At 37.9% G+C, this 55,020-nt stretch overlaps 8 protein-coding genes across 13 annotated transcripts; 6 read left to right on the top strand and 2 right to left on the bottom strand.

Annotated features, from left to right (window-relative positions):
• Positions 1 to 8,608: 8,608 nt before the first annotated feature.
• LOC103947048 (ABC transporter G family member 7) lies at positions 8,609 to 13,648 on the bottom strand. 6 transcript variants are annotated; one of them, XM_009357887.3, is made up of 12 exons: positions 13,285 to 13,637; positions 12,981 to 13,171; positions 12,728 to 12,878; positions 12,442 to 12,574; positions 12,114 to 12,315; positions 11,555 to 11,831; positions 11,103 to 11,234; positions 10,568 to 10,788; positions 9,806 to 10,018; positions 9,591 to 9,675; positions 8,959 to 9,262; positions 8,609 to 8,887 (listed from the first exon to the last, which is right to left on the bottom strand). In XM_009357887.3, the coding sequence occupies exons 1-12, from the start codon at positions 13,555 to 13,557 to the stop codon at positions 8,877 to 8,879; spliced, it is 2,193 nt and encodes a 730-aa protein (XP_009356162.2). In that variant the 5' UTR covers positions 13,558 to 13,637; the 3' UTR covers positions 8,609 to 8,876. The 6 variants fall into 6 exon arrangements, 2 of the variants coding, with proteins under 2 accessions (XP_009356162.2, XP_048428978.1); XR_007254028.1 differs by lacking the exons at positions 8,609 to 8,887; positions 9,591 to 9,675 and adding an exon at positions 10,336 to 10,429 and having other exon boundaries at positions 9,048 to 9,262; positions 13,285 to 13,648; XR_007254027.1 differs by lacking the exons at positions 8,609 to 8,887; positions 8,959 to 9,262 and adding an exon at positions 10,336 to 10,429 and having other exon boundaries at positions 13,285 to 13,648.
• Positions 13,649 to 13,891: 243 nt separating this feature from the next.
• Positions 13,892 to 16,737, top strand: LOC103947047 (ELL-associated factor 2). The gene is made up of 4 exons (XM_009357886.3): positions 13,892 to 14,217; positions 14,325 to 14,671; positions 14,781 to 14,823; positions 15,962 to 16,737. Exons 1-4 carry the CDS (start codon positions 14,100 to 14,102, stop codon positions 16,486 to 16,488), a joined length of 1,035 nt encoding a protein of 344 aa, XP_009356161.2. The 5' UTR covers positions 13,892 to 14,099; the 3' UTR covers positions 16,489 to 16,737.
• Positions 16,738 to 17,774: 1,037 nt separating this feature from the next.
• On the top strand, positions 17,775 to 20,609 carry LOC103947046 (beta-glucuronosyltransferase GlcAT14A-like). Its single transcript, XM_009357885.3, has 4 exons — positions 17,775 to 18,631; positions 19,256 to 19,331; positions 19,425 to 19,540; positions 19,638 to 20,609. Exons 1-4 carry the CDS (start codon positions 18,148 to 18,150, stop codon positions 20,150 to 20,152), a joined length of 1,191 nt encoding a protein of 396 aa, XP_009356160.2. The 5' UTR covers positions 17,775 to 18,147; the 3' UTR covers positions 20,153 to 20,609.
• Positions 20,610 to 21,031: 422 nt separating this feature from the next.
• Positions 21,032 to 22,817, top strand: LOC103947045 (pentatricopeptide repeat-containing protein At1g71060, mitochondrial-like). Its single transcript, XM_009357883.3, has one exon. The coding sequence runs from the start codon at positions 21,067 to 21,069 to the stop codon at positions 22,636 to 22,638; it is 1,572 nt and encodes a 523-aa protein (XP_009356158.2). The 5' UTR covers positions 21,032 to 21,066; the 3' UTR covers positions 22,639 to 22,817.
• A 278-nt stretch (positions 22,818 to 23,095) lies between these two features.
• LOC103947163 (putative fasciclin-like arabinogalactan protein 20) lies at positions 23,096 to 24,190 on the bottom strand. The gene has a single exon (XM_009358021.2). The coding sequence runs from the start codon at positions 24,188 to 24,190 to the stop codon at positions 23,096 to 23,098; it is 1,095 nt and encodes a 364-aa protein (XP_009356296.2).
• A 962-nt stretch (positions 24,191 to 25,152) lies between these two features.
• On the top strand, positions 25,153 to 28,470 carry LOC125472067 (L10-interacting MYB domain-containing protein-like). The gene is made up of 2 exons (XM_048573124.1): positions 25,153 to 27,601; positions 27,677 to 28,470. The coding sequence occupies exons 1-2, from the start codon at positions 27,269 to 27,271 to the stop codon at positions 27,947 to 27,949; spliced, it is 606 nt and encodes a 201-aa protein (XP_048429081.1). The 5' UTR covers positions 25,153 to 27,268; the 3' UTR covers positions 27,950 to 28,470.
• A 6,498-nt stretch (positions 28,471 to 34,968) lies between these two features.
• On the top strand, positions 34,969 to 36,304 carry LOC103947044 (heavy metal-associated isoprenylated plant protein 20-like). The gene is made up of 3 exons (XM_009357882.3): positions 34,969 to 35,112; positions 35,282 to 35,357; positions 35,841 to 36,304. The coding sequence occupies exons 1-3, from the start codon at positions 35,041 to 35,043 to the stop codon at positions 36,131 to 36,133; spliced, it is 441 nt and encodes a 146-aa protein (XP_009356157.1). The 5' UTR covers positions 34,969 to 35,040; the 3' UTR covers positions 36,134 to 36,304.
• A 9,941-nt stretch (positions 36,305 to 46,245) lies between these two features.
• On the top strand, positions 46,246 to 48,402 carry LOC103947043 (heavy metal-associated isoprenylated plant protein 37). Its single transcript, XM_018647431.2, has 3 exons — positions 46,246 to 46,520; positions 46,670 to 46,745; positions 47,119 to 48,402. Exons 1-3 carry the CDS (start codon positions 46,482 to 46,484, stop codon positions 48,162 to 48,164), a joined length of 1,161 nt encoding a protein of 386 aa, XP_018502947.2. The 5' UTR covers positions 46,246 to 46,481; the 3' UTR covers positions 48,165 to 48,402.
• Positions 48,403 to 55,020: the final 6,618 nt, after the last annotated feature.

Genomic DNA, 55,020 nt, shown 5'->3' with positions numbered 1-55,020 from the left:
GTGTTTGTTTGGTCACCTTAAGTTTCATTGGATTGGACTACTTGGTTAGGATTATTATTCTATGTTTGGTGCAAGCTGGGATTGAATTTAGTGGGATTAAGTCGGACTCTTGCCAACTAAATCCTTCATTAGCTGGGCTTAGCCAGAGCCCCTGAAAAGGAGGGGATTGCTAGTCCCGTTTCCCCGCTTCCCCTCACTTTGCCTCACCCCACGCCTGAGAACTTGCCATCCCGCTGTCTTTCTCCCCACCTCCCTCTTGTCTGTCCAGAAGATCTCCGAGTCTGCAAGACTGGGTTTGACATAAACGATTCAAACGAATCTAAAAGTCCAAGTCTGCAAGACTCGATTTGTAGGTATTTTCCCCTTTTTTGGGTTTTCGAATCGATTTTTCTAGGTTTTTTAATCGATTTTTCTGGGTTCTCAAATTGTTTTTTCTGGGATTCGATTTTCCTTCTGAGTGGAATTCCTAATTGTGTTTCTGAATTATAAACAGGATAAAGGGTTCTGGGTTGGGTACTTTGCATTCTCTCTCGAAGGCTTACAACTACGGAGGGTTTCAAATTATTTGATGGAAGGTCAAGAAGGAAGTTGTTATTGTTAATTGAAGAGCTATTCGGCTACAAATCTTCAAGTAACTACTTTAGCAGAAACTAAACAGAGGACTTATGAAGGAGATAAACTCTCATATCAAGAAAATGATTTTGTGAATTGGGTTGCGTTTGATTTGTGAAGCGAGGGTCGGATTTGCGAGTTGTCCTTGAAATACCAAATTGATTGATTTGATTTTTCTGGGATATTAGAGCTTTTGAGCAATTTGGAGTGGTTGATCAAATTGAATGATTTCAGTAGTTCTGCTTTTTCTGGGATAACAAATTAAAGGATTTCACTTAGTTTTGATTTTTCTAGAATTTGGTTAATTGTGCAGAAACTTTCGATGTTGGGGTTCACTTTCATTGAATAAGAATATTTTGCTACATATCATGTTTTTCTTTTCTTTTTTATCATTATTTTACTCTTAGTCTGATATTGCACCAAGCGTTTCACTAAGTTAGTCTAATTTAGTCTAGTCTAAGGCATTCCAGCTTAGTTCCTAAAACTAGTCTAATCCGAAATAATCCGGTGCAACAAACGCACCCATTAAGATTAAAAAGTTTTACATGAATGGGTACACATAAATAGCATGGGTACATTTAACAAAATAAAAAGTACAAATAAACTTTAAAAAATATGGACACAAAAAAATATTAATATATGGGTACAAATTAAAACTTAAAAAAAAATTGATACAAGTTAAAAAAGAATTACAAATTAAAAATGGGTACAAACTAAAACTAAAAATATATGAAAAAAATTTTAGTTATAAATATAAATATACTAATTGTAACATTTTAAACATTAAATGAATATATTTAGAAATAAAAAAATATTTTATTATTAAAATAATTAATGATGTTATTAATACTCAAGTCCTTTGATCAAAAATTAAAAAGAAATATGATTTTAATCAATGGAGTAGAAAAGAAAGGATGAGAACCAAATCTCTTCTCAACAGTATCTATAGCCGCTAGTGAAGACCGACGCCCTTTACGAGCTCCGAAAAATGGAAGAAAACCGTAAGCGTTGAAGTAGGCACGCTCAAAACGATCAAAGCCAAGAATGCCAAAGCAAAACTCGGCTTGGTGTTCATCAACTGGGACTGCAAGAGGCCCATGACTTGGCATATAAACGAATCGTAGGTGGTGTAATATCGCTTCTCCCAGTCCATCCAATCCGACGGAGGCTCGTAGTTCCTCTCCACCATCTTCATCTCGTGAACTCTCTTCCGGAGAACAATCATGTTCTCGTCCACCAGCCTGCTGCTGTATTTTGGTAGTACTTGTCTGCATGATCGGCTCTTGTTCTACTCGATGCAAAAACCCTAGTTGAAGAAACGTTCCGGTTTGGGTTTCGGGTTGTGCCGGAAATCGGGTGGAACGAAAAGACGTTGGAGTAAGAAGAAGAAGAAGAGGAAATGAGTGAAGTTGCTACCATTGTTTTCTATGGTGTTTGAGAAATGGGAAAATTTGTGTACTTGAAATTTGATATGCGATTTTGTGGTGGAGGCACTTAGGTATCGTTTGTAATGCAGACAGGACGGGACGGGACGGGACGGGACGGGACAGGACGGAACGGAACAGAGCAGGAGCAAAGATGCCCTCAGATGGAAACAAGGAGGAAGAAGAAGGAGACGGAGAGGTTATAATTTTGTGTTTCACGGATGTGGAACGAGTCGTTTCAGGGGGGTGAGGTGGAACTAAAATTCACCCAAAACTCGTCTTGTGGAACAGCTCGTTGCATCCGTTTTAGGCGCACCAAACGTGGGACGGAACGCCTTGTCCTACTCTGTTCTGTCTCGTCCCACGTACCAAACGGTACCTTATATATATAGGCCTAATTATGCTGCTAATAAAATAATAATAACGGACGAATAATTGGAGAGAAGGTTCTAATTTTGTAGATTAAAGAGAAAAGAAGGTGGGGCATGTGAGATTTACAACTCAGGAGGCACTCTGAGTAGCTAAGAAACCGGGAAAAGGGAGATGGAGGCTTAACCGTGTTTTCATATTTTAAGGGACAATTGCAGTTTTTCGACGCGTTATTTACGTTTGAGATTCGAAGAAGTTTAGCTCCTGTCACATCATACACAGATTGAGACCGTGGGATGGAATCCGATGGACAGCACGAATGCTGCCAATTTGGTACACGCCAAACTTGATGATGCACATTGATTTAGAGCATCTCTTAATGGTATAGGAAAATTGTATTATAAAGGTTGATGTATTAGGTTTCTTATTCAATTGACTCATGAAAAAAATTTGTCACTTCAATATATTACAGAAATCAAATAAGCAAAATTATATTCACATAGAATATTTTCTTATAAAAAAGAAATATGATGCGAGATTTGCTTACTTATGGTATTGTAGGCACCATTGCCTACTTTGAGAGAGTAGTCAAAATTGACAAACTCAATTATTTATACCATTGAGGTTACTTTTTGCATATGTAGTTCATCAAAATGAGTTTGTCTATTCCATTATATACAACATTGAAGATGTCACATCCCGGTCCGGGGCGGATCATTTCTCGGGCCCGCTCCACCACCGTAGCACGATATTGTCCGCTTTGGGCTTACCATTCCCTCACGGTTTTGTTTTTGGGAACTCACGAGCAACTTCCTAGTGGGTCACCCATCATGGGATTGCTCTAGCCCCCTTCTCGCTTAACTTCAGAGTTCCTACGGAACCCGAAGCTAGTGAACTCCCAAAAGGCCTCGTGTTAGGTAGGGATGGGAATATACATATAAGAATCACTCCCTTGGGCGATGTGGGATGTCACAATCCACCCCCCTTAAGGGCTCGACGTCCTCGTCGGCACACACGCGACCAGGGTTAAACTTTGATACCAAATTGTCACATCCCGGCCCGGGGCGGATCACTTCCCCCGCCCCTTCAACCACCGTAGCACGATATTGTCTGCTTTGGGCTTACCATTCCCTCACGGTTTTGTTTTTGGGAACTCACGAGCAACTTCCTAGTGGGTCACCCATCATGGGATTGCTCTAACCCCATTCTCACTTAACTTCAGAGTTCCTACGAAATCCGAAGCCAGTGAGCTCCCAAAAAGCCTCGTGCTAGGTAGGGATGGGAATATACATATAAGGATCACTCCCCTGGGCGATGTGAGATGTCACAGAAGATGCTAGCATTAAAGTTCAGAAAAATCGTCATAAATAATCAATTTTCAAATTCTAAACGCTGAAGTGGATTAATTAGTTTTTAGTACGTCATTAAAATTTAATTGTTATATTGGGAGTAGTCACACTATATATGACACACTCTAACCGAAATCAAGGCGTGACGGGCCCGGGTTGAGATGTGACAATATCAACAACATTTAATTGATATGTCTTGATATTCTTCTTAATTCGTGGAAGAACTACAATTTGATTTCTTATCATTTTAGACAATTTCTTAAACCATATCGTGTATAAAAAATAAAAAAAGTTGGCACAGGGAGTCGGGAACTAGAAGTTACATTTGCCTAAGAGCAGTTCCACCATAGCCTCATAGGCTGGCATCCAGCCCAAAAAATGGACCGGGCTCCCTTGTTTTGCTCAACCCTAGCCCAAGCAAGACCACAAGCTAGCCTATAATCGACAGACCTATGGGACGGCTCATCTGACGTCATGCTGACGCCAGCATGACGTCGGAGGCCATTAAAATTTTTTTTGCCCCAGGCGTAGGTCGCCGAAAGGAAATTAGAGGCGAGCCCACTTGAGCAGGCGCACTAAACCAAACTAATGGGAGGCCACGTGGCCCGTCCTAGGCTGTTGGATTTTCAATGGTAAAAAAAATTTTGAATTTGACATCGAATGGCTAGTGACATGGCTTGATCTAGACCATCCAATCCAGAGATTAACAGTCCACATTTTTCCCCTTTAAATTAAGAAAAAAAAAAAAGAAGGCACAACGGTCAGAATTATGACCATTGACCACGTGTCAACGCATAGGCTATTGGATTTGAATCTTTTTCAAATCCAACTCTCCAGATTAATTACCTAAATTAAAATTTATAAAAAATTAATTAAAATTTGTTAAAAAATACAGAAAAAATTTATTTTATTTTTCTATAAATACCTAACCCTCATCTTCCACCTTACACCACATTTCAATATTTTCAATATTTTTTACCAAAGCTTTCATATAATTTTTTAGAAAAAAAAGGACTACGTGGAAGTTCATCGAAGATGTTATGTTGTGTGAATGATAGGTTCACACTACTCGCTTCCAAAATGATACTTTTGGCTCATTTTCTGTCGCCATAAGCTCATTGCCACGCACTTGGACAATTTTTTCAAGTCCAGTGCATGCAGTCGATGCTTCCAATCATGGCAAGGAAGCCTCACATCTTAGCCCTCCTTAGAAGCCTTCGCATGTCCCTTGGCGTGGGTTTCCAGAGGTACTCATTGGTATATAGGGCTTCAATTGCAGAGCAAAACTGCATCAGGGACTCCATAATAGTTATTTCTCTCCATCCTCGCGATCTCTTTCACTTGATCTACAGATGCTTCATATGCAAGTATTTGCAAGGCAACCATAATTTTTTGCTCATGAAGAAGACCTAGAATATGAAAAACATCTTTTTTTTGCACAAAGTATGGATCATGGTTGCAAACAGCGCTCATGATTTTGTTGAACAAACTTCGTTGCATTCTAAAACGACTTCTAAAAACATGATCAGGGAATACCCTGTTGGGAATAAAATAATCTTCCAAGAGATCTTTACCTCGTCTTTCACCTTTTTTTCATCGAAGTTTACGGCACATCTGGGTTTGGCTATTTGACCCACACCTTCCATGACACGGCGGAAATGTGAGGCCCTCTACCTTCTATGGTCATCATCTTCATCCTCCTCCATTGCGAAATCCTCATCTCCACCTCCACCTTCCTCAAGATTGACCAATTCTTCCTGTTGTGCCAACAATCTGTTTAGTTGCTCCTCAAACTGTTTATGTACACTCTCCTTGAAGAAGACATTGTAAGAACTCAAGATTTGAAAATGATGTAGAAGGAATCTAAGCTAAAAAAAAAGATTGAGTTTGGTGTGAGGATGGATGTAGGGATGTAGGGTTTATATGGACAAAAAGAGAAAGGACGAGATTCTGGACAATGTCACGTGGCACTACGTAATTGGTTGAAAATCTTATCGAAATCTTGGCTAAATCATTGTAAACAGATAGTGACAAATGACTTATCGGGATTGGTTGAAAATCTTATCGGAAATCTATCCACAAAATAGTACGTTTGGATAATGACACGTGGTGTGACAAGATTGGTTGAAAATCTTATCGAAATCTTGGCTAAATTATTGTAAACAGATAGTGATACGTGGCGTGTTGGGATTGGTTGAAAATCTTAGCTGAAATCTACGTTCGGATAATGACACGTGGCGTGACGAGATTGGTTAAAACTCATAACCGAAATTAAAACTATTTTTTATGTATTATTTTGTAAAAAATTTAAATTTTTTTAAATGGACTGGGTGCCAGCATATTTTGTAGGGATGAAGATCATTTGTGCCAGCGCATTTTGTAAACTTTGTACCAGTGCATTTTTGAGGGATGTGAATGCATTTAGCCTATTATTATTTATTGAGGTATATCACTATTCACTGAATGAATTAAATAGATTGATGCTGACTTATATTTTTAGGGGTAGGCTTGCTTTAACATGCATCTTGTTTCCTTCCTTGCATATATAAACAAATGAAAGGAACTTTCGTTTATTATATTGTAAATTATTGGGGAGGTTCTTGGGAGTTGAATTTGGAGACCCCACCGGCGTGGTTGTGTCGACTTGGACGGCGATTATATTGTTACTTATTTGGTACTCATAAAACTTGATTATTTATAATTATGTTTTTTTTTTTTTTTTTTAAATTTTTGAATAAACAAGTACGAATGAAGACTGAAGTGGAAGCCACGAGCAAGAACATACAAATTCCAAAACTTATTATATACTGGTTAATTACAGGTTGCTTAACTGAGAACAACTAGAACCCTAATATAATTGAGGAAGCTAGTTAATTTCCAGCAGCAGCAACACCCACCAGGAAAAACAAAAAACGTACGTATAGCAAACAAGGAAAATACTTTTGGCATTAATGATGATTTCAAGATGCCCATAAAAAGCTATTTGATGAATCAGGAACTCGTTTGAAGTTCGGGAAAAAGTACCGCTAAACTAAGGGCTAGTTAATTAGGGTTTTGTGAGTCGAAATTTGATTGTATTGCATGTCCTGAACTTTGCCACAAGTGATCACTATATGAAACATATCTAATGAAATTTTGTTTTTGGTGAAAAATAACTAATACAAATTAGTAATGTTATGAAGACTAAATTTGTTAAGCTAAATAATGTGAAAGTTGATGATTGATAAACACGCTCATTTTCTATTGATGATACGTCATTTAGTTTGCAAATGTTGTTTATAAATTTAGTTTCATCAGCATTATACAATACACACTAATTTAATATAGATACACGAGCGATCGATTTTCCAAAAAAATAAAATTTTAAATAAATAATTAATACGTGTATCTATTTACAGAAGCCAATGAAGCCATGCATGCATGAACTAAAAGTGAATATTCCCATTGTCTAAGATCCCCTTGAAAATGTCCAGCAACGGGAACATCAAAGCGGCCGCGGATACGGGCACGCTGAGTGTAACAAGAGCAAGCATTCCCAACGCCACGCTAGGCCTAGTGTTCATCAATTGGGATTGCAGCAACCCCACGCCTTCGCAGATGTCCGAGTTGTAGTGTGCATAATATTGCTTCTCCCACTGCATCCAGTTCGACGGCGGTTGGTGATCATCGTCCTGCATCTCCGCGTCGTGAATTCGCATTCGAAGCACAATCATGTCCTCGTCCACAAGTCTGCCGTCGTAGTTATCATGACCACGCGACGACGCAGAAATCGTCATAGGACAACGCCTACGCCGTATTTCCAACAACCCCGTCTTTCGGTTACTGCCGGAATTGAGATGCCGCGACGGTGGCAGAGCTGGGTGGTGAGCAGAGATTAGCATTGCTGTAGACATGGTTACAAAGCTTGCAGCTTTTCCAAAGTTTGATGTATGTTTTTGTTTGCCAACAAGGCACGTACAAGGTACATATATATAGATGATACCAATGTGAGAGAGAGAGAGAGACCGCGTAGGAGTGACATGTGACAAATTGCGCGTGGCTTTTTTGGGGTTGGATTCATTGAACTTGAAGATGATTTGGCGGATAGGGGGGAGCCAGGAGATTGAACCCTCGAAGAAGTTTCTTGTTTTGGAAGTAATGTTGTGATGGGGACGGCAAACCAAATCTAATCCTTTGATTTTATACATTTTGCGTAACCGTTTTTTATGCGTGTCAGCAGCCGCCATCTCATTTTCTTTTCCGACGCACTTTCGGTTAAAGTTGGAAGATCTCATATGATAGTTATCAGTTAAAGACTCGTTTGAAAACGCTTTTAAAATAACTGTAAAAATAACTGAAAGAACTCAAATACTTTTTTAAGATTTAATTGTATTTTTACTAATGATTGATTTTAAAAATATTTTTTTATTAAAACGCTTTCAATTATTTTAAAAATAATTTCAAATGAGCCTTAATACACATCTTACGAAGACAGTTTGATCAATTTAGCACCGTATTTTAGAATAACTCAATCTTCGAAGCTACATAAAGAGATGGATGCCAACAGCGACATGACAATGTTACAAAGATTTGCTGTATAGACGTTTCTAGGTAGCGTTGAATGAAAGGCACGTTTTTAATTTTAATTTTTAATTTTTATGCCAATGCAACATATATATATATATATATATATATATATATATATATTACACATATTATAATAAGTCTACCGAGGCAGATACTCAAACTTGAGCTCAAACGAGCAATGTGCGGTGGTGGCTGTCGTAACCAACTAGCCTAATCTGTATTACATTGAAAACTCTGATAACATGGAAAAGCTTTTGCAAGATAAGTAATGAACTAATAGAAAGATAGTAGTGCAAATCATGCCTTTCTCTTGACACAAAATACTGAAAAAGATCCCACGGATATACGTCTACCGGTCGACGCCCGGTTGCCATGATCATATACGAAAGACATACATCTTCATCCACTGCAAGGTGGTAGCTATGATTTCTAAGTTGATTTGGATATACAATACAGCAACACGATTAATCATCGTCAATCGTCTTGTTTCATAGAAAATATGGCTCATTGGGACAGAAAAAGGCACGAGGCTCCCTTATTTGCTAACATATCTCCTTTACTTAGCACCTGTATGAAATAGATCAATAAATAGTGGCACATCTCATAACAACACTACTAATGCCTAAGTAATCACAAACCTTCTAGGACAAAGTCAATCGGAGGTGATTCACTTGGTGGCTGGTTTAATTCGACTTTTTCAACTGTTACAGGTTGTTCATTATCTTCATTTGGCTCGTTTTGTTCATCTTGTTCGGTATTTAAGAGCTCAAGTTGCACCGCTGGTTGGATTTGGTCAAGAGGTGCGGCCTCCAGCAGCTGGTGTTTCGGTTTGTTTTTCTGAAGGAGAAGGTAAGTGGTGCTATACCAAAACAACAGTATTCTACTTTGAGCTACCAATGTCTCCCTAATGTGACTTCCTCCGAAAGAGATGCGTTCAAGTGCCTGCAAAATAACAAGGAAACAGAGTAGAAGGTCTTAGATATAAAATATCAGTGACAAAATTATCTACTTCATGCGTAGTAAAAATATTCATATGAGATAGGATACTGATCGCAAAATCCCAACACCTATAGCTAGATATTGCTGTGGAGGAAGCATTTCTCAATCAACGATACTGTGTTAATTTTAAGAACCATACACATGGAAGTACAAAAATTCTGATAATAGTGCGAAGGGTTTACGGCTATGCTTCCTACATAGTATTAGGTTCTATTAATAAAGAGCAGACGGGTTCATTTTATTGAAAGTTCAAACAGGTTCCTCCTTGTACCTGCTCTCCGTTTTGAATATCGTAAGAATGCTGATGATCAAATTGAAGACCCCTAAACTCATTGATGCAAAGACCTTGAAAGGCCCTGAAAGTGTACAAGGCAATTATACAATCGTAAGGTAAAGGAGACAATACTTAATTGTATCATATGATCTATATAAGCAATCAATGGACTTCTTTCCTTCAGGAAAATGGCAAGTGATCTTTGATCTTACCATCTAATTAGAGAGACACTAGGAATCCAACGAAAGATGATTGGTGTATTCTCTGCATTGACATAATAGCCTCCAAATACAAGAAAAACTGTCATAAGTGAGGGTCCCACGGCCATAGCTGCTTCAGTGGTTGGAACCATAGCGCCAACAGTTAGACCCATAGCAGAGGCCGCAAAAGATTCCACCGTCACAATACCACAAAACTTCCCAAATCTAAAAGGCCAAAAAATTGCATGTAAACCTTGTGATCAATCTTAATAAGGTGGTATAATAAAATTTGCAAAAAGAAATTACCAACCAATGAACAGTAAGTATCCTATACAGGTATACAGAACCCAGACATTTTTAATTCCAACTCCTTTTCTACTCCCCGCTTACTGATTGCCCAATCACCCTGAATCCCTGATATGCATCTATTAATTTTGGCAAAGGGAAACCACTCAGCTTATTCATAATATACAGTCTAAAATATGGCAAGTACATGCTTAGGCAGATATTAGTTTCCACATGTCTGGTAAGGGATTTATTGCCTCTATTATTGGGAGCCGTGACAGCTTCCTTATATATTGTGCGTGCAGGTGTGATTCTGTGTTACGGTTACCAGATTGGTAATTGCGTCTCATACTGCAACCCAAATTAAAGAATTTACATAACACTTGACGATAACCTGGATATTCACTTGAAGAATTTACATAATACTGCAACCAGGAGGTTACAGAACATCATCTCATGTTGGACATTCATAACAATGATGAAGATAACCTGGATAAAGTAGGATGAAGACGAGCCATGGGGTACAAAATGGCGCCGAACATTAATGGAAATGCTGACCCAACAGGAATCTCAGCCAACAACTTAGATAGAAGATAGGGTCCTAATGTATAAGACCCTTTAGCGTGTTCTCTATTTACTATTGCACGCTCCTTCGGGAACACACCCACAGTCTTTGTGAGAGCAGCCATTGCTGTGTTTATTACAGCAACCTGAGAGAAAATATCCATAAGTAGGACCAAAGGAAGTTAAAAACTTATATAGAGACATTGGTCTTCAATAAACTTTTTGAATATTCACCTTATAAAAAAACTTTCATTCTTTTACATCTAAAGCTCATAATCATATAATCAAATTTTGTAGAAGGGATTGCCAATGCAGGAAACGAGGAGTGTCTCTATGCAAGTTGATTCAGGAACTAAAACAAGAGTGCTCATAGCCAGTTTTGCCAATTCACACACTTGATAAAAAAAAAATTAAAGGTAAAAAGGTCTCAAAATCATGTAGAAAAAAAAAAAATTCACACCTGAAGCAATCCCATTCTGTCTTGTATTGATGTCTGAGATCTTCCCATTCTCCAAAAAACTGACCCAAATATGACTGCTGATGCAACTGACATTCTTGCCCGAACTTTATTTGTTGGTCCATCACGAGAAGCCTAATCAGTTTGTTTAGTCAATCAGACAGAATAAGTAACTGGAGTTTAATCATAAAACAGCCCAATTCATCATTCAAGGTTCAAACACACCTCCACAGATGAATATCTGCCTTACTGTAGAGTTCTAACATGCTACTTAAAAAGTGTGGGTGTTAGGTTGATAACGAGTTATATTCTTAAAAAGCTTTGTCTGGCATTATAAAGGAAACAACTAAAACAATCTCTAAACCAAAGTGAACTAATTTACCATGCACATTGAGCTATTCTTGTTTTTGTCTGTTCTTGAGACTAATAATTAAGTACAAAGCAAAAGGTCTTACCTGCATCCATGCACGCTTTAGGAGCAACCGGAATTGCCTCCACCAACCTCCCTTCTTCTGAACTCTGTTTTTCGTGTTGAACATTGTTCCTTTGTTGGAAATTTCCCTTCTTGTAATGGGAGTTGCATAGAGAACTAATGATGCTTGTTGCGAAAATGATTCAACAAGAGCATCTACTCTTTTCTGAGAAGAGTAGACACTTTCGGCAGAACTGTAGTCAATGGATATGAGATCAGCTAGAAACTCCGCAGGGTTCACATGATCTGGGCAATTGTACCTGTTGGATAAACCAACTATTAGTTAAAACTTTCACAACTTTACAGCCACATATTGAAAGATATCTTCCTGTCTAAAAGAATGTGGCTAATATATTTACCCTTATCAAACTCTGGGCCACAAAATATATTGCCTAGACATGTCCCAATTGCAAAATCTACGTAGCCAATGTCCAATCATCCCAACTTAAGGTTTAAACCACATCTTTGTAATGAAGAAAGTTAATATCTATGCATGGTACGTGCGCAAAAGACAGTATTTGGTACCAGATATAGTCACCAACCCGAATTTAGAGAAGTATGCTAGTGGTTCATCATGTGCAGGACCAGCATAGACAAGTGCACCCTCTGTTAGCAACACGATGTCATCAAATTTACTGTACACAGAACTTCTAGGCTGATGTATGGAGCAGATTACAGTATGTCCATCCTGTGCAAGCTGTCGAAGGGTTTCCATTACTTTCTCTGCCTGAAAAGCATCAAGTCCTAGAAGCAACATAGGTAAGAAGGTATATTGTGTCAAACAATGTAAGTAAAAAGTTCTGCTTCCTGTTTCTACGAGAAAATAAAGAGACCATCTCCAGCAAATGCTAGCAATCGAGGCTTGCTTACCAGTAGTGGGTTCGTCAGCAAATATAACAGAGGGGCTTGCAATCAGCTCACATGCCACAGACAGTCGTTTCTTTTCACCCCCACTGATTCCTCGGACTTTCACATCACCAACAATGGTATCAGCACAACTAATCTATTGTGATAAACAAAACAAAACCAAAATTAAAAAACGAACTGAATAAGCTTACAATCAGTACCTTAATCATTTCCAATAAGTTCAAAATTCGTAAATTCTCATGGCTAGAAATTTTTATAGCAAAAAAATCAGTCATCAATGCATTCTTACCAATCCCAACTTAAACAACAGGCCGTTCACATACTCTAATCTTTCTTCGGAGGAAGATATCTCCGGAAGCTGCAGCTCCGCGGCAAGAGACAACGTCTCTCTCACCGTCAGCTGCGAGAAAAACAGGTCCTCCTGTCTCACATAAGCAAACCTTAACCCCCCAACACAAAATTAAACAAATGAGAACCATATAATCAGCACAAATTCCAATAAAAACCATAAAACAAGCCATGAAACTTAAACAAAAGCTTACTTATGGGCTTTGTTTGGACTAGGATTGCCATTGACCTCCAACAATCCCGATAAACGTAGCCGCGGTGACGCAGCAAGCTGACCCGCGAGTACATTCAGCAGCGTCGTCTTTCCTGATCCTGACGGCCCCATAATCGCCAGTAGTCTCCCCGGTTTCGCTTCTCCGCTTACGTTTTTAAGCAGAAATCGGACCTAAGCATTCAAAATTAAGGAAATTTAATCTTCTAGCCTGCACATTTTCTCGGTAAACAAACAGGTCGAAACGGGAAATTTCACATGAAAATTGATGAAAGATGGAAACTTACAGCTGCGGAGGATTTGTCAGAGAGGGAACAGTTGATGTTGCGCCACCGGATTGTGACCGGAACCACTTTTCCGACATCCGGAGTTTCGGCTTCGTCGTCTATCGCATCAGTGTAGTCGTCGCCGGCGTCAGCCTCTGGTGAGATTGCTGGGCCTGGGCCGGAGATGAGGCGGAGCAAGAGAGCTGCGGCGACGGCGGCAAGGGCCTGGCCCAGGCCGCTGCCGCCGATGCCTAATATCATCTGGCCCACATTTTTCCCGCCTGATTGAACCATTTCAGCGAACCACTGTCGATTTTCTTCTTTCTTTTGCTACAGCTGGAGCTGAGCTTCACGCCTGGCTTGTGAGTTCTGAGTTCGCTGCTTACAGTAAAGAGATAAAATCCGGAGTACGAACCCCAACGACGTCGTTTGCCAGAATGTTTAACAGAATGAGTCTCCCATGAGCGACGCGTGTCCCCTTTGAGGATAAGAGGGGTTTGGGCCGGACATTTGGGTGAGCCCACCACACACACGGTGGTAATATATACGGATTTGGGTTGTTCAATTTCCAGTCTTCCACGCATAATCCTACCCAAACCCGTCCGAGTCGGGTTGGTGCGAATCGAATTTATTTGTTGTCCCCAGCAAACTGTAAACACGCCTGCTGTCCGTGGAGACCATCCGTCGTCGTCTCCTTCTCCCACAATGGATTCCTTTTCCGCTCCAGACTCCACCTGAGTTGCCATCGTCGATCCGATCATCTTGCCATGTCAGCAGGGTGTGGGCCCCACCTCCGCCGTCTCCCTTTCGCCTGAAGCATTCTCCCTAACCAAACAATGGCGAGCAACTCCAAGGAAGAGCCCAAGACCGGCCCCCAGTCCAATCGCTGGTACAACCTAACCCTCGGCCCCTCCTTCAAAGACGACTCCGCCAACAAGTACTGCACTCTCCGATGTAAGTATTTATCCCGTCCTATCATATCCAGTCCTATACTGTTTGGTTGGGGAGAAAATCCACGTCTTTTTTAATTCCTTTCGATTCTTTTGATTTTTGGCCCGCAGATGAATTCAAACCGGCGTCGATCGACAAGACGAAGCACGGGGCTCTGAAGAAGTCCAAGGACAATAGGGTTGCGGTCGAATTTCAGAACAACCAATTGGGGAAACCCAATGTCACGTTCAAGGGGAGCAGCGAGGAGTACAAGGACAACGACGCCGTTTTGTTCTTTGACGGCCAGACGTTTCGGTTGGAGCGGCTTCACCGCGCCGTGAAGCAGCTCCGTCATGATCGTCAGCCTGGGGAATCGGCGGCTGGTATGGCCGTGGACCCGCAGCAGTCTCCAGTAGGCAAGGCGCCCAAGCTATCACATCAGTTTAATCCTGGTAGAACTGCATTCCCCGCCGTGCCGGTGAGTTATTGGTTATTGGAAATTATGATTGAAGATTGAATCTTTTGTTTTGGTTAATGGAAAAGCAGCTGAAATTTGCAATCTTTTGATTCGTTTTCTGTTTCATCAGGTTGAGGTGGAACGGATAGATGTTGGCGTGCCTGAAAATCCAGGTTCGTTTTCATGCTACTTTTTTCTTTTCTTTTTTGTTTTCAAAATAAGCGTATTCATCGGATTTTTAGCTTCTCAAAGAATGCTTTTCGATCTCTTGAGAGGATCGAAATTAAACTTCATAATTCCATGATTAAAGTTGAGTAGACATTGCTTGTTCTTTAGTAGCATTTCACTAAATGAAGCTCTGTATGCAATTTAGAACAGTACGGGCCATGCGTTCTCTGATAATGTTTACTTGTTCTGAATTTGATTGTGATCGCGATTTGGTATTGCAATGAATAAGTACTGACAAAGTCAAATTCAAAACCTTTTCGTATAATGATATTTGTGTTGGAATTAATCTCGATGCATTTACTTATTTCCTAGTGAAGAGGAGGAGTCCATTTTGTTCGAACTTAACTTCTTGTCATTTTTTTCTCCTTAGTAAAGATCAGTTGTTTTGTGTTATAGACTGGGGTGCTTAATTTCTTCACTACCCAGTGGCAATACACTTTCGGTGCACAATTTTGATGTGATACTTAGAGATCCACAATTCAATACCTTTTACTGTGTTTGAGATAACCAAGCCCAATTTATATTCACTTGGGGCGGCTCAAGGGGTCCTCTCAATCTTGCCCAATGGTTATCTTACATGTTAATTTTTATGTGATTACTATGTTTGTACTGCAATAGTTTACCAACTTAGATGTTACTATGTCAACCCCATTTAAATTTTGAAAACTTTGGAGAGGTGTTCATGGGCCGAGCTTTATCCATTTATTTAGTTCTTAAATCAAGAATGACTTTACAAAAATTAAGCAGTTAGTTTTTCCTGGACTCTAAGAAACTTCTTTTTACTTGTTTTTTTGCTGAATTAATCGGAGGGAAGCAATTGGGTAGCTAGATTCTTGGTCATATGATGACTGATCAGTCGCCAATTGTCTGTCGTACTACTTTGGCATGCTTATGTATGTGCTAACATGACCTTCATCTTGCCTTTTAGAAGTCTACTGAAAACATTAAAGTAGAAAGTTTCTATCTTGCTGATGTCTTTATTTCTCTGCAGCGTCTTGTCCCAAAGCTAATGAAGCAGCTGCTGTTTTAACTATTTTGTTTGCACGGTTATCGTATATCCTTATGTTTATTCATAATCGACAGGTGCGAAAACTGCCAGTAAAGGTGTGGTTGATTACCCATCTGATCAACCAAATGTATCTGCTGCCTCGCCAGGCCCTAAGAATGAAGAAGTTGACGACGAACACCAGGATATAGATATTGTAGACCTTTTTGGTAGTATATCACCAGACGATGGGAATGCTGCTGAAGATGAAGCCAATGCTGGATTTGATATCAATATGCTCCATCAGAATGAAAGTGACAATGAGATTGCTGATGTAGATGATAGCGGTGATGAAGTTGACAAGGGGCCAAATGCTGCAGAAGCCCTTCGAGCCCAGGTGATGAATACCCAGGGAAGGGAAACACACACTGATATTTTTGGTGACGAGGGGAATGCAGAAGGAAGGAAAACCGAGACTTCTAGTTCAAGTAGCAGCAGTGGAAGTAGCAGCGGAAGTGAGAGCAGCAGTAGCGGAAGTAGTAGTGGGAGCAGCAGCAGCAGCGGCAGCGGAAATGGTGGTGGTAATAATGCAGGCAGCGATGACGATTCAGTCAACTCCATCTGAGACATCAGGCAACTATAATCTTTCGGGAAAGTTTTGTCATAGGCAGTCAACAGTCCCAAAGATGTTTACGCAGGTAACCAGAGCTCGAAGAAAACAGAAGATAATACGTAATGTTATTTACACATGCTATTATTTTGTGAGAACGTGATAATGATGCCGCATAAGTTTTGTCATAAGCCATACCTTTGTATGGGTTCAACATTTCATTTGAAAATTTTGACAATAAAAGAACGTGCAAATTTTGATTCATAAAAAGCAAGAGCTTGGAGCTTTTAATATTTAGAAAAACTAATGAAAAAGGTTTGAAAACTTTGAGTTTCAATGATAAGGATAAAATAAATGGTAAAGTGAATAATACCAGATTAGATTTTTTAGTGTAAAAATATGATTTTTCGTTAAAGTAAACAGTACCGTGGGCATTTCGTTAAAACTTCCTTTATATTTTGATTACATTCGATTTCACGTTCCTTTGTGAAGCTTTTACTGGACCTACGAAAGTTTGTTTCGCTATTTTGCTGGACAGATGACACAACATCGGCATCTTATTAAGCTTTATTAACATTATTTGTCTTGTTTTAAAATTGAAAAGCTAACTTGCTAGTGTTATTATTCTGGAGGGATTTTTTAGCGTACCGACAAACGAAAAATATTTTCGTTTTCCTGTATCATAATAATTTATCGTCAATGGCTCTTAATTGCTCATGACATTCCTTAATCCATAAATAATTATAGTTAGTCCTTAAAAAGGGCAATTATGCTTTGGTCATAAAACCCACCAATCTTGAACCTGCCAATACTTGAAAAACCCAAATCGCATCGCTTAATACAGGTCACCAAATTTGAAGATCTCTATTTCCACCCACCAAATTTGGAGATCTCTATTTCCACCCACCAAATTTGCTATTTTATTTAGCTTCAGCTTTCGCGGTGGAATTAGCAAATCCCGCGAGTGAAATTACCAAAAGCGAGGGGTGGATGCAAACGCTTGTCGTACTGTACAAATAAGTGAATTCGGATTTTTGCCCTTTTTGTAGGATTCTAAGAATCCGTCAATCTTGTTTATTCATCGTATATCGTATGGTCAGAAATTATTTTAAATATTTTTATTTAAAATTAAATACAAACAATATTTAATAAAAACTGATCACACAATGCATAATAAAAAAATACGATTCACGAATTTTCAAAATCCTCGTAAATGTGAAGGATCCTGTTGGCAATTTTGTACCTAGGAAAAAAAGAGAACGAGTGCCACGCTCCATTTGACGAGCGTCGGATGTTAATCACTTCCAATGTTTTTTTTATTTTTGGGCACCTGAGAAATTAAATTTAAAATGAAAGACAGATAGAGTGTGAACTTGCACTTTTATGAGATCAAATCAAACAAATCAAAAGCTCCACTGGGAAGAAATCGATCAACTCTTTCTTCTTCTTCGTCACAATAAAATCCCGACCTGGAAACCCTAACCCTCGCTCTGTTAGACAGAGAGAGAGCAATTTTTATGGAGAGAGAGATGAAATTTCACGGTAGTTGATCCAACACATAACGAATAGTTGAAAACTGTTGCTTCTTCTGCGGCCCAATCTTTAAAGACCCAATCTTCAAACAGTTTCTCCACCGCCAACAGCCAGCTGAGCCGCCATCGAAACCGACCCACTATGGGAGCTGAGAAGAAATGGCTCCTTACGCTCTTCTCAGCCACATTCATCTCCCTCCTCCTCCTCCTCCTCTCCTCCATCTCCGCCTTCAGCTCCCCCAAACCCTTCCCTTCAATTGTCCAGCATGGCTCTCGCTACCCGCCCGCTTTTGCTTACTACATATGGGGCGGCCGAGGCGATAGGGCTCGGATCTTCCGCCTGCTGCTCGCCGTCTACCATCCCCGGAATCGATACTTGTTGCATCTTTCGGCTGACGAATCTGAAGACGAGCGCCGCCGTCTTGCCACCGCTATCAACGCTGTCCCGGCAATTCAGGCATTTGGGAATGTGGATGTGGTGGGCAAGCCTGATCGAATCACTTACATGGGGTCTTCCAATATTGCCACCACGTTGCGCGCGGCGGCGATTTTTTTGAAGGTTGATAGTGGTTGGGATTGGTTCGTCACTTTGAGCGCCATGGATTATCCACTTATCACTCAGGACGGTATGCCAATTTTAAAGATCGGATTTTGTTGGGAAATTCAATTTACTATTGAATATTTTGTTTAAATTGACTGAAGGAATCTGGCTCTTGGGTTGGGGAAAGTGATTATCTGGGGAAGTACTTATATGTAGGCTAAATAATACGAAAAGTTTCCATTTTTGTTAGAGCCATTTATATATAGGAGGGAGGCTGGCATTGCCCAGTTTGGGGAAAGTGTTTGATGTTTGTATTTCCACTAAAGTCCAGTCGATTTCAATTGGGTCAATATGGGGAATTTAGCTTGTGGCATTAGTATTTTCTGGTCCCTTATTAGATTCCTTGTTAGTACATATGACAACGTACAGCAGTGACAACGCAAGTGGCGCGCCTCTTTGACAATTCTGTGAAGCTTGTTTGTCTAAGGAGGCGATGGTTCACTTACTTCATTGTTGGGTGCCATGACATATTTCCCTCTTGTTTGGTGCGCTTGTTCCGTGTCGAGGCTTATTTGAAGATTTCATGGCCCAATTTGTTCTTGTTACTGTTGTTATTGTTATAGCTTTCATTGTGCTGTTTTTAACTTTTTATTGATAAATCACAAATCAGACCAACTTATTCAGTTCTGCTTCTGTTTTGTACTTTCAGACCTGTCTCATGTGTTCTCCTCTGTTAGAAGAGATCTCAATTTCGTTGATCACACCAGTGACCTTGGATGGAAAGAGTAGGCCATCCCTTTTGCTAAGTTTTGCTTTAGTTTTCTGAGGAACATATTTCTGGTTGGACCTGAACCCGTGTTTTAAAATTTTTTATATAGGTTGTACAGGGTCCAGCCAATTGTAGTTGATCCAGGGATATACCTAGCTCGAAGGAGCCAAATTTTTCATGCTACAGAGAAGCGGAAAACCCCTGATGCTTTTAAAGTATTCACAGGCAAAGTCTAACACACTTTTATGTAAGATTTGCCCATATGGATACGCTGTCCACGCGTTGAACTGCTAATTAGAAACTATTCGTTCCTGATTTGCAGGTTCCCCATGGGTCATCCTGAGCAGATCATTTCTGGAGTTTTGCATTAATGGTTGGGATAACCTTCCCCGGACCCTGCTTATGTACTTTACAAATGTGATGTTGTCCCAGGAAGGATATTTCCATTCAGTTATATGCAATTCACCAGAGTTCAAGAACACTACTGTGAACAGTGATCTAAGATACATGATCTGGGACACTCCCCCGAAAATGGAACCCCTCTTTCTCAACACCTTGGATTTTGATCAAATGGCTCGAAGTGGAGCTGCTTTTGCCCGACAATTCAAGAAAGATGACCGTGTGCTGGACATGGTTGATAAAAAGATCCTCAAGCGTGGGAGAAATCAAGCTGCCCCGGGGGCATGGTGCTCAGGCTGGAGAAGCTGGTGGATGGATCCTTGCACTCAATGGGGCGATGCTAATATCTTGAAACCTGGGCCCCAAGCAAAGAAGCTCGAAGACTCGATTACTAACCTTCTCGATGACTGGAATGCGCAAACAAATCAATGCCAATGAAGATGTCTGTATTGAAAATGTCTCCAGATACCCGGTGTGGTTTTCCAGCAAGCTAAACTCGATGATTAGTTTGGAAGATTGGCAACTGCGAGGATACATTTTTTGACCCCTAAGAACACACTTCTTTTTCTAGGTTCTTCCAGTCTCATGCTTGACTATTGTTTATAAAGGGGCGTGGGGGCAGAGTAGAAGGGAGAAACATAGCGAGTTAGGTTGAGGTATTGAGCTGTACCGTAGCATGGCGGGCTGTTATCGATGGTATGGCCACTGACAGGCTTGAGGAACCGAGTTCATAAGAGGCTCTCCCTCTTTTTGTGCTGCCATTCCATGATGTTGTATGTTCTGCTTCGGATTCGGGTTATGTTCGGACCTGTTTGAATGTTGGATCAAAGATTCATTCTTTCAACTCTAATAGGTTGTATCTTCTTCTAAATTCATAGTGAATCTCTTCACCTCTGATTTTGTTGCCAATTTTTTCTGCTCTGCATTTTTGATTGGGTGGTGCTTTCCATTCGTTCATTTTTACTTCTCACACTCTTCTCAATTTTCGACCGTTGGATCGAAAGAATTGAGGAAGATCAACAGACAAATTTTAGTAAGGGAATATGTGAATAGCGCTACCTTTTTGATTAACGGTGTAATTGGTGAATTGTCGTGTTAATTGATTTTCTTCTTCAATCTCCGTGACTCGTGTCTAAACCTTCCACCTTTCTATTTATTAATTAATATCACCTGTAACCAAAACATTTATAAACTCTACAAATATTATAGACTGAATCGTTCATTTTATTTGTGATAATAAAATGAACGGTTGGGATTAATCAGAATTAGAATTTAGTCATGCCGCCAAAAATAAACGCCCGACAAAATATAGCCGTTTAACCAAAGCTTCTTGGTTCTCACGGGGCTCTCAAATGGGTCTCTCCCGAATTTTCCCTCTTGTATCAAAACTATCCAAAAACTTCATTCGCAATCGAACACTCCCTACCGAAAATCCATCTGGGTTCCTCTGCAACCGCACTGCTAGTTTTCACAGAGCAATCCACGACGGTCTGGAAAAACCCCTAGTGATAGATGACGCCGGTGATAAAACCCCACTTCTCAAAAACCCCGAAGTCTCAGAAGATGCTGAGAAAATCTGTAAAATTCTATCCACCAGAAGCTCTAATTCCCCAATCGAGAGCTTCCTCGACGGCGCTTCAGTCGAGGCGTCGCCGACGCTTGTGGTGGAGGTCTTGAAGAAGCTCAGCAACTCCGGCGTCCTCGCGCTCTCGTTTTTCCGGTGGGCGGAGAAGCAGAAAGGGTTTAAGCACAGCACGGAGAGCTACAATGCGTTGATCGAAGCTCTGGGTAAGATCAAGCAGTTCAAGGTGATGTGGGAATTGGTGAATGAAATGAAGATCAATGGGATGCTGAGCAAAGAGACTTTCGCACTGATTTCACGGCGATATGCGAGGGCGAAGAAGGTTAAGGAAGCCATTGATGCGTTCGAGAAGATGGCGAAGTTTGGAATGAAGGTGGAAGGGTCAGATTTCAATAGATTGATTGATACTCTGAGCAAGTCGAGGCAGGTTGAGAGAGCACAGGAGGTGTTTGATAAAATGAAGAAGAGAAGGTTTGAACCCGATATCAAGTCGTACACGATTTTATTGGAAGGATGGGGCCAAGAACAGAACTTTTTGAGGTTGAATGAGGTTTATCGAGAGATGAAGGACGAGGGTTTTGATCCGGATGTTGTGACATATGCTATTCTGATCAATGCACATTGTAAAGCGAAGAAGTACGATGAAGCGATTGAGTTGTTTCGCGAGATGGAGGCAAAGAATATCAAGGCTACTCCTCATATATTCTGCATTTTGATTAATGGGTTGGGTTCTGAAAAGAGGCTGAGTGAAGCCCTTGAGTTTTTTGAATTGAACAAAGCCAGTGGTTTCGTACCGGAGGCACCCACGTACAATGCTCTTGTGGGGTCTTACTGCTGGTCGATGCGGATGCAGGATACGTTTAGGGTGGTGGATGAGATGAGGAAATGTGGAATCGGTCCCAATGCCCGAACTTACGACATAATCTTGCATCACTTGGCAAAGGCTCGAAGAACCGAACAAGCTTACTCCATTTTCCAGCAAATGAGTAGGGAGCCTGGCTGTGAGCCAACAGTAAGTACGTATGAAATCATGGTGAGGATGTTTTGTAACGAGGAGCGCGTCGATATGGCAATGCAGGTTTGGGATCTGATGAAGACCAGAGGAGTCCTGCCGGGAATGCACATGTTCTCCACATTGATTAACAGCTTGTGTCATGGGAATAAGTTAGATGACGCTTGCAAGTACTTTCAAGAGATGCTGGATGCCGGTATTCGACCTCCAGCACAGTTGTTTAGTAATTTGAAACAAGCGCTGCTCGACGGGGGAAGAAAGGATGTTGTGATAAGTTTGGGTCTGAAGATTGACAGACTGAGGAAAACTCCGTTAGTTGGGTTGCGCTAAAGAGTAATATCCAAGAGCCATTCTACATGTAGTGATGGCAGCTAAAGACTGATGTATTAGAGTTTTGGAGCTTATTTTTGTTTATCCAGTGTTCAAATTGTGGTACTATTGTTTGACAACGTTGCATATTACTTGGAGGAAATCAGAAAACGAAAGTTGCACAGATCAACGTTCGAAAACTACATCGAAAATCTTTTCAGGAAACACATTTACAGAATTCTCAAACATGAACCGGAATGAAGTTTACTGAACTGACAGATTTACATTGCATTCATATGCTCATCATTTGTTCCTAAATTTACATCACCATGGTGAAAAAAAAGATGCCGAATCTAGAAATCCAAAAAAGCCACGAGCCCTAACTCCGCAAATTGAAGAGCAGAAAGAGCTAGCATTAACAGAAACCGAGGCATTCAACTGAGATAACCAGAATCAAAGGAAACCCTAGCAAGATTGTTTATGGATGCCTGTAAGTAAAGAAATGGCTGTGACTAATCGTATTCTCATTGGCAGGGGAGCTGTTACCAAATTCAGGTGAAGCCACAGTCACTTGTTCCGGTCGCTCTGTTTCCTCAGTTCTCTCTGGCACATCAAGAACTTCACTTATTCCGTGCACCATAAGCCACCCATTGTGGTAAACTTCCGGCAAGATAACCGACACGCCGTTGAGCTTCAAGACGTCATCGGAGCGGGTGATATTCATCGAAAACCCCACCAGATTAGTCCTCAGAACCGTCCCATCATCCAAGCTCACCAAATCACTCCAAGAAAGCCGGCAGGGCACCACGTGGCGGTGGAAGATGGAGGAGTACTCGGTCAGGTTCCCGACCCGGTTCATCAGAACTTGGTCAAACGGAGCAAACACAGTCAGCATCGTCTGTAACTTGAAGAAAGAACCATGAAATTGTAGTTCAAGAAACGATGCCATGACAGAGCACCCTTTGGATCTCAGGGTGGCGGAGGCGTCGTTGAAGGGGACGTAACCGTCTCTGAGATCCATCGTCTGATCTGGGTTTTCCTTGGGAGCCAAGCAACCGAGATTCTTGGGGGTGTAGCCCTGAATAGGACCGGAAATCCGAAAATACGGATCCAAGAACCTGTCGATTCCGAAAATTATCAGGGACCCATCATCGAAAATTGGGGAAGCAGTGACGGTGACGTTGTTGAGCGAGAAGCGGTGATCGGACGGCAGAGTGGTGACGGTGAGAGTGCGGTCGGAGAGTAAAGTTGCTATCTTGGCGCCAAAAGGGAGGGACTTTAGCGATCGGAGAGAGAAATGGAGGGGTAGGAGGTGGTATTGGAGGAGGGTCAGCGGCGGCTGGCCTGAGTGAGCGAACGCGGCGTCGTTGGGGGCAAAGATGGTGAGGGAATGAGAGCGGGAACTGAGGAGGGTGCGGGAGGCGAGCTCGAGGGTCAGGGACATGGAGGTGTAGCCGGAATCTGAGAGGATTTCCGCGGCGTTGAAGAGGGTTTGGGTGTGGAGGGCGGAGGAGAGAGAGAAGAGTGAGAGGACGAGGAGAAGGAAAGACAGGAGGACCTTGGAGGCGGTCATTGACGGAGGTCTTTTCGTTTCTTGGAGTTGGGGAGGATTGGTTTGCAAATGAGTAACGGTTTGTTTGCAGAGTCGGAGACTCGGAGTGTGAATTTGTAAGGGGAGGTTGTTTTTGGCGGGTTAAGTTGGGACACGTGGAGGTATGGGATTTGTCGAGGTTGGGAGGGAAGCGAAAAGTTAGTTAAGGGCGTTTAGGGAGTTTTGTCGTGCGGATTAATTGACAAGTAATGGGCTGAGACCATGATGGTTTTGTTTGGATCGAGCTTAATGGGCCAAGTCCAATGATAGCCAAGTTGCCCGAATTTGAGAGATTTTTAGAGAATTGTAGAGTTTCTTTTTCTCCCGTCAGTGACTAGGGCAGTTCTCCACGTTGGTCAAGACTACTGTAAGATTCCTTTTTAATCACGAATTGGTGGTCTAATGGTAAATGATGGATTGCAAGATTTCTTTTAAACTAAATACTGAAGGTCAAGATTTGAAACATGTTGCTGGTGTGGAAGCTAGACTTGTGGTCAGGAGGAGGTTGAAATGCCTCTGTGAGTCTTCCCGGCCACTAGAAGGGACGGATAACCGTGGCTTGCCAGTAATTGTCTCCTTTTTTTTTTTTTTTTTATTTATTTTAAAATTACTGTGAGGTTTGTTGGGATCAAAATATAGACAATCGCGTATTCTAAAAGAGTTTCTTAATAAATACGTGAAGTTGGGTGAAATCAACATACAAATTTGTCTTCCTCGATCAGTAAGGCTGCGTTTGGGACAACTTAACTTTTTTTAAAAGCTGGGATGAAAAAAAGTTGTTGTCTGAAATGTGTTTGGTAACTCAGAAAAAAAAAAAAGCACTTATTTTTAAAGTTGCTGCCAGATACAACTGAAAAGTGGAAGCAACTATTTGCTGCTTTAAAAAAAACAGCTTTTTATTGTGAAAACACTGGTGAACAATACCTTTTAATGAAAATTTTCAAATGGCCATCGTACCCTCTCGCGTCTCACTTCTCACTTCTCTTTTCCTTGCTCTGGCATCTCACTTCACTCATTCATGTCCACTCATTCACTCCCAACTCCCAACTCGTCGTCCCAAAACCCAATCTCCAACCTGAAACTTTCTTCCTCCCAGCGATCTCTATCGTTTTTTAGGTCATTCTCCAAGTCGATCTATCTCGTTATCTTTTATGGGTTCTGTTGTTTTTTTATGAATTTCTGGGTTTTTTGCTTTTTTATGGAAAATGTGTACTTTTCTGGGTTTTTTTATTTTTTTTTGGGTTAATAGCTTCTTATGGGTTTAAAGAGCTTGTTTTAGACATTCAATTTATGGGTTTTGTTGCTTTGTTTGTTAAGCATGAAGCTCTATTCCCAGAGTCTCTCTTTTAAGTTTTTCCTGTTTCAATTTTTTTCTGTAGATTTGTTCGAATCTGGGGTTCATATATCTATAGGTTTCATTAATATATTGGTTCTGTAATTTACTATAATTTAAGGACACTTCTGATTGCATTTTCTTGCATTGCTACATTTCTAAGAATATTATATGCATTTTCTTGATTGTTTGGGAATTGGTTTCAAATTCCGGAGCCATTTATTACTGGGAAAGTTTGGAAATTGGAAGATTTTGAATCACATCCTGCTTACTGGTGAGTTCTTGCTTTGTGTTTTTCTTCAATGGTGTTTTGGATGGTTATTTTTTGTTTGATTTTCTTATTATATGTCATATTATATATGTCATCTATTGGATATTGGCAATTAGTTAGAGTGAATTTTTGGATTAATTAACATGAATGATGGGTTCTTAAACAACAAATCTTGAAGGAATATTCAACTACAAGAGGAGTGCCTTCGTGAACATGGATGCATGTGGTGCATGGTTGTCATCAGGTTGTGCTGTAAGGTGGTGTGTTAAGGGTTGCATTCTTATAATGGATTAATAAACTAGCCTCTAATTAAAAAAAAATTAAAAATAATAAAAATAAAAATGATTAGGTCATTGATTGAAACTTGATATAGAGATGCCTCAACTTTTCTAATTCTAGACTTCTAATGTGAAGGCTTTCACTAGTACAATACCCAGTTAGAATAGGATGACTTTAATCTATAAGCACAATACCCAGTTAGAATAGGACGACTTAAACATCATCTTGCCATGCAAAATAAAAGCAAAAGAGTTACCATTGTAAAATCCACCAGCTGAATGTGCAGCAGAGGGATCTTCATAGGCTAAACATGCGTTGCCTTTGTTTTTTCCAGACTCATCTGTTTATATTTTGATATTATATGGCCATTGATCCTTATAGCCATGTTTCTGCTTAATTCTTCCTACTTGAACAATAACTTAGCATTAAGTAACCAAATAAATGTATACCAATTTGTGGAGTTGACAAGGCAATTTAACTTGTTCCTACAACTGCTAGAGAACTGACCCAAATACACCTATCCTACTCTTAATCATCCTCCCTCTTTCACCATGGGGCTAACCCCAGTGGCTTGTCATGAGTTCCAATTTTTGTTTTACTCTTCGTCGTTGTTTTACAAGTACAGAACAAGGCTGCTACAACTATATTACGTTCACTTGTACAACATTTGCACTTGATATACAATGTTGACCCGTCTTCTTATAGTAATAGAAGGGTGAAGCACAAATAGGTGTCTTAAGAGAATGAAGATATGAACCCAATATTTAATCTTTTGTTTTATCAAGCAACACGATCTTAATGCTTAGAATAAAATAGAAGCGTCGTCATTCTGTATTTGCTACAGCTGGTAAATGATGAGCATGGTATTGCCATTGGTATGGGTTGTGGCACTCAAAGTATTGCCATTTGTAATGATATGCATGGTATTGTCATTGCTACAGCTGGTAAATGATATGCATGGTATTGCCATATGTAGCTGAATATTCATGGATTTTTAGATTACTTGACATGAATGATGCATCCAATACCACAAAGCTTTTAGTTGAATTTTCGTTCGAGTGTCTTTCCTTGTCCAGTTCCTTTAGCTGTTTGATTGTTCTGTGAATTGCTGTCATTTGTTCTTGTTTTAATATATATATATACACACACAACACACACAAATCAGTAGTTGGTATCGATGGCAAAGAAGGGGGCATCTTTGTTAAATCCTTCAACTACATGGAATGCCCACAATATATCTATATTTTGTGATGTTTGCATCAAGGAGGTTGAGGCTGGAAATCGTCCGGGCACTTACTTTAGCAAAGAAGGGTATGCAAATATTAGAGCTAACTTCAAGGCAGAGACAGGGCATGATTATGAAAAAGTGCAACTGAAAAATAAGTGGGATGCACTTAAAAATGAGTGGAAGTTGTGGAAAGAGTTAGTTGGTAAAGAAACTGGCTTAGGGTGGAATTCGAGCAAGGGTACCATTGATGCCTCTAAGAAGTGGTGGAATAATAAAATTCAGGTTTGTGTATCTATCTTTTAATTTGTATTATGATATCATGCAATATGTATTAACCATATTCTTTCTTACTTGTAGATAAACAAAGAATATGGAAAATTGCGAAAAAAAAGCATTAGTCCTGAGATAGAGGACAAGTTAGATAGGATGTTCTCGAACACAGTTGCTACCGGTGAACATGCTTGGGCACCTTCATTTGGAGTACTACCAGAGACAAGAAAGGAATCTATACGACAAATTGATTCAAATGTTGAGGATGAAGCTGAGACCATGCAGGATCTAAGACATGCTAGTAGGAAAGGAAAAAAAAGAGCGGCTAACCAAGGAGAATTGCAAAAAAAAAAAGGTTGATAAGAAAGGGAAAAAAATTGCAGGTGCTGCAAAACTTTGTGGTCAAATTGACCGTCTTGTTGAAACTTATGAAACTAGGAGTTCTGCAAACTCATTGATATCCAAACTGCATATAGGTTGTAGTATTCCGGATTGATAGTGGCTGTTGCACAAGTGCCTGGTTGTGAGCCACTTAGCGAGTTATGGCTGTTTGCTACATGTTTATTTTGTAGTGTAGAGAAGCGAGAGGTGTTTGCCACAATAAAAGATCCTGAAGTCCAGCTAACTTGGTTGAAATATATGTTCAACAAAGAACAGTAAGGAGCTAAAACCATGAATTAGGACTATGTGGTTTGTACTTTGCATTAAGATTATGTGTTGAATGTTGCTACATGTTTATTGAATGTTGGATTATATGTTGAATGTTGAATTATGATTTGTTGTTAAATGTTGGATTATGACTTGTTCTTGAATGTCGGATTATTACTTCTTAGTGATTGTTGGATTATGACTTGTGGAATGTTGAATTATATGTTAGGTTACATGTGTATCAATATGAACACCTCTGATGATGATCTTGAGGATTTGGAGGATGGTGTAATTATATGTGATGTAGCGACAGCGGTTGAAACATATTATTTAAAATATGTCTACAAAACTCCGTGTATGAATTCTTCCCACACAGGTAATATTTGGTTGATGGAAGTACTACAAGGAAATGATGTGCGATGCTATAGAATGTTTAGGATGAACAAAGATGTCTTTTATAAATTATCCAATGACTTGCAAACTAATTATGGATTGAAAGGTTCAAGGAAAATGAATGCAATTGAAATATTAGGAATGTTCTTGCATATGTTGGGACATTGTGTGAAAAATAGATTAGCGCAAGAGAGATTTCAACATTCTGGTGAGACTGTTAGTAGATATTTTGGTGCTATGTTAGATATCGTATGTAAGATGGCAATAGATATTATCAAACCGATGGATTTGGAGTTTTGTGGCATTCCCCAAGAAATAAGGAGAGATACAAGATACATGCCTTATTTTAAGGTAAAGTTTGACTCATCTTCTACCTTATTTGCAAACTTTAAGTGTAGGTTGACTGTTTTCTTCTATGTTATTATTTTTAGGATTGTATTGGTGCCATAGATGGAGTACATGTTGAGGTTTCAATACCACCTCCGGATCAAGTTCCATACATTGGTAGGAAAGGAATACCGACTCAAAATGTTATGGTTGCATGTAATTTTGACATGCAATTCACATTTGCTTGTGCCGGATGGGAAGGCACTGCACATGATACAAGGGTTTTTCTATCCATGCTACGGAATCCAAATTTAAACTTTTCTAAGTCTCCAAATGGTAATGCTCATACTTTATTATAACATTTTACGTACTTACTTTGTATAATTATTACAATAAAAAACAAAATTTTCAATTTTAGGAAAATATTACTTGGTAGATGTGGGGTACCCACAAATGAGAGGTTATTTGGGACCATATAAAGGTGAAAGATATCATCTCCCGGATTTTCGTAGAGGTGCTGAACCAACGGGTCATAAAGAGGTATTCAACTACATGCATTCTTCTCTTAGGAGCATCATTGAACGAACTTTTGGGTTATGGAAGAAAAGATGAGCAATTTTAAGGGATATGCCTAATTACCCGTTCAATAAGCAAGTGAAGATTGTCATTGCTACAATGGCTCTTCATAATTACATACGAAGGTTTTCTGAACGTGATCGTCATTTTGATGACCCCATGGACTTTTGTGAAGAGAGCGATAGTAGTGATGATGATGATGAAGAATACCAAAATTATCAAGTTGAAGGATCCCATGAGATAGAAGCATTAAGAAATAGAATAGCGGCAAGTTTGATGAATGCATCTAATTAGACTACTTTCAAGTACATTAACAATATTGTACTAATTAATCCTAGCTATTCAGTCTAAAATATTTCAATTGAAGTAGCTTGTCATATTAATTAATATTTAAGATAAAGTTTATAAATATTTTTCTTTTAAAAATAAAGTATATTTAGTAATTCACTTTTATTTGTTAAGAATATTAAATTAATAGCACATCTAGTATTATACTCTTTTTGGTCATTTCATACAGTCATAGCTGTTTTACATAAAAGTTTACCAAACACGATCATACTACTTTTTTTTTCCAAAAGCACTTTTACAAAAACATTTACCAAACACTATGCTGTTTTATTTCACAGCCGCTTATTCTCATAGCACAGCAGAAACAATTTTTTTTTAAAACACAACAATACCAAACCAGCCCTAATTATGCATGGAATTGCTTTGAACCCACTTCAAAGATCTCTAGGACTCTAGATATCTCGTTTTCAGCATTTCACTTACATAATTAATGGTTTGACATGTACTTAAATTTACTTAATGAGCTGTTTAGCTTGCTTAATTAGATGGTCGCACAAGCAACATATTATTTATTTTACTCGCTATTATTGACTTCCCTACCTAGGGTTTCTTGTACCAACCTCACATACCATATATCCATCATGCAGTTTTCTTCCTTACATATAGATTTTGAAATTATCTTGTAGTGTCTCTCAAGGTTAGTAATCCAATCGTTCTCAGAATATGACATATCGATATTGTCGTCATTTTTTAATATAAGTGACCATTAGGAAATGGGGAATCGAATTTGGAACTTAAGGCGCAAGGGTGAATATTGTTACTGATTGAGTTATAAAGCTCTTGCAATAATGTCGTCATTTAGTGTGTATGTTACATGCATAATATAATTAGTGACTAATTCAACGTTCTTAGGTTATATTATATCCAGCACCATACAAATATTTTCCTTTGCCACGACATCTGAGTATCAGTGAGAAGAGACTTATCCAACATCGCACATCTGAAGAGCTATGACCAATCGACAATAACACATCAGTAATGGAGTTTGCCTTCCTAAAAATATGACAAAAATAGATGTTCTGAAAACTGCAAGCCACCTTCTGGATATTGAAAAGTAAGAGAGCAAATCAAAGAGGAGTTAAGGCCATCTCCAATCGAAGGGACTAAATTTAGCCCGTCTAGATTATACCCCTACAAAAAAATATTTTTTTAATGAATAGTATCATGTCATATCTATATACAATTTCCAGCCGAATGGACTATTTTTTAGCCTCCTCAATAATTTATTATTTTAAGTTTGTTCTCTAATTTTATCGGTTAATCGAATTAAACTACCGTATTAAAATAAGGTTTCCAAACATATTTTGAGGGTCATTTGTCCCTAAATGTTGTTTTAAGTTTCATGTTATTAAATATTTTAATTTTACTTGCTTGTTAACAACTTATACATTAAAATGAGGTAAGATAGTATGGGAGGGTGAAAAAGATGTGAGAAATGGTGTAGAAATGACTTAGGTATTTATAGGAAAAAATTAGAATTTTTAACTTTCGTCTTAAAAAAAATAAAAATAAAAAGGCTACATGACGTCAGCTAGCAGCATAGCTAGGCCCAACTTTCAAGGTTGGTTGGCTGGCTAGCGATTTGGCTATATTTTGGCCTGGTGGATCCCACATTTTTTGGCCCAGCCCTCCATTAGAGATGGGTTTTATGTCAAAACGGGTTATGTTTTGACCTATAACCCTTTGGCCAGCTCGATTGGAGATGGCCGAAGTCTTCCGGCTGAGCAGCTGCAACCTCAAGATCTTCAAGCCAATTTAATAATATTTCTGGTTACGTAGTGTTCATATGCATCTTCATCTTCAACCTCATCTGATTAAGATTTAATATCAGGCATTTACATGGTTGTGTGTGTCCTAAGTACGACTAGTCCTATAATCTTGCTATCATTCACGGTATATTTATTAATACACACACACACATATATAAACAGAACAAAAAATCAGTTGGAGATTGATGTGATGAGCATTTTATAATATTATGGGAAGGGAGTTTGTCACGTTGATCATGTGATGATCTCAACGTATCAGATGAAAACGAGTGCTCATCAAGTTTTAGTTTCTTGTATGACAAGATCAAAACGTTTTTCACAAAATATAAATATATATTATAACGTGTAACGTTGTCTGTGCATTACATAATGACAGTAGCAGGCTAGGGATCGATGCACGTACACGAACGTTTACCAAAACTCCAGCTCACCCGATCACCTCAATTGTTCAATCATGCATCATCACTTCCACTTTGCATAATCCGTTGTTTTCCAGTGTATTTCCAAGATCTGGTCCCATGTTTTTACTTAATTGAAAATTAATCTTTTGAAAGAGATTCCAAAAGTTTTTCGAAGGACTCACATTGCAGCCAAGTCATTGGTGCTAGATTTTGTTGTTAATGTTGTCCCGATGATGACGCGGTGGATGCTTCAAAAGTCGAACAGCAAGATAACTTGCTCAAATTAATGATCCTTTTGCACTCAAGTAATAATTTTGGTCAATCTACAGCACGTCGTAGTAGTACGAGTTTGTTGTGGGCGTTTAGCTATAGCTTAATATGACTTTGTCTCTTCATAATATAGCTACACGGTTTAAAACAGCCTACATGCACATGAGATCTTGATTTCGAATTCCCTTTCTCTCACGCTTGTGTACCTAAAAAGGTTGAGAAATGAGAAGTTACATGCAAAGTCATGATCAAATGGAAGAAAGAATCAAAATTCTTGGGTTACCACCTACTTAATAATTGAACCGCTAGCTCTTTTTTCCGGCTATACTCCCAAAATTACTCGTTTCATGCTTGTGTACCATTATAATATTTATACCTTTTGTTCTTCCTAAATTGTTTTACAACAAGTAACGGAATAAAAGACAAACTGACCATGAAAATAAGTACACGAACACTTCCTCAATAATGCATGTAAATTTGGAAATTTAAAAGAAGCCCGTGCTAGGTAGGGTTTCCATTGTGCCAACAATCATCACTGCATGTTGAGTTGGCTCATGCCAATCACTCGACTACATAATTTCAAAAAATTACATGCATATATACGTACATGAACTATGGAGCTGGAAGTAGACCTGTAAAATAATGGGTGATTAAAGTATCTTATTTTAACGATTCAACAGGTTAAACATTCACACACACACACACACACACACATATATATATATATATATGTATGTATGTATGTATGTATATATATATATATATGTATGTATATATATGTATGTATGTATGTATGTATGTATGTATACGTATGTATATAATTTTAACGAGTGATTTGAGTCGGGTTATTGGATTGGATCCTAAATATCAGGTCTAGCTGGAAGTTCGCAAACCATGAAAATTTCCCCGAGTGGATGTGATATAAGCTTAGGTTTGGCTAGGTTGACCGAGACTTATTTTCCAGCGATGTCTCACCTAAACTCTTGAATAATTGGACCCATACGTCCCATAAATCCCATTGTTTTGCTGTGCTCGGTCTCAGGAACCATACAAAATTTAGATTTTTGCATGACATTTATCATTGCATGTTCGTTCTCCACCTCTCAGCTCCCGCATTGACTAATTTCGGCGAGTGATGTGGTCTCGATGTTCATATGAATTGTGAATTTTGTGTGATTTGGTATAGGTTATTTAGTTTGTCGTTTTTGTGACATTATATGTATTGATGATATCTGTTTAATAGGAAAATATCTATACATATTAACTAACTAGATGATTTATTCAAAATTCTATAAATCTAATCGAAGGGGTTTTGTTAAATCTCTCTTATTTAATTTGATTACGCGTAAACCAAGTTCACGCTGGACATTAACATCATTAATAAATTAACTGCTATAGAACAGTTCCCTTTCTTTGGACTCAAGAAAACAGCAAGACGACAGCCTCCCAATCCCATTAAGCTGTCAAATATGCAAAAGACCAACAAGGCCGCTCCTCTTCCAGAAATATCCCTTTCATTTTATCTTTTTCATATTTTTTAAAATTAATAGAAAAGTTGCTAATTTGATTTTGCTTTTTATTAGTGGTCTAATTTTTGCCAAGTTGTTGGGCATGAGCCATGAGATCTTGGAGAATAGCAGAAATTGAGGACACATGTCATTACCTTGTGCGCTATGTTAACTTTTTGGTTAAAGCACAACTTGCACCCTTATTATAATTAATAAAACACTTATTATCAACTAAAATCCTATAAAATTAGAAGTTTAATTCTCTAATTAAAACAAAATATGAATAAGAAATATGGGACAAAAATGTAATTTCACACAATCAAATTTTGCTGTTTTTTTTTAAAACCTCATCTACATATAATCCTAACATATCTCTAATTAAATAAAAAATAAAAAAAAAATTCTCATTCTCACATTCTCTACCACTCTCTTCCTCTCTCCTTCTATTTCAAAAACAAAAATAAATTTTTTTCTCACACACTTTATGTGTGCCCATATGCTAGTCATGTTTAAACTTCTGTATTTAGTTTGTGTGTGAACTCTTCGGAGAAATTTTTGTTGTGATGGAAACACAAGTGGTATACCACATGTTTTAATAAAAATGGTGAGAAATTTTATTTTTTAAGTTATTAACTTTTTAGCACACATATCTTACCATTTGTATAGTAACATGTGGTGTACTACCCTGTGTATCAGTCACACTGAAAAATCTTTCAACTCTTCGAGGTTTGTATCTTTACTTAATACATCAATAAATTCAACCACACTTGATTTTTTTTGTTAAAAACTTAACACATGTCAATTAAGTTGTTCATTGTGTAGTTAGCCAAATTCATTTTTTCCTTAGCGTAAAAATATCGATGTACTGAAAAACATATGTCAATTAATGATAAAAATCATGTAGCGACAACGTGCAAAATATATGCAAAAAATTTGACGTGTCTTTAATATAGCTAGGTTCTCACATTGAAAACGTAACCTATTTATTATAAACATAACTAATGACTTGTAGGCATAGATTATTAGGTGAGGACCAAGTCACCCTACATTGTGTTTATAAATATGTCTGTGCTGACCCCAAACACACTGCCATTGCAGCAGCAACACACGCATTCTCTCTCTCTCTCTCTCTCTCTCTCTCTCTCTCACACACACACACACACACGCAAAAAGAAACTCAACCCATCTCAGAATTATCTAAGTGGTGAGAAATGGGTGTTCTGGATGCTGTTTCGGACTATTTCACAATCTCTAAACCAAGAAAGAAACGAAAGCCAATGCAGGTATACTATAAGTCATCAAAAACCAAATCAAAATCTCTGTTTGGCTCGTCATATTCTGCTCTAAGTAGTAGTTTACATGTGCCTTAATCTCTTACGATAAAACTTTTCAGTGGCTAAACACGCAACTAATCACATCTCCCTCTGTTTTTAATCTTGTTTAATTGTGCAGACGGTTGAAATCAAGGTGAAAATGGACTGTGATGGCTGTGAAAGGAGAGTCAAAAATGCTGTTTCTCACATGAAAGGTTCGAACTTCAAACCTAAACCTCTCTCCCTCTCTCTAGACATGTTATTTACTATAATTAACCCTAACCGCAGCCTGATTAAGTCCTTAATTAGGAACCCATAATTAAAAATTTTCTCATAAGAAAGAAAAAAGAAGCATACATGCATGTGATGATCATCAGAGCGTGGACAGGGAGACAGACGAGCATCCTCGTAAAGCAAAAATCTCTGCAACTGACAGAAAATACTTTGACTCTCTCTTCTCTTTCTTTTCCACTATTCAAAAGAAAAAAAAAACATCTGACATGGACATGGTCACCTTTTTCTGTTCAAATCATCAAACATAATAAATGAAAATACAAAATCAACTTATATTCGTGCTACGAAATCTTCTTAAGATCGTGTAATCTCTGCTTTAGATGTAATCATGTAACCCTTGTTAATTAAACCTAGTTAGATAATTAATTAATACAATATTCACGTTTTATTATGAATAAATTCAGGGGCTAAGCAAGTGGAGGTGGACAGAAAGCAGAGCAGGGTGAAGGTGACGGGATACGTGGAGCCAAACAAGGTTTTAAAGAGAGTGAAGAGAACTGGGAAGAAAGCAGAGATTTGGCCGTACGTGCCTTACAACTTGGTGGCTTATCCTTATGTCGCCGGGGCTTATGACAAGAAGGCTCCCTCCGGCTACGTGAGGAACGTGGCTCAGGCACTTCCGCCCCCGGATGCGCCGGACGAAAAGTACACCTCAATGTTTAGCGACGAAAATCCACATGCTTGTTCTATCATGTGAAGTAATTAGATTAGACCACTGTTATTAACTACTTGTATGCGGACTATGATAGATCTATGTCACTTCGTGCTTTGAGTTTGTAATTAGGTTGGTTGGTTTGTTTAATTTCCTCCTTAATGTTAATTAGGCTTGTACTTAATTAATTAGATGATGATCCCTTTTGGGAAAACACTTTGAGTGTGCAGGTAACTTTGTCACTAAGTTATTATTCATAAAATTCATTGACCTAAACACGCGTACTATAACTAAATCAAGTGCGATCAAAGTACAAAAAACATGTATATTGTTTTGAAAACTATATGAGAGATGAAGAAATTTTAACATATATTGTTTTGAAAACTATATGAGAGATGAAGAAATTTTAACATATGGCATTCTGAATCAATTATTTATACATGCGGAATTATCATATTCGTTATTAAATATAGAAAAACATACAAATATCTTACAAATGAGGTGATCGGTCGTCCTTATTTTTGTCTTTCCCTTATCATTGGATATTTAGGTATGTTTTGGTAACAATAAAAGGGCAAATCAAGGACAAAATATTTTGGTAAAATCGTACGTACCCAACAGCATAAAATAAAATCATTCGAGCCCTACCATGTGTGTTTGCGAACGAAAACAATTGGATATTTAGGTATGTTTTGGTAACAATAAAAGGGCAAATCAAGGACAAAATATTTTGGTAAAATCGTACGTACCCAACAGCATAAAATAAAATCATTCGAGCCCTACCATGTGTGTTTGCGAACGAAAACAATTAGACAATCAAATCAGTCTCTTAGATACGGGTATGTGAGATCTGAGCTGTGTGTAAACGAGTGGCGGAATAATTGTTGGATCTCAAGTGTTCTTCCAAAAGAACAAGTCTTTTTTTTTAATTTTTTGAAAACCTTCTTTATGGTTTTTTTAATTATGTGTACACTGATGTTTGCATTTGTGCCATACCAACACCAATCATTTTTTTTTTCTTTCGAAAAGTAACATTCATTTAGCCAAAAAGAGTTACAGGCCTATCCAAAAGAAAGCAAAGTAACACAAATTATATTAAAAAAATTCAGAAACACAAACGCCCCAACCCAATAAACAAACAAACAAAATCTAAAACCTTAATCTCTATCTTCCAAGCGCAGATAGAAGATGGAAGAAAAATATGTCGGGACTTTTCATCCTCTTCATTGGGAACTTTGGAATAAGGTACAACCGTACAAGTGCTCCATATGCAAAACAAACTTCTCTTACATTTGGCATATTTAGGCAAAAATACATTGGAAGAATTTGATCACTGATTCATAAAATCTATAAGTTTATCTTTTACTAAATTTTAAGACTAAATTGCAAAAATTAAATATTATTTCTCCTTCTTACTACTCATAATTTATACCTCAATTTTTTCTTCTACCTTGATCATAGACTAGATGTGTTAACTAATCTATATAGTAGACGCTATATATATCACCATATATACTAGTATGGATTTATAAACGTAGGAAGTTGAATTTTTTTTAACTATTTTCATGAATGATAGGAAATTAACTTTTATTTATTTTCGTAGATAACTCTTTTACATTTATATATATTTTATCAACTTATGGCATGAGTATCATATACCACACATAAATTTTCTTCTAATTATTTTTCATGAAAATGGTTAAATATTTATATTTAAATAAAAAAAAACAAGAACCTTAATTAAAATTTAAAATAAGAAAAATTGGACTAAATCCAACAACAATTCAAATTTTCAGACCTGAATCAAAGTACCCCAAATAAGGATCAATACATATTTAATATATGAGTGAGCAATCGATGATAACATATCTATTTTTGTTACAGTACAACGAGTTATCTCTTAAAACTGGGTCATATATGGATATAGTCGGTGCCATACCATGGAAATGGGATACATATGTTCAGTGAATCATACTGTCCTAAGCTTCCAGATAGATGCCACGTGTAACAGTCATCTCCACTTACCTTATCTATTGTCCACCTAAACTTTCGGTCCAAATTAAGAGTAAGATTATATAGGAGTTATATAGGAGTTGCCACCTGGTAACTTGAAAGGATAAGCTGCACGTAACTTTCACTACTCCACCTGCTTTGGTCGTAACTCGCATACAGATATAACAAGCACTGTGAAGATTAGCCTCCATGGCCCAAATTTTTTGCTTAGCTGCCTGCATGAAATCCATATTTATTGTATATAAAAATATAATCAGTTTTTTAGGTCATACCATATTTCTATTTGTATTCATCTGGAACATGATCAGATTTTGAAAGACACATTAGTCTTGTCTTGTGATTTCGTCCCTATCTGGAACGTGGCAAGCTCATAAGAGTTTTCTTAATGTTGATGGTTTGAGTAAGCACAAGTCAGCATTACCTCAAGCGCAATACAATAATGGTGAATATGAATTGACGCCACTCAGATTTTATCTCCACTCTCCAGTCGACTTTGAAACGCCAAGTCGAAACCAACAGAAAACTATTAAGTATTCTAGAAAATACCGACACGATTAGCGAAGTCAATATGATAATTAATAGATAATGCTTGATTATTCAATGATGAATAGAAATTCTTATTTAAAATTCATCATGTTCAAATTATATAGCTTTGTACTTGTGATCATAACTGTTCATATTATAGATGGTTTTGTAAAGATTACCTAAAATTAATTAAAACTATGATCATTTAGACTATTGTAGCAAATACATAAACGGTTCGTAATACTTTTACTAATCCGTTCATCTATTTTTATACAATTCAATGACTAAACAACCCTTATTTTAATTGATTTTTTGTATATGCAATATTGATAGAATGATTTATAATATTAAAGATTCCGACTATAAACACAAAATTTTATAAATCATTAACAAACAATTTTGAGTAGAAGCACTCTGACTCATCTTTTGAGTACCCAAATATTGTTTTAATCAATGTCGTATATATACTACTTATCCTTTTTCGTTGGAGAAAATTTACATGTATTCGTTTTGCATGCAACATCTTTATCGCGTATGTTGCATGCAACCACAACGAATGAATACGTGTGTTTTCGATATTTTCATTTTCGTTTACTATACGTGATTCTTCAAAATATGTACCAACAATAAATTAAACTTTTTGTTGTGTGGATGCTGGTACCCCACTTGTCCATCGAATTTTGTAGGTGGTCTTGGCCTGAAGGCCTCGTCCCCCACTGTGTTGAGTTGATATGCGGATCCCTTCTTGGAGTAGTGTAATTGTTTTTCACTCGCTTTATGTGCACTGTGGTGTCTTTGTTTGTTTTGGCTAGATTGGTCTTCGTCTTTGTGCAATGCGTTATGTCGTCTGTCAACAATGATTTGATGTGGTCTCACTCTACCGCGATGACTTTATATGGCCTCGCTACTCAGCGATGACCATTGCGATTGTCTATATTTCTCTATTGCGGCTATTGTGTATTGTGACAAATCTGTAGTGGTGGAACTTGTGAGTTTGGCGATTGTGTGTTCGTGCTTGTGGTAGTCTACTAGGGGTTTACTTTTATTGGTCTATCTGCGCAAATTCACTCAAGATCAATTTATTGGTCACTAAAGCTTTGTACCCACTAACACCCTTGTAATTGTTTGTGTTGATTAATGAAATACCACACTACTGTTTATTGTGAAAAAAATAAATAAATAAATAAACCTTTCTGTTGTGCGTTGGGCAGCGAAAAGCAAAGCATTTGGAAAAAATAAAGTCATCCAATGAAAAATATAATATGCTCCTCAGAGGCTTACCAATTTACGGGCAAAAACTTTATGCTCATGAGCCAATTAGTTCCTTTTTAAAGTACTTTAGACGAAGTTTATGATTGGTGGGTGGGCACGTGTTTCGTTCTTGATTGAGATGCAGGTTCTTTGGTAATGTTTTTTTTTTTTTTTTTGTTTACTAAACATGTCAAAGAATCTGCATCTCGACCAAAAATGAAGTATTCAATCAAGAATGAAATTCTTTGGCATGTTATTTTGGCTGGAAAATGAAAAAAATATATATAGATCACAATCAGAATATAGAAAGGTAAGGGATATTCGTTGCGTTCACCTTTGGATTTTGGAGTTTGAATTGAAAAAAAAAACGGTTACTTTATATATACTTGTACAAGATGTTCACTTCATTTTATGATATATTCTTTGAAAAGTGAGCCTTAAAACGATATCGTTTTTGCAATCTTGATCATAATATCTAATGTTGGTCGAATTTTATGTTCCACTATTTAATGCTCCAATTATTACGCACGTAGTTTACTAATTGTTGTAAGTCAAATACATTAAGTTAGATTTGTCAAATTTTTTTCAACATATTTAACTTCTGAGTTACGTATGTAAAAGTAAATTAGACGTTTTTGAGGTGTAAAAACACCATATGCATTCCTCGATCTCAAGCGCTGAATCCGTTAAAATTACGGTGGAGTGCAATTTGTCCTTAACAATTAGTAAACTACGACGACTAATTACCGCATACTGAAACTACACGAACGAAAGTGAAACTTTGCCTGAACTACAACCATAACCGTACTTGGGCTATGCTAGGTTCATTCATCTTATGGCCTATAAAAACCCAATACTAAAGCTGGGCCACTGGTATGGGCCTAAAAAGAAAGAAATGGTGGCCGAATTGGACCTTTAAATTGGTGATAGCAGCATTTACCAAAAATAAAAAAAGGGGTAGCAGCAAGCACAGTGACCAAACCTTCGCCCACGCTTCCACGCCAGCCCTATTGTGGATTATAATTAAAAGGAAAACTAATGAAAATGATATGAAAACTTTGAATTTTAACGATAATGACAAAATAAATGGTAAAATGAATAGTACCATGATTGATTTTTTTAGTATAAAAATGTGATTTTTCGTTAAAATAAATAGTACCGAAAACTTTTTATTAAAATTCTCTATATTAAATTCATCGGAATTGCGAAGAGGGTGCTTCTAACATAAATACGAGTAAACTGTTTCGGTCAACTTTGCCTAAACTTTGATCAAAATATTGTCCAACCAGTCTGTACATTTATAAATAAATAAGTACCAAATTAGTATCTTTTTATTTTCTAGAAATATAACCATAGATAAGCAGAATTTGAAAAAGTGGAATTTAGATTCTTTACAAATCTCGAAGTCTAGAGCCAACAGGCTGTGTAATTTGGACCGTTTAAGATAGGAAAGATTTGAATTTTTAGTTTGTGCGAAATAAGCTAACAAAATAAACTAATGAAAACCATAAAATTTAAAATAAGTAGTTCGAATTACTAGATCTATCAAAGCCTGACTTCAGAATCAAATCTCGATTAAAAATTGTGTAGCTATTAAGGCTTGAATTGGATAGGGTTGATGTTAAATGGCATCCGCCGAATAAGAGTTTTGTTAAGTTAAATACGGTTCATGGCTGGGAACAAGGCGGCGGCGAGATTTATCTTAAGGAATCATAATGGGTAATTTATTGGAGATGGCGTCTTAAATCTGGATGGTGCTACTATTTATGAGGCTAGGACTCTCAGATAGGGCCTTCTTTTTGCTCAGAGGAAGGGCTATACTAAGATTATGGTTGAAGGTGACTCTAAGTTGGTCATTCAGTCAGTGATGGACCAGGTGCAACGCCATGAAATCTGGTTCCTATTATTGAAGATATCAAGTGGACAGCAACCAGTTTTGATTGCATTGACTGGAAATATATTATGGTTGAAGGTGACTCTAAGTTGGTCATTCAGTCAGTATTGGATTGGGGTGCAACGCCATGAAATCTGGTTCCTATTATTGAAGATAGCAAGTGGACAACGACCAGTTTTGATTGCATTGATTGGAAACATATTTTAAGAGAGGCTAACTTTGTGGCAGATGCCTTTGCTCGCCAAGGCCTTCTTCTTACTGATTATCATATTTGGGACCATTGTATTCCTTCATTTGCTCTTCATGCTTTTCAGTTTAATTATATAGGGAACAATTGTATTCGAGGGTTTTCTTTTGAATATATTTTCTTGTTTCAAAAAAAAAAAAAAAAAAAAGACAGGGTTGATGTGACAACACAAATACAATTAGGGTTCATCATTGAAATCCAAACCAACCTTCAGCTCAACCAATCAACTAGTTCACTTGGACTTATATAGGAAAGATTTTTCAGTGTGATCGTTAGAGGATATGATATATTACGTATTCTTATATAAATGTTGAATTATGTGTGTTAAAAGGTTAATAACTTAAAAATTAAAATTTTTTACCATTTATATAAAAACACGTGATATACTATCCGTATTCTTGTCACAACTAAAACTTTATCCTTATTGAGAACCAAAAGCAACCCTTCACTTGGAACCCTGGTTTGAACTCGAAAGAGCAGGGGTTCAATTAATTTGGGTTAAAATGTCCATGAAAATTCGCCAATTAGGGTTTATCTGCCCAATAAAAGACATAAACATCTCCATCTTTCTCTGTTGAATCTTTTATGCAGAGGCAGAATCTGCAGGAGATCAACTGTGGGTTCCAGTGACGTGATTGGATGGATCGTGACTCTTTGTGCTTTGCATGGGATCCTCAAAATGTAGGCCCCTTCTCCCTGCTGACCTGTACCATAAACCATCATCCAGATCCTCACGATCTAATAAAAACTCTCATCCAAGATCCAGACGTACCTACAACAAATCCACACCCTTCAGTGTTCTGGCTCAGACGTGCTGATCTCGGAGAATATATCAACCCCACTTCCACAACAAGGAAGAATTTCAAAGTCTGGGCTATCTACTGTACCCAGAAAACAGATAAATTCCAGTTAAACAAGTCGGTGGGATTAAGAGTAATTGTGATGGAAAATCAAAGGTATCCAGACTTCCTGAAGAAGAAGATGCAAGGAGAAAGAATAAAACGAAAAATGGTTTCGGTGGTTTTCCTCTCTGGAAATATTGCAAGATAATTAGAAGTGCTTCTTTTCTGGTTCAACATGTAATGATTAATTTAACCATGCAACAAATTAACTGTTAACTGAAAACATGATTTATATATTTATTAAATAAACATTGATAATGCTAGTGAGATTAGACTTTTAAGAGTAATGGTAGAGAGATAAAATTTTGAAAACTAAAACACATGAAAGTTCATGATTGATTTATTACTTACACGTTGATAAACGTGCTTATTTTTATTGATTACATGTCATTTAATTTGCAAATTTAGTCTTCCTAACATTACTCAAATTTTAAATCAAATTTTGTAAATCAAATGATATGATTTTTTAATGATTGAATTATTACTTAACAGTTAATTAACGTGCTTATTTCTTATTCTTAATACATCATTTGATATACAAATGTTGGAATTTATTAGCCAATCTTATGACTACCATAGTGACGTAAATGTTATTGTAATAGTGCATTACTAGTGTGGAATATCATGATAAAAAAATCATAAGTATAGAAAAGTCTTCTTGTTTAATGATAAGAACTTATTCTGAACAGATTAACTGTAGCATCCATTCTAATAAAAGAATGTAAAGTAAGTTTTCAACGGATGACACTATATTATTTATTTATTTGTTTATTATAAATATTATTCAAATAGAAGAATAAGAGTTAAAAACTGTTATAAAAATTAAAAAAATAAAGTTTCTAACTAAGAAACATCAAAACTCTATCTACTAAAATATTAGACTACTTACAAATAACGGTACATAATTAAGACGATGCTCCTCTTATTTGTTTTATGTAAGGTATTCTTACGTTGAAGTTGATACCAAAATACATAGCATGCCGTTGAGTGTGGAGGTAATGATGGCCCTAACTGTCGTAGGCCTGGCCTGAGCTCTTGCTTTTCCTTTTGACACAAGACAGTGACATACCCTTTTACCTTTGTGCGATTGCGTGCAGCTCTGTCTCTTGTTTAAGCAACTCGAAGAAATAAAAATCTGCATAGAAATGGATAAAGTAAGACCAAGTGAGTTGGGAATTTGTGAACCATCAAAGCGGAAAATAATGAACTTTCCCCTTGTCTTTTTGGTTTTTTCCATTTCAATCCCTAGATACAGGCTCTGTTTAATAACTCAACCAAACCAAAAGGTAAACCCTCTTTCATTTTTTATTTTTTTACTTTTTACTTTTTATTTTTTATTTTTTTGCAATAATTTGATGAGTTTTTCAATTAGGACCACTTGACATGGGGACGCTCTTCAATGTAAAGAGTAAATAATCCAACTAAGCAAACTACTTTATTGCATTCCTAACTATTTCTTCCTATAAGACCCATTCAAGGGTTCGAGTCTTCAAAAACAGTGCCGGCCTTAAGAATTTAGGAGTCCTAGGCGAGCCTTTGAAGTGAAATTCTAGAGTTCTCTGACTTCTAACCCTTTGTACATTGACATGTGTAAAAAAAATTCATTAAATACATGAAAAGTCTATTACATCAAAAATTAATATATATAAAAGAAAAAGATATAAAAAATTACTCAAATATTACCCGTCTTGCGTTTTTAGATGCAAATGCACTTATTAAGTTTACATAATCTGATTTTTCAACCAATTCAAACTGAAAGAGAAGTCCATACTACGTCAAATTTCAATCATTTTTCTATTGTTACAATGTTATTACATTCAATAAATGAATGAATGGTTGAATTACAGAGATAACATCTTATAGCTAGAGAAAATATTAGAGTGAAAATGATAGTTATTTTCGTATATAAACCTAGGCGGAGGAGGTGGATTTGAATAATTTATTATATATTATATAATAATGGTAAATGGACGAAAGTAGAAAATGTGATGGAAACTTTTGCAAATAATGGTAAACGCGGGTGTGGGTGTCCAAAAGTGAAAAACCACAATCGTCCAGTCCTCGGAACTGAAACCCTATTTGTCTTGCACCCAACGATTCACCGACTCTGTCCCGACCCTCTCCCCACTCACGGGGATTTGTTGCCAACGGTTCAGTATTTATTTATTTTTTTAAAAGTTTTTGGGGACCCTTTTCCAGTATTTACCATTTGTTACCAACTGTTCAGCATTTTTCTCACCATCATAGTTAATGTATGCTGATCATGTATTTAATCATCTAATCACGTGTCATTTCAGTTAATTTTTTTTTAAATTAATAATATTTAATGTGAAAGTTAACTAAATTTAAGTAAAAGAATACTGACAAATGATCAGGTGTATAATAAACATACACTATGATTATAATGATGAACAAAAATACTCTTCAATTTTTCCAGTTATTTTCAATATTTACTATTTGTGACTTAAGACCTCATAAATACAACTCATTTATAACCCCATATTATTCTTTTCTTTTGTATTAGAAGCGGTATACTACATTAAAAACAAATGAACTCAAATTAGAAAAAAAAAAAAAATATTAACCACCAAGATAATACATCAATGACAACTTAATTTAAATAAAACATTTATGCTTCAAGAACCGAGTTTGGATATAATATAAATCTTCTGCATTTTAAATAGATGTGTCTTAAATGTGAATACATATTAAATTTATGATAATCAAATTGTAATTAAGTTTATAAACACAATTAATAATTATGGCTACAGAGAAACATCTATTTTGGTTGCAGAAAATTTCACCTTGTTTGGACACCTATGTTTTTTTTCCTTACAAAATCCCATTGTACAGAATTAAAATACAAATAAAGATGTAATGTTATTTGACAAGGGTCATTTTGAATTTGAATAAAAATAGGGATGTGATATTTAACCACTTTTTTTTAACTTTTACGGCATTTTTTTGGTTTTCAATGATCGAATGAATTGAAAAAAAGTAACAAATAAAAATTAATAAAATATATGTAAAAAGTAAAAAAAATATGTAAATAACACATTCCTAAAAATAATGAGGAGAATGAAGAGTGCATGTGACAGAGAGAGAGAAGCTGTTGAAATTCAGTCTGTCGAGTCTTTGTTCTTTTTCCATTTCTTTGTAATATTTAACGTTAAATCACATCACATCATTTCTAAATTGTAGCAAAAGACCCATGTGCGTGTCTTTTGTTTGCTTTTGAGGACAATTAAAAAATTCCCAATAAAAAAAAAACAAAATTAAATTAAGAAGCATCTCTTTCTCTCTACTTCCAGCCTTCCTCTACAAGTCGTAGGAGACCAAAAATATAAAATTCACTATTTTTATTTGTTATTTTGGTCAAATACACTGCCACTTCCCACCAAACCCCCAACAGCTTAAAGAGTGAGAAGAAAGAGTGAGAAAGTGAACTTTCTTACCATCCAAACAGAATTCTCAGCTTAAAGAGTGAGAAGAAAGAGTGAAAGAGTGAGAAGAAAGAGTGAGAAAGTGAACTTTCTTACCACCCAAACAGAATTTTGAAGAATGACCAAAGAAGAAGACTTTAAGCTCCTTAAAATCCAGGTCCTTCTCTATTAACCCACATTCTTGTATATTCGTTTATATTATTGTTTTTATTCAGACGACAAAGTTGGATGTTGGTCTTTTTCTCAAGAATCTTTGTTCTTGTTTTTGTTGCTTTGTTTCCCTTTTTTTTATTTGAATTTTTACAGACTTGTGTTCTCAAAGTGAACATTCACTGTGATGGCTGTAAGCAGAAAGTCAGGAAACTCCTTCAGAGAATTGAAGGTACTCACTTTTTTGTGTGTTATTGTATTTAAATTGGTGACCAACTTAGTAGTTGCTACTACTTTTCTCTTTCCGAAAGCATATTATTCTAAGATTTGTTTGGTTACTCAGAAAGTACACCAGGAAAATGAGTAAAATTTAAGTAAAAAGATTTGACCTTTGATGAATTTAGTAATTCCAGCACAACTTTCACTTTAGTATGCAAAAAATAATCTAACTTTGATGAATGTAAGAGTAATTTTTGCATTAATTTCTCACTTCTTTCTTCGAGATGTGATCTTCACAGTTCACACCCAATTCTCTTAACAGTTTTACCCTGTCCTGCATTTCTAATTCAACTTTCTTCCTTTTTTTTAACCTAATTTACCTACAGGTGTTTACCAAGTGAACATAGATTCTGATCAGCAGAAAGTTACAGTTTCTGGAAGTGTGGATTCTGAAACTTTGATCAAGAAATTGCTCAGAGCTGGGAAACATGCAGAGCTCTGGTCCCAGAAATCCAATAACCAAAGCCAGAAGGAAAAGAACAACTGCATCAAAGAAGACAAGAACAACAACAAAGGGCAGAAACAAGGCATCCTCAAAAGCCAGCAAAAGTTTCCGTCTTTCGTCTCCGAGGAAGACGATGACTCCTTCGACGATGAGGAAGAAGACGATGAGGACGAGCTGCGGTTTATCCGGGGGATGCTCAGGCAGCAGCAGCAGCAGCAAGCAAATGATGCAAAGAAAAATGCTGGAGTGATCAATGCAGCAGCTGCTGCAGCTTCCAACAACGTGAAGATGATGAACAATGTTGGAATTGTGAATGCCGGGAAGAAAGGCGGGCATCCGAATGATAACATGAAGGTGAATACTGGCGGGATTGATCCAAAAACAATGGCTGCCCTGAAGATGAACGCTGCCCAAATGGGCGGCGGAAACATCAATCCCAGCGAAGCGAAAAGAGGCAACATGAATGACCTGAGTGCGATGATGAATTTAGCAGGTTTTCATGGAAATGGTGGAAATGTTGCTGCAAATGCTGCTGCTTTGGGGGCAAATCCCAATGTTCTTGGAGGGTTTCAGGCTCAGGCAAATCCTAACGCAGCAGGGTTCCCCAGTGGTGGATATTCTACCGGGCAAAGTGGTCAATTCCCATCTTCCATGCTGATGAATCCAAATGGGTACGCCCACCCATCACAGATGATGAACATGCAAGCTAGGCAAGCAGCAATGCAGCAGCAGCCACAGATGATGTATCATAGGTCGCCCTTGGTTCCTCCTAGTACCGGCTACTACAATTACAATCCTAGCCCTGGCCCTAGCTTTTACCCTGCAGCCGGCGCATATCCCTACGGCGGTGAGCCTAGTTACAGCAGCAACAACCCTGCTGCTCATATGTTCAGTGATGAAATCACAAGCAGCTGTTCAATAATGTAACTTCATCAGCAGGAAAAAACGAATATGTAGAGGTGTAGGGGAAGAGAGAATGTCGTTTCAGATGAAGTTCTCTGTTTTATTTAGTGGGTTGTTAGGATGTTGGAGTGATTATCACTTGTCTGTGTAATGTATTGTCTAGTTTTTGGGATAATGTTTCCCTCTCTTGTTTTAGTTCACGTCTTTGTCGCAGGACTGGCTTTAATCCAACTATCCTAGTAAATAATCTGCTTTGTTCTTATATTTTCGTATTTGTAGTTTCGTTCTGTTAGTTTTTCAATAGAGAAGCTCCAAGAAAAGACGTGGAGAACATGAAGCTAACATGGACAACGTAAAATCGAGTTCAGTGACGTTATATGGTTCGTACAATCTTTTTCATTTAGTAGTAAGACTTTGTTGTAATTTTTCTATCAAGATGTACATGAAAATAGATTGAAAATTAAACTTAATTGACGGAGTTGACTAATACAAGGACGCAAAGAAACTCTAATGACGACGCTTAAAGATAAATGATTATACACACACAAGTGAAAAACCGATTAAACGATGGACACTATCATTGCATTTTGACCTAAATAATCCGTTCTTCTATGGAAGTGATTTCCCAAACATTATTCTTTCCTTTGTATACTCTTGTTTACGTCTAGGTCGAATAATCGCGGAATAATCAAAAGAGTAACGAGACATACATAAACAAGAAATCTTTATTTCTAAATCATGGGAGCTTGGGTATTGAGGTTTTGGGTCAGTTGGGAAATTGGATGAAGTTTTTTATGCCAATGGGGACAAATGTGGCATTGGATGATGCATTTGTGGTCAGGGAGGACTGAGGGGTGTGATGATATTTGTGCAGAGTTGGGAACAGATGGGTTGACAATGTCTAGTGGTGTAAATATAGTATTTGCCATATGTACCAGATTTGCATGCGTATGTCACGTGCGTCTTTATTTTTATGTGTTATAAAGTTGTCAACCGACAGGACCACAGGGTATTTACAATTCTCACTTGTAGCTTTGTAGGTGGTGCCGACGACTGGTAGAGAGATTTCATCGCGTCCAAAATAAGAGCTGTCGTACTAAGTGTTATAAAATAAGTGAAAGGATAGTAAATTTTTTCTTTTCTTTTTGTATCATAGCATGTGGCATATCGATTTGTGTTCTGACTTCTGAGGGAAACAGAATCTCCCCAAGTTGTGAGGATGTTGATAAATGAGGAAGTCAGTCATATATGATATATCTCTTCAAAAGTGTTCGTGGAATAGCCAAAAACGCTTTTTAAATGGTAAAAACCTTCATAAAATGTCTGTCGGAAAAATACTTTCAGATGCTTTTTAGAAGAAGTTCGGAAAGAACTTCCAGCTTGGATTTTTGTTAACAGAAATGCTTGAAATAAAAACGCATATGAGCATAACTGCTTTTTATAAAAGCAGTTCCAAACGGGCCAAAATAATTCTATATGCTAGCAATTTCCATTAGAATATGGGGGTGGGGTTTGTGTTGTTAAACGGCCTTTGTTGAACTTCGCCCAAAGGCCTGTTAGAATATTGGACCGGTTTTCTATCTAAAGCCCGACCCAAGGCACATGATCACGACCCCGTCCTGTTAGTTACTGGTACCAAAGTTTTTTGAAATAAAACTTCGCACATGGATAGATCCATGGATCCTGACCAGATACCAACGCTATGTGAAACCTAGATGGCTAACTTGTGGACGTATTCGGTCAGATTTAGTAGTGCGCCCACGTTGATCCGTCGTGCAACGCCTTGTCATTGTCTGTTGGCCATGGAAGCAAATAAATTAAGTTGAAACACATTATTTTAGGTTACAAATTGGTAAGGTTTCCACCATCAGATATAAATTTCTTCGGCACGGTTGGTATTTCTTTGGAAGTATCGGAAAAATCAAGGAATGATATGGACGAGAGTGAAGTCTAAACTTCACCTCATAGATTTCGTCAATATTTCTGACATATCGTTTAAATATCAGATAAATACTTTTATTTCGTCTAAACCAGTATTTGACATTCTCTAAATTTTCATTTTAAATTACCACAATCTCCATCGAAAGCAACCGATATCAGGTTTTCACCATCATATATACATTGGCATAAGTGCTTTTACACCGTGGAGGTCCACAAGGTTTGTTAATTCTTCCATTAAAGCACTCAACTCGGACCTTCCCCCACTAAACAGATGTAAACTTGTCAAATCATTGAGCACCAAAGAAAATAATGGACTGTAATGATGAGCAACATTTAAAGTTTGAACACATTTATGTTGGATAGGATATGTTAAATTAAATTGGACATGAATCATGTCTGTCGTTTGGGATATGGATTCCAAAATATGTGGGATTAAGAAACCCAACCCTTGGACATGGGGGTATCCGAGCCAATTCAAACCAGCTTACTAACAAGCCTTCCCATGCAAATTTGTCAGGCTATAGCGTTCAAACTTGTGCAGGTGCAATTAGGTCTTGTGTAGAAATATACAATTATTTATGTACTGATCAGATCAAGCGTCAGAAATGCCGATTTAGACTTGTTCCAAAGAGAGAAGTGTGAAAGAATGATATTACTAGAGTTTTGATTGATTTATTTTTATAGTGGAATACAAGGCTTATACGATACAAATAAGATATTTTAGAAAGTCAATTCTATGAGAGATGAATACACGATTTACACTAATCTAATCCTACAATTAAGGAGATCAAATATTCTAATTGATATTGTCTTCCAATATTCCCTGTCAAGGTGGAGTGTGAAAGTCAAAAACATGCATTGTGCTAAGAAGGGATCGGAATGTAGATTGGCAACTAGTTGCTAACCAATAGGGATGTAAGCCTTCTTAACTCGAGACTGAATCCATTCACAAACAACATGGCAGTCGGTTTCTACGTGCTTGGTACGCTCATGAAAAATTCGAATTAGCAGCCATGGAAAAGGCAGCTTGATTATCACAATATACCTTTGTTGGTCCAGGATGATCAACCTGTAGATCAGCTAATAGAAACTTCATCCATGTAAGCCTACATCCATGGCATGATACTCCGCTTCAGTCGAGGACCAGGAAACGGTGGATTGCTTCTTAGTTTTCCAAGACACAAGTGCACCTGTAAGGAATATACAATAAACTGTGACATACCTTCTCATTATAGGACATCAAGCCTAGCCCGCATCACAATAACCTCTCAACGTCAAGTTTCCCTTCGACGGAAAAATGAGGTCTTGTTCAGGTGCACCCTTTTAAGAAGTACAAAAGATGAACCGCGTCGAGATGGGGCATTCTCGGTTGTTGCATAAATTGACTGAGTATATGAACTGAAATTGATTGCATCATCCTAATTTTGAGCCGTAAATCCAACACATTGTAAGATGCTAATTCATCCCATAGTGCATTCAATTTTGTGTACTAAATTGAGATTGATCGCTCCTCTTATCTATGTTCGACGATTAATTTCTCTTTTGATCTGATAGATGTGCAAATTGTTTCCTTGTGAAAAGTAATCTCACATGTCTACCCAGACATTTTTCGCCGATGGGCAATAAGAAATGCTTGCAACATCATCATGTATTGAATTCAGAATCCACGCAAGGACCATGTCGTTGCATCTTTGCTATATGGCGATGTGGTTCACCCATAGTGGTGATGTGGTGTTTATTTTACGTAGGTGATGTGGTGTTTATTTTACGTACGTGATGTGAATATTCAAAGTCACCAGAAACGATGTTATGATTTCATGTTGAAGAATGAAATTGTTAGAATTTTTTATGAACGATATAATTCCAAGAGTATGCGTAGAGAATTCCCAATATTGATTTATTTATTTTTATAATGTAATACAAGATTTGTACGATATAAGCAAGCTTTTCTAGGACGTTAACTCTATGAGATATAAATACTTAATTTACACTAACCCGATCTTACAGTCAAGAAAAATCAAATATAATAATCGATATTCTTCCATTTAGAAGTGGCAAGGCTTTTGTGGGTCGTGCTATGGTGTATCTCTGGGAGGATGGAATGATTTGAAGATAAAACAGCGAAAACAAGTATGTGGCTTTTGAGCCAAATTAATGCTCATTTTAATTGTTTTGAAAGTAGGTTCCCTTCTTGTGAAAAATGTGGCTTCTTCTCTCCCCAAATAGTCAATGTCTGATGACCTGACCTGTAACATCCCACATCGCTCAGGGGAGTGATCCTTAAATTTATATTCCAATCCCTACCTAGCACGAGGCCTTTTGGGAGTTCACTGGCTTCGGGTTCCGTAGGAACTCCGAAGTTAAGCGAGAAGGGGGCTAGAGCAATCCCATGATGGGTGACCCACTGGGAAGTTGCTCGTGAGTTCCCAAAAACAAAACCGTGAGGGAATGGTAAGCCCAAAGCGGACAATATCGTGCTACGGTGGTGGAGCGGGCCCGGGAAGTGATCCGTCCCGGGTCAGGGGAGTGATCCTTAAATCTATATTTCAATCCCTACCTAGCACGAGGCCTTTTGGGAGTTCACTGGCTTCGGGTTCCGTAGGAACTCCGAAGTTAAGCGAGAAGGGGGCTAGAGCAATCCCATGATGGGTGACCCACTGGGAAGTTGTTCGTGAGTTCCCAAAAACAAAACCGTGAGGGAATGGTAAGCCCAAAGCGGACAATATCGTGCTACAGTGGCGGAGCGGGCCCGGGAAGTGGTCCCGCCCGGGCCGGGATGTGACAAATTGGTATCAGAGCCTATCCCTGGTCGGAAATGTGCCGACGAGGACGTCGGGCCCCTAAGGGGGGTGGATTGTAACATCCCACATCGCCCAGGGGAGTGATCCTTAAATCTATATTCCAATCCCTACCTAGCACGAGGCCTTTTGGGAGTTCACTGGCTTCGGGTTCCGTAGGAACTCCGAAGTTAAGCGAGAAGGGGGCTAGAGCAATCCCATGATGGATGACTCACTGGGAAGTTGCTCGTGAGTTCCCAAAAACAAAACTGTGAGGGAATGGTAAGCCCAAAGCGGACAATATCGTGCTACGGTGGCGGAGCGGGCCCGGGAAGTGGTCCCGCCCGGGCCGGGATGTGACATGACCATCCTATGAAAAAGAGAGATATTATTTTCTACTTCTAAGAAATTAAGCATGGACATTGAGGAGAATTAAAAGTTCAAAAAAAAAAAAGTATTATTTTCTCACACATTATTCCTAAAATATGCTATTTTTCCGTTCACTATTATTTCTAAAAAATTGAAATGCTATTTTTCTAACAACGAAGTCTCATCTGATATCTACCAACAAATAAATAACCTTTTAATTGCTCTACTGATGTGAGATTATGTATTTCAATAACTACTATCGATATTCAATCATCATCACTTGCTAACTTCTTACCTTTAAATTGGAAAGGTCATCCACACATTTTCTTCTTTCTATCCTCACTCTTTATGTGTGTGTCTGTTGTTTTTTTTTTTTTTTTTTTTTTTTTTTTTTTTTTCAAATTTGGCTTACATGTCCTCATTTCATAACCCAAAGTCTAAAGCTCATGTTATCACATCCCGGCCCGGACCCCCACCACATTTCGAGCTTGACTTCACCGTAGCACGATATTATCCGCTTTAGGCCCTACCATGCCCTCACGGTTTTGTTTCTAGGAATTCACACGAGAACTTCTCAATGGGTCACCCATCATGGGATTGCTTTCGCGCGAACTCGCTTATCTTCGGAGTTTCTACTGAACCCGAAGCCAGTGAACTCCCAAAATGTCTTGTGCTATATGGAGGTGGGCATGTACATATAAGGCACATCACTGCCTCTCCGTTGGTCGATGTGAGATGTTATAATCCACCCCCTTAGGGCCCGATGACCTCGTCGGCACACTCACACCATACGACAGAGTGGTTCTGATACCAAATTGTAACATATCACATTGCCCAGGGGAGTGGATCCTGTAAGCCTTATATGTATATTCTCATCTCTACCTAGCACGAGGCCTTTTGGGAGCTCACTGGCTTCGGGTTTTGTAGGAACTCCGAAGTTAAGCGAGTTTGGGCTGGAGCAATCCTAGGATGGGTGACCCCTTGGGAAGTTGCTCGTGAGTTCCCAGAAACAAAACCATGAGGGCGTGGTCAGGGCCTAAAGGGGATAATATCATGCTATCGTGGAGTCGAGTCGGGGATGTGGTGGGGCCCAGGTCGGGATGTGACAATCTGTAACATGATATTGTTCACTTTGGGCCCCGACCACGCCCTCATGGTTTTGTTTCTGGGAACTCACGAGTAACTCACATCCCGACCAGGGCTCGATTCCGCCGTAGCATGATATTGTCCGCCTTGGGCCCCGACCACGCCCTCACGGTTTTGTTTATGGGAGCTCACGAGCAACTTCCCAGTGGGTCACCCATCTTGGGATTGCTCTCGCGCGAACTCGTTTAACTTCGGAGTTCCGATGAACTACGAAGCTAGTGAGCTCTCAAAATGCCTCTTGCTAGGTAGAGATGGAAAAATACATATAAGGCTTATAGGATCCACTCCCCTGAGCGATGTGGGATGTTACACCTATTGTCTTTTTGCGCCTAACATATTATTATTATATATCTTTTAAGCCACTTATTGCTTTGGTCTAGTGGTATTCCTTTTTATTTGTAAGTGAGATGCTTTAGGTTCGATTCTCGTCAAAAATGAATTTGAACCATATTATTACTTGCCCATTGTGAGACTTAACCCATTCTTTCACTTTTTAGTGTAGATACGATCGTTTGTTAAAAAAAAAAAAATCAAAAAGTGAGCAGAGAGAAAGACAATGAAGTTGTAACAACATAACTATATTTTTTTAGGTCAATGAAAAATACAAAGATTCTACTTCCATTTCATCCATATGGCAGAATGCAGGA

This window comes from the organism of the source record quoted next, unplaced genomic scaffold, assembly GCF_019419815.1.
Source record: "Pyrus x bretschneideri cultivar Hongxiangsu unplaced genomic scaffold, Pyrus_bretschneideri_v1 Contig63, whole genome shotgun sequence".
NCBI classification, from domain to species: Eukaryota; Viridiplantae; Streptophyta; class Magnoliopsida; order Rosales; family Rosaceae; genus Pyrus; species Pyrus x bretschneideri.
The sequence above is the reverse complement of the archived record's forward strand: the minus strand, read 5'-3'. Positions and strand labels throughout refer to the sequence as shown.

Coding starts and splice junctions, on each gene's coding strand:
- LOC103947048 (XM_009357887.3), bottom strand. CDS start 13,557: ATGGTTCAATCAGGCGGGAAAAATGTGGGCCAGATGATATTAGGCATC. Junction 13,172..13,284: donor CTGACAAATCCTCCGCAGCT/GTAAGTTTCCAT, acceptor TTGAATGCTTAG/GTCCGATTTCTGCTTAAAAA. Junction 9,676..9,805: donor AGTGTCTCTCTAATTAGATG/GTAAGATCAAAG, acceptor GTACACTTTCAG/GGCCTTTCAAGGTCTTTGCA.
- LOC103947047 (XM_009357886.3), top strand. CDS start 14,100: ATGGCGAGCAACTCCAAGGAAGAGCCCAAGACCGGCCCCCAGTCCAAT. Junction 14,218..14,324: donor CAAGTACTGCACTCTCCGAT/GTAAGTATTTAT, acceptor TTTGGCCCGCAG/ATGAATTCAAACCGGCGTCG. Junction 14,672..14,780: donor CTGCATTCCCCGCCGTGCCG/GTGAGTTATTGG, acceptor CTGTTTCATCAG/GTTGAGGTGGAACGGATAGA.
- LOC103947046 (XM_009357885.3), top strand. CDS start 18,148: ATGGGAGCTGAGAAGAAATGGCTCCTTACGCTCTTCTCAGCCACATTC. Junction 19,332..19,424: donor AGTGACCTTGGATGGAAAGA/GTAGGCCATCCC, acceptor TTTTTTATATAG/GTTGTACAGGGTCCAGCCAA. Junction 19,541..19,637: donor TGCTTTTAAAGTATTCACAG/GCAAAGTCTAAC, acceptor CCTGATTTGCAG/GTTCCCCATGGGTCATCCTG.
- LOC103947045 (XM_009357883.3), top strand. CDS start 21,067: ATGGGTCTCTCCCGAATTTTCCCTCTTGTATCAAAACTATCCAAAAAC.
- LOC103947163 (XM_009358021.2), bottom strand. CDS start 24,190: ATGACCGCCTCCAAGGTCCTCCTGTCTTTCCTTCTCCTCGTCCTCTCA.
- LOC125472067 (XM_048573124.1), top strand. CDS start 27,269: ATGGCAAAGAAGGGGGCATCTTTGTTAAATCCTTCAACTACATGGAAT. Junction 27,602..27,676: donor GGTGGAATAATAAAATTCAG/GTTTGTGTATCT, acceptor TCTTACTTGTAG/ATAAACAAAGAATATGGAAA.
- LOC103947044 (XM_009357882.3), top strand. CDS start 35,041: ATGGGTGTTCTGGATGCTGTTTCGGACTATTTCACAATCTCTAAACCA. Junction 35,113..35,281: donor AGAAACGAAAGCCAATGCAG/GTATACTATAAG, acceptor TTAATTGTGCAG/ACGGTTGAAATCAAGGTGAA. Junction 35,358..35,840: donor TGCTGTTTCTCACATGAAAG/GTTCGAACTTCA, acceptor GAATAAATTCAG/GGGCTAAGCAAGTGGAGGTG.
- LOC103947043 (XM_018647431.2), top strand. CDS start 46,482: ATGACCAAAGAAGAAGACTTTAAGCTCCTTAAAATCCAG. Junction 46,521..46,669: donor TTAAGCTCCTTAAAATCCAG/GTCCTTCTCTAT, acceptor GAATTTTTACAG/ACTTGTGTTCTCAAAGTGAA. Junction 46,746..47,118: donor ACTCCTTCAGAGAATTGAAG/GTACTCACTTTT, acceptor ATTTACCTACAG/GTGTTTACCAAGTGAACATA.